Raw genomic sequence first — 72089 nt, forward strand, 5'->3', positions numbered from 1 at the left:
CACACACTGCTCTAAATTACCACAAGCAACATCCATGGTACTTCAACAATTATGAATGTAATATAAAACGTGCCTAGTATTTAACTACATGGATACATATTTATAAGTGATGCATGGGCATAATTGAACATATAATAATATTATCGAAATTACAATTAAAATTAATATTTTACTCACAAACTTGAACCGAGGTCACTGCAGCTGTTAGGTGGAGGAGAAAGGCTGTCCCGGCTCACCTGACAATTTCATTATAATTATTTAATATATTTGACTCAATACAAGTTTAGAAAAGACTAAAGACACCCTAAGTTATGCTGAAAATCAGACAGAGTCTCCCCTATACCTATGACCTACCCAACCTGCAAAATGATTCAAATAACACTTCTAAACTCAACCCATATCTCATCATCATTATATAGCCCCTCCTAGGCCCTCCAAATCAAGCAATAATCACAATATCAGACAACTCAATTATAAGATTTCAAAACTAATATTTTTTAAAAACTATCCAAACTAACTTTAAAAATTCTATAAACCTGCCCCACAGTCCTTAACAATATTATAAGGCTATTACAATAGGAATCGTAATTTTCTTATCATCCACGAATATTTTATAAATTTTATTCTAATCCAGTACAAGGCAAAAATTGAGTAATATAGAGTTCGAGTTTAACTATGTCAAATCTGACAACTGGAATGCGTCCAGAATGTCTAAAAGTGGTGGGGTAGCCTATAATCCTGACCCGGTTCTGAAATGGTTCCAGTAGCTTATCTGCTCGGCCCGAAATTATAGATCCCGGCGACGATCGAATTTCTACGAAATGAAAATACATACGCGAAGTCCACAATACCAAAATTAAAATAATATATATATATATATATATATATATATATATATATATATAATAATTATTATTTGAAAATTAGGAATATTACAATGAATAAGACTAATCATATGAAAAATACACACACTTATGTGAAACTAGGCCAGCCCTCAAACTTTGTTTTTGTTCTTATAACAGTTAATGGTATTAATCAAATAAATAATTATCATTCTTCATTTATATAGATTTGGCCCTATGAATTTAAATTATAATTAAATATATTATTTAAATATTCTAAATAAAAATATACTTAAATTTGATTAAAATTCCATATATTCGTAATTAATTTAAAATTTAAAATACTTATTTTTTACTTTATTCTTTTAAATCCACCCATCATAATAAAATATATAAACTTTACATAATATCACAACTTTTATATAATTATAAATAAATATATGAATAATTTTTAGTTAATTTATGTATAATATGAATAATTTGATTAGTTTATTGTACAAACTGAATCTGTTTTAAAATCTATTTTAAATTAGTCTGCTTCTGCTCCCAGGGGTGAGCCTACGTGCAATAAAGGGGACAATTGTCACCTTATTTTTTGTAATAAAAAAAATTATATTTATAATATATTAAATTTAAAAATTTTACCCTTTAAAATTTAAGATTATCCCTCTAAATTTTAATTTAAATAAAAGATAAAAAAAATATTTTAATTTTTGTCTTATTTGTACTCTAAAAAACAACTTAAAATTTTCTTTTTAAATCACAACTTATAAGAAAGGGAAATAAAGTTAAAAAGGGTCAAATAAAATTAAACAAAAAGAATGTGAAAACTAGAAAAAGAAATTTAATCATGAGATTTGAGAATAAGATAAATAATTTTGTTTTTTATTTAGCTTTTCCATTTTCATTTGACTTCTAAGAAGAAAAGATTATTGTAGTTTTATGTGTTTTTATAAATACTCAAATTTATTTTCTCTCACTCTCAATTTTAATTTTTATCGTAAATATAATAAAATATAAAACAATGATAATTTATATCATAATTTTAAGTATTATTAATTTTAATGATTAGGTAACTTGTTATAATTATTATTGATTCTTAAAATTGTTAAAGGCCATATTATTAAAATTGCGTTATTGTGATTTTTATATATGAATTATTCTTAAATTACTTATATTGCAATTGGGTATATCATTATTATTATATTTGACTTTTAAAATTATTAAAAATCTTGATATTGTAATCTTATAGATTAGTTTTTAAAATTGATTTTAAAATTGATTTTTAATTTTACAATCTAATAATTTCATAAATACATATATTGTTTCAAACATTTAGTTTAACAATCGGAGAATGTAACAAAAGACTACGTTGTTTATTATTTAGGATATTTTAAAAAATAATGATAAATAAATTTTAACTATGAAATAATACTAAATATGAGTTATATTTTTTATACTTTAATATTGATTTTAATTGCAATAACACTTCTGTTCATTTGAATATCAATTTCTTCTCATCCAATCAAATTAGAAAATATTCATTCTAATTTTAATTTTAATTGTGTAATATAAACCCAATGGACTCTCATTAATTTTTTTTTTTTAAGATTTACCTAAGGGTGATAATTTTAGACACAAGACTAGTAAATATGATACGAACACGAGACGAAAATATAGTGTTTGAGTTAAGTTTATTTGTATTCGTGTCAACTCATTTATGATATGGTTATAATCGTGTCGTGTCATGGGTTAACACGCTAATCCGACTTGACACGTTTATGATATAATTTAATATTAGTATCACGTATTGACCCGTGACCCACTAATCCACTTGGCCTACTATAACTCATAAACTCATGTTAAATGAATTAAGTCGTATCAAACCATGTTAAATGGGTCGTGTCGTGTTGAATACACATAGTACAATTTAATATTAATCATATCGTATCGTGTAACTCGTATGGTAGAAAGGTCTTATTTGTGTTTAAATTTTTAATACGATTTATTAATCGTGTCGTGCTTGTGTCAATCTTAATTGTATTTATATCGCGTGCTAACACGACACGAGCATGACCCATCAACCTGAATTGCCATCCCTAGACTTACCCTCTCCTAATCAGAAATCATGGCTTCGCCCAACATGGCGCGAAACATGAAGTCAAAATTCTACTCGCCAAATGGAACCAGGCACCATGGCACCATGAAATGAACCAAATCCGCAGGCCGAAACTAACGAAGGCTTACCAACTCCTAAATAACTTTCAAAAACCAGCGCACCTAACATGTTTTTGGGAGAAATGAAAGAACTTTATTACCCAATAATAAAGAATGCAGAATAATTCCTGATGTAACAAAAAAGAAAATTATAAAGAGTCAGTGAGATTAATTAATTGATACTGAAATCATTTTCAAGAAGAGGAGTTGAAATCCCATTTAAAGCTAAATACTATATATATGCAGAATGCCCCTCAATTCAATTTTGGCTCTTGTATTCAGATGTTGTATCCCATTGCATACAGTTTCAATCAACACAAACTCGTAGAAAGTTAGGTGCTATGTTCAGGATGATTATCTCTACTAGCAATCAAAATAATTTACTTATCCCTTAGAGTAAGTTCTCTATGTTTTAGTTAATTTGATGGTGTAGCGGTGTGTTTTTGTTATCTTTAAATTAAAAAAATAAATAAATAAAATAACAATCCTGCTTTGAGTGCCATGCTGCAAAACTAAGAAGCAAAGCTTTAACTCCAATAGTAGCACAGCACAGAAAATATCCCTGCGTGTATACACTTGGTATTGTAATATGCCGAAACTACAACTCTGCATCAGATACTCAGCAAAGAATTTTAGATGTAAACTTCTCCCTACACTGATAAACTATACTAGTACAAGTAGGCATGACTACAGTTCATTTCGATCCGTGAATCGGAATGGGACTGTTCGGATCAAATTTGGGACTGGATTAGGTCAATAGTTTTGGTCATTAAACTAGATTGATACCAGGGCAGGGTAGATCAGTTACGGTTTCCTTGTTCCTGAAATAGAAGTCTGGTTTCAAATCAGAATCAGCTCGATTAAATTTTTTTATTTTATTTTATTTTTAAATATTTTTTCTATATCATATAGATAATTTTGAGTATTTTCAATTTTTTATCATTCTCAAATAAGGCATATATTAATTTTTATGAATTTTTGAAATTAATTAGCATATTTTAAATTTTTAAGTTCAATTCAAATGTTTAAAATTTTATTTTTTTTTACATTTTTCCTCAGATAATTTTAAGCATTTTTAATTCTTGAACCATTTTCAAATAAAGTGTACAATATGCGTTTTGAAGTTATATGATTTTTGAAGTTAACTAGCTTATATATATTTGAACTAGAGTTGTAACCGTCTTGAACAAGAACAGATCGGGGCCCAATCATAATCATAAAAAATCGAAATTAAAATCACTTAAAACCCAGAACAAATCCGTGAATGAACTAAAACCAGTTCAAACCGGCTACTTAAGGGCTAATTCTAGTTCAACCTAACCAAGGCTAAGAACCACTGGTTTCGGCCCAAAATCGTCCCTAGCCAAGTCTAGTAACAAATAATGAAAGCAGAAATACACCAATTTGGGAAAGGGTTTGGTATTGTTCAAGAATCAAAAGCACTAGAAATTCCTTGGAAGAAGGATATTTATATATCATATATCATTTGCAGATTGTTATCGGCCCAATTGGGCCATCAATCCCATCAGAATCATCACAAAGGGTAAACAAAATATTATTCATAGGCTAATAAATACTATACATAGGAAAAATATTTTTTTATAAACAAAAGGGGGCTTTTAACAGGGGCAGTAGTCAAAACTCAAAACAGCAGGCCATCTTTTTTCTAATGAATAAGTTAATCCCGCAATCCGAAAAGATTGCCTGACATCATTTGAAGATATGGTCGTGGTGGTAGACTGCAAACTTACGAAAGCATCAACAATTTTGCCACTGGATTAAATTACGGAAGGCCAGGAGGTCGGAAGATGAAAATCTAATTAATAAACCCGAAGTGTCTTCGTTCCAAATATCCAGACAGCATAACTGAACTACATTTTTTTTCCTCAGCCTCAAGAAACCACCACTGAAACATGCAAACCTTTGATTAATGAGTGGCCTTCCCAAAGAAGTGTTCTATTTGCAAACAACCTTGAGACTGCAAATTACTTGCTTTGGTTCCATACTTGCACCTCTTTGCAGTTGCAGAATTTTCCTTAGTATCCTGTAGAAAAGGTAAGCAGTGGAGCTCGCACAATCAGCCTAGAATTAAATGCACAAAAATGGAATCCAAGAATTAAATTTACATGATCAACATAAAAATGCAAGCAAGAGAACTACACATCTAACTTAAATGGACACATATGTATGACCACCAACGTCATGAGTTCTCAGGATCATTCAAGAAAAAAAAAACAATGGCAAACACTCCATTAGGAGTAGCAACTAATGCACCAATGACAGAAACAGGTTACGACTCGCGAACAAAAGAAGTTTCAAACCAAATGTGTTGGATGAAGAAGTGACAGTGTGCACCCACCATTGAGGATGGATTCAGGGACCTCAGAACTTTAATTCTACCACCTCTTCCATCTGATCCAACTGCAATTAAATCCCCCCTACCACTACCGCTTGTACCAGGCAAGGCCACTGATCCCTTATTTTGGCCACGCTTGCACCATTTCCCCAGATACCGATTTGATCCATCAGGACCCAGCAACCCACCAGAAAAGCATATATTCCCTGCATATCAAATAAATGGAATGATGTTAGAATCTTAGCAGGCATATCTTCGAAGAAAAATAAAAACGAAAGGGCAAAAATAACAGCCCAACAATCAAATACGTTAATTTTAAAGAAAAATATAAACAGGACGGCAAATAAACTTTCAACAAGCAAATATGAATTTATTTTACAATGCAACTCCCAAAAAACAATTACATCAAAATCATTTGAACCAACAGTAAATACCTGGACTGGAAAGTGGAACTAGGGATGGGGATTCTTTTTTAATGTTGAGCATAGGTTGAACATGTTTGACATCATCAAGAATCAAGGTAACTTCCTCGTCAGTAGAAGCAGCCAAAGTGTTGCCTTTATCCCTGTTGATGCAAGGTATTATACCAGAAAAGCCGCCTGGGTTAGCTAGTCCATTCACTTTAGCTTTGCTGTTGATGTTAGAGATTGCTTCTGACTTAGCAATTGTATACTTCACATCTTCACTGTTTTGATATTTTGAATCGGTATTTGAAAGTACATGCACTGTAGGAAATTCTGAAGCAGCCTCATCTATCATAAAGCAAGTATTTCTCTCCTTATTAAGAGCCATGGTGCTTGTCTGCTCTTTGGTGGAAATGGCACCCATGTCATTAATGATATTGAAATTTCCTTGGTCACCGTTCAATTTTCCAGTTTGATCCAATTTAACCACAGATTTAGAATGGTTTTCCTTTTGATCTTCTGAGAAAAAATGACAGGTGGAAAAATCATTTGAATTGACATTTGTACCATTTACAGCATCCTCTTTACAATCAACCTTCTTTGAGGCTTTTAAAGCCCTCAAAGCTGCATTATCCTTTACTTCAACCACCATCTCAAGTTCTTTGACCTTCGCCTGATGAAGGCCAAAACAAAATGATAGTTTGAGTCAAATTATAACTAACTTTGGTGCCCTAAAGAGGGAAAAAGAGAGATTCTCTACATGAGCCCTCACATATTTACCTTAAGTTTATTTATCTTTTCTTTTGCCTTCTCAAGCTTTTTACAGGAACGTGCCTCGCCCCTTCCAAGTTGATTGCACTTGGCCATTAATTCTTTGTAACTCCTATAAAAAGAATTCTGCAACTATAAGCTATATGAAAAATCAAAATCTAATAAATAGCCAAAATAAAAATAAATATATCAGCGAAGGAATCAAAGGAGAATTTGGCAACATTGCAGCAAAAGCAACCATCGCATAGAGGTAGCCGTAAACACAATCTATCTAGTGGCTGATATCAAGCAAAAACAAAGTTTCTGCTATTAAAACTAAATATTCAATCACTTTGTGCTGATAAAGTGCTAAATTCATTTGAAAGACCAAAACCCAAAAAACTATGTCCTCTTACTAGCATATAAGCAGACTAATAGGCGACTTACACATTACGAATGACCAAGGACTTCCTTAGAATATCTATCGTATCTTTGTTGTTGGCCTCATTACCAAAAGATGCAAGCTTTAAAATTTCATCTTCCTCCAGGTTCAGATCAGATACCCTGGATTGTAGACCATATGGCCATAATAGCAAATTAGAGACCAGAGTTCATAATAACAATTTGATGGAGCAAACACATGTTCACTTACAGTTTAAGAGCTGCAAGCTCTTTGGCCAAGGCCATGTTCCTGTCTTGCAGCCTTAAGCACTCCGACTTCAGAGAATCAAGCTCCTACAATTCAATTGTCCAAATATCACTATAAGTTTCTATTAATCAAATAATGCTGCAAATGAATGAAACTGGAAAAGCAAGCATCTAAAAAAACTATATAGACTATATACACCTTAGATTTTGAAATAAGCAGTTGCTGAGTTGAAGTCTTTTGTTCCATGGCATCATTCTTCAATATGACTTCTTTCTTCAACTGGTCCTTGCAGATGTACAACTGAAAAAAGAATTCCCCCTTAACCACAAAACGGTCATGGATACAAAACATACATTTTGTGCGTATGAAATGAGAACTTGTAATTGTGTTATTGTTGCATATGTTAAAATGAAAATGTTACAACAATTCTTTTAGTATTTATATTTCCATTACTTCATTTTATACTCAAATTAAGCCAATTTTCATACTGGGTCACTGATTGCAGTTAAAACAAATGATTTTTGTTTTCTGTAGTCTGTATCGTTGTGCTTTTCCCCTCTAAGACAAAAGGAGATGTAAGCTTTCATTTCATTTCTTAAAAAATAAAAGGAGCTCAAGCCCAGTTCAATTTCTGTTCTGCGGGGTGTAAGTATAATGTAAATAAAGACTTAATTATTAACTTCTTTACATTTCTTTCTCATCAACTAAAAACTGTAGGTTGCCTTCATTTCTTCACATGATGATGGAATACAAAAGGATTAAATTTTATGCTTCATCAAAATTGGTTATTGACTAATTGAAAAAAAAAAAGATGTTCTCAAAATAGTCATCTTAGTGTTTTATTTTTTACATCTTCCCATTAATCAAATAATCTAAAATGAAATTCAAATCTAAATTAGTTTATTCTCCTGCAATGCCTCAAGCCTCAACAACCGAATAAAGATGGAGCACTAAACTTTACCTCCTCATTAAGCTGTTGGATTTCCTTCCCTTGACGCTCCAAATTTGAAGTGAGGCCTGACACTTTGACCTCCAATCTTCTCACCTCTCCAAGCAATAGCTCAGGATCCTCCTTGCAATCAATTACCTTCTGGGACATAAACGGTTCGTTTTGATCCCCCAGTGATTGGAAGTAAAGCCGAACGACATTGATTCCCGAGCAGCTCTGCTTGCACACGGGACAGCTGCAATTCTTTGACTTCGAGCAATATTCGAACCATTGCTGCAAGCTAGGTTTCAAATGCAAGCCACATCAATCTTAACGCACTAGCTTACACAAAAATGTGAGAACAAATATGGTATTAAGTACCAGAGTTCGTGGAAGACATGGCCACAGATGGAGATGGCTTGGAGATCTTCGACGACGGGCTTGAGATCTTCGTAGCAGATAGAACAAATAGTCTTGGCAAAGGAGTTAGTATTGACAACCATGCTTCTCTATGTCTCCGTTTCTTGTTCGTTGACCGTCGTTTCGCTGCTCTGCTCCCCTTTTCAGGTTGAAAAAATGGAGCGCAATTTGAAAATGCGAAAATTTGTCAGAGCGGGAAAATTACTCTGTCAAGGTGAGGCCACGTGTTTAGTTCCGCGTGCACGTCACGTGACAAAAATTGTATACATATGTATGAGATTTTTCCAAATACCTTGAATTTGATAAATTATCTTTTATTTAATATTTTAATTATGATTTAATTAAATATAAAATATCAAAATTTGGATTATCAAATTAACATTTAGTCCTTTAGTAAACATAAGCATACAAAACAAAAGTCCCAGGACATTTTGCTCCTTGAATTTCATTTGCATTTGATTAAATCCTTAATTTTTTTAATATTAACCTATTTAAATTTAATTTGAGTCACATGAGTCGCATGATAAAAAAAAAAAAATCATATTTGTAAATCTCATTCTTATATTTAGCCTTATTTTTTTTTACAAATTTTATTTAATAATATTATTAAAATTAATATTCAAAATATATCAGTAAATATATTAGTTATAATATATTAAAAATTAATTAAAATTACATTTAACATATTTTAATTATAATAACTTCAAAACAATTGAATAATTTTTCTAAAATTATTTAAAATAAAGCTTTTCCAAAAGATTAACTATTTAGTCCCGATCACGATTCTAAAAACAACCAATGAAATAGTTCAAAGTTTTGCAGGGAATAAGAAATGCACCCTCCGTTTTTATTATGAATGGCAGCGGGTGGATTGAAGGTGAGAGTTGCTCTCTCTGTTCTCGCTTTATAAGATAGTAAGGTTGGAACGGAGACTTCTTCGTTGGAGAGCATGGTGGAACAAGTTTCCCCACAAAGATCTTTCTTTTCATTTTTTTTTTATTTTAACTTGTCATTTATATAATATAAATTTTTTATTAAAAATAAATTATAAGTTAAAAACATAAATTTTAAACATAAACTAAATAATATATATATTTAAAAAAATGTAATATTTAAATATATAAACATATAAAAATAAATTATTTGATGGGACGGATATAGAGATTGTAACACCCCAAAATTTTATTAATTATGAGTATTTTTGATATTTTAATTTTATTTGAATTTTAGGAATTTTTTTGAGATTTTTCGGATTTTAAAAATCGGATTCGATTTTCCGAAAATATAAACTTTAATGATTTTTAAAAATTAATTTAAAGACAACGTGGCAAAACTAAAAATATATTTGGAGTCTACGTATTTTTCTGAGTTTTCGGGAATTTTTTCGGAATTTTTGGACCTCGTTTTCGGTCCCGAGGCAGAGTAAAAATTCAAAATTTTGTATTTCGAATCGAACCGGCCGAATCGAACCGGACCGGATCGGACCGGTCGAATCGGACCGGTCTCTTCTCTTTTTCTTCCTCTTCCTCCCGCGCGCGACGCACTCCCCTTCTCTCTCTCTTTTCTCTCTCCTCCCCTCCCCTGCCGCCGCCTCCCTCCCTGCGTCCTCCCGGCGCCCCACTCTCCCGTCCGGCCGGTACGCCAGAGCGGCCGGAACGCGCGATTCTCCCCTGCGTGCCGTGGCTTCTCGACTTCCTCGGCCGATCCGGCCACCGATTGGACCGGGTCTTGTGTCTAAAATCATCTACTCGGCGAGAGCTTTCCATAGACACCAAGAACGCCGAAATCCATCTAGCGGATTGTCCGATTTTTGCTCGGGAAGATTTTCGCCCATTTCGACTTTTGGGTTAGATTTCTCGAAAACCGTGAATCCCACGAGAAAACCGAGGCTACCAGCACGCTCCACTCGACGAGGGCTTCGCGGGATATTAATTTCAAAATTTTCCGACAACATTTTTCGGTGGGTCCCACGGAACTTCGCAGTGTTTTTCCGAGCATTAAATGAGCTTAGAAAATTCTGAAAAATTTATGTACTAACCCCCGTGTTATGGGCTTCGTGTAGGTATCCTCGATTCGCGGAAATTCGGCGATTGATCGTTCGCAAATTTCGGGCCGAACTGCACTGGAAAAGTCTCCGAATTGGACCGAGGTTTTGGCTAGCCCCCCATTGTCAGACGTCCCGAGCGCGTTCCCGAAGTCGGAATCGGCAAAGGTAAACCCGAACCTTGTTTTTACGTAATTTTCTAGTGCTTAAATAGGATTAAAAATCCATAAAATATTCGTGGTAGCTTAGAAAATTACGATTCTTTTTGCAATAGCTTAGTAATATTGCTAAGGACCGCGGGGCAAAGTTTTATAATTTTTAGAGCTTGTTTGGGCAGTTTTTGCAAAAATGATCAATAATAAGGACTAAATTGAAATTTTGCGTATTGTGATGGGTGATTGATTTGATGGGCCCAGGAGGGGCTGTGTGATATGATTGAACTGTTGATATATGGATTGTGAATATAGAAGTGCGTTTTTAGCCCTTTTGCAGGTTGGGTAGGTCCTAGGTATAGGGGAGACTCTGCCGGATTTTCGGCACGACTTAGGACGTAATTGGTCTTTTCTTTGTTTGTGTTGAGTCAGATTGTATTAAATAAATGTAATATGATTGTCAGGTGAGCCGGGACAGCCTTCTTCCTCCGCCCAGCCGCCACAGTGATTGTCGTCAAGTCTGTGAGTAGAATATTAATTTTAATTGTAATTTCGATATTATTATATGTTCAGCATGCCCATGCATCACTTATATGCATATATTTATGTAGTTAAACTCTAGGCACGAATTATGTTGCATTGATAACTGTTAATGTGCCATGAGTGTTGTTGTGGTAATTTGGAGCAGTGTGCGTGCGTTGGCGTGCGTGTGATGTGGTGTGGACTATGGATAGGACGGGTAGACACGGCTTGAGTTCTTCGCTGGGACCCGGTCCTTCGGGGTAGACACGGCTTGAGTTCTTCGCTGGGACCCCGATTTGGTATTTAAGTGGAAGTCCGAAATGAGTTCTTCACGCACCAGTTGGATTTAAGAGAGTCAGTATAGGATCACTCCCATATACTATGAATGATGTTACAGGGTGTGTGAGTGCTCCAAATTACCTTTTTGATGCTATGATGTGAATATGGTGTTGATGTTGCATTTCACTCTACAGGTTGCATTAGTTTCAGATAGTTATAGAGATTATAGTTAAGATTGATATTTTACTCTCTGAGTCGAACGCTCACTCCTGTTCAAAAATTTTTACAGGCCACAGGAGGATATTTTGTTCTGGGTTAACCTGCTTTTCTACCTCGCAGGTTGTTTATCAATATTGTGTAATTTTAATTACTCCTAGAATTTCCGCATGTGTTAGCAGTATTTATTTGAAATTGGTCTGTAATATTTTTATCATGTTGGACCTGTAAACTTAAATATGTTATGCATGTTGATGGATTGGATGAGGGAGCTGAGCTCCCATTTATTTTATGTTGATGAGTATGTGGAGGGTGAGCTGAGTTCCCCAATTGAGTATTTATTGTGTTTACAGGTCGGGTGAGTCAAAAACTCCCCGTTGGAAAGTCCATTTTATGGCCGGACTCTGTCCGTTTGTTTTCTTGAAATTGGGCCCAAATGGGCCTTAGAGTTGGGTTAATGAATAGTTAAGGCTTACTACGGGCCTCGGGGGCTTTAGGCTGGCCCAGGTCCTAGTGCCGGTCCGGCCCATAGGTTGGGTCGTGACAAATATTTCCGCATGTGACTCCTATTAGACTCTTCCCAACACTTTAGACAACATTCCCTAAGAATCTGGAGCCTAAGCTCTGATACCACATTCGTCTTGCATTGTCATCTTTGCTTCTAGTTTCTGCTCCATATGTTATGTATAAATATGAGTCTATAAAGTTGTGTAATGAGCAGTTTTGAATTTTGTGGGCTAATGCTGCTGAATTTCAGGAAAATGCGTAGAAGCAGGAGAGCTGCCACTGCACCAGAACCCGATGTGCCTGACGAGGTGTCGGCACAGGATGAGGCGCCTGCCCCGAGGAGGCGGGGTAGGAGGCCTAGAGCTGCTCAAGTAGAGGAGCAGCCAACCCCAAGAGCAGAATCCTTTATGGCACAGGTCCCATGGACCCCATGGCGCCTACTCTAGCTGCGCAGAGAACCATCGACATGATGGCTCAGTATATGGTCCATCCTCCACAGCAGCAGCAGTCCACCGCACCAAGAGAGGAATCTTACAAACAGATCATAAACTTCAAGAAGTTGGTGCCCGGTACTTATGATGTGTCAGACGACGCATATCGGTTTTTGGATTCCTGCAGACAGGCAGGAACAGAATTACAGTTGACTGATAGAAGATTGATAGAATGTATGCAGCACGTCATGGGGCCCATGCCTAGGCAATGGATGAATGACTACGTGTTACCTCGGATGGAGGGTTTGACATGGGCTCAGTTTGTGGAACTTTTCATCAATCGGTTCGTGCCAGAAAGCTTCAGAGATCAGAAACAGTGGGCCTTTGAGGCCTTAAGACAGAATGGCAGGTCTGTAGATGAATATGCTCTGCAATTTACGGAATTGAGCAGATATGCCCCTACAAAGAAGCTGAGTAAAAGATGAAGGTGAAAAGATTCCTAAAGGGGCTTGACAGGAGGTATGCGAACCTGGCCATGATGTCTGATCAGTCTTTTGATGTGGTGGTGGATCGAGCCAGACAGATTGAGGTTAGCTATGCTGTGGATGATAGCGGAAGAGCAAAGAAAAACAGAGCAGAGGGTTCTTCAGGTGTTCCCCACATGGGTACTATGGATAGTGGTGGCCAAACTACTTACAGAGGAAGAAGCAGAAATAAGAGGAGTGGTTTTAGACACAAATCCCAGGGGTTCGGACCGATGCGGATCCAGCGGTGGTAACGATTCAGGCAAGGCGATTCGCTCGTTCAGATCCTCTTTGGCACCGTGTGCACAGTGTGGAAGAGGACATTCAGAACCTTGTTTGATGGGGTCAGGAGTATGCTTCAGGTGTGGCCAACCGGCCACTTTGCTAGAGATCGCCGTTTTGGTGAGCCACGGATGGGGTCACGAGTTACTGCAAATGTTCCTCGACAATTGTATCCGGTGCTTCCAACATGGCAGTCGATTCGGTGGCCAACAGGCCGAGGACAAGGGGCGTGGGGTGGAATTGGAGGCGGTCAGAGGTAGAAGTCAATATCGTGGTTACGCCACTCAGGGTAGGGGACAAGCTCGAGTTTTCACCCGACCCACCGGGATGCTCAAGCTTCAAATGCGGTTGTGGCGGTATTCTTCCGTCCGTTTCTTATGAGGCTCGTGTTTTGATAGATCCGGGTGCTACGCACTCATTTGTCTCCCCTGTGTTTGCTATGAGGTTGGGTAGAAACCCTACGACTTTAGAGTGCCCTTTGTCAGTAGCTACCCCACTTAGTGACAACATAGAAGTAGACATGGTATTTCCGGGTAGCCCCGTGGTAGTGGATGGAAAGATCCTCCCAGCAGACTTGGTTCCTCTACCGATGTGGATTTGATGTAATCCACGGGATGGGTGGTTGGCGACTCATTATGCCACCTTAGACTGCAGGAACAAAAAGGTGTATTTCCACATACCTGGTGTGGAAGAGTTTAGTTTTGATGGTGACAGGAGCGTGGCTCCATATAATTTGGTGTCAGCAATTAGTGCTAGAAAAATGTTGAGGCGTGGATGCCAAGGGTATTTGGCATTAGTGAGAGATACATCTGTAGAAGGTGTCAGCATGGAAAATGTTCCTGTTGTCAGAGAATTTATGGATGTCTTCCCTGAAGAGCTTCCAGGGTTGCCACCAGAAAGGGGAATAGAGTTCTGCATTGATGTTATTCCGGGTACAAACCCCATTTCAATGCCACCTTACAGGATGGCACCAGCAGAACTGAAAGAGCTGAAGGAGCAACTACAGGAGCTTTTGGACAAGGGTTTCATACGTCCGAGCACTTCACCCTGGGGTGCTCCTGTTCTATTCGTGAGAAAGAAGGATGGGTCGTTGAGGTTGTGTATTGACTATAGACAGCTGAACAAAGTGACTGTGAAGAACAAGTATCCACTTCCTCGGATCGATGATCTATTTGATCAGCTCCAAGGGGCTAGATTCTTTTCCAAGATAGACCTGCGATCAGGCTACCATCAGTTGAGAATCAGGGATGAGGACGTGTCCAAAACGGCTTTCAGGACAAGGTATGGTCATTATGAGTTCTTGGTGATGTCTTTTGGACTCACTAATGCACCAGCAGCCTTCATGGACTTGATGAACAGGGTGTTCAAGCCATTTTTGGACCGTTTTGTCATCGTATTCATTGATGACATTCTGGTATACTCTCGGACCGAGGAAGAACACGTGTGGCACTTGAGAAAAGTGTTGCAGACTTTGAGGGAGCACCAGCTATATGCCAAATTTTCAAAATGTGAATTTTGGCTAGAAAGCATCTCATTCTTGGGACATGTGGTTTCTAGTGACGGCATTCAAGTGGATCCCAAGAAAATTGAAGCTGTAACTGATTGGCTTAGGCCTACAACAGTCACTGAGGTGCGAAGTTTTCTGGGTTTAGCTGGCTACTACAGGCGTTTTGTGCAAGATTTCTCCAGGATAGCGGCTCCCCTAACTAAGTTGACCAGGAAGAATGTTCCATTCATTTGGACAGATGACTGTGAGGTGAGTTTCCAAAAGCTCAAGGAGTGTCTAACCACTGCCCCTGTGTTGACACTACCTGTGAGTGGTGAAGGATACACCGTGTATTGTGACGCCTCCAGAGTTGGCCTAGGGTGTGTGTTGATGCAGAATGGAAAGGTAGTGGCTTATGCTTCAAGGCAGCTGAAGAGGCATGAGCAGAACTACCCCACCCATGATTTGGAAATGGCGGCTGTAGTCTTTGCACTAAAAATCTGGAGACACTACCTGTATGGTGAAGTGTGCGAGATATACACCGACCACAAGAGTTTGAAGTACATCTTCCAACAGAGGGATTTAAATTTGAGACAGAGGAGATGGATGGAGCTTACAAGGACTATGATTGCACCATCGGTACCACCACAGGAAGGCCAATGTTGTAGCAGATGCTTTGAGCGAGAAAATCTTACAGTAGTTTGGCGCACATTTCAGTGAGAAAGAGACCACTGATTCAGGAGGTACATGAGTTGATGGATCAAGGTTTAATCCTAGATCTTTCAGATGAGGGGGTATTGTTGGCTCACTTTTCAGTGAGGCCAGACTTGAGGGACAGAGTTAGAGTTTCCCAGCACAGAGACCAACAATTGATGAAGATCGTAGAAAAAGTACAGCAAGGTGAAGGTGGTGAGTTTGGATTTGCCAATGATGGCGCCCTAGTGCAAGGTTCTAGAATATGTGTGCCCGATGTGGACAATCTCAGGAATGAAATCATGCAAGAGGCACACTACACACTGTACAGTATCCACCCAGGTTCCACCAAGATGTACCATGATGTGAAAGATAGCTATTGGTGGAATGGCATGAAGAGAGACATAGCAGACTTTGTGTCCAAGTGCTTGACTTGTCAGAAGGTGAAGTTTGAACACCAGAGACCGTCAGGGAAGCTGCAAGAGCTCCCTATCCCAGAATGGAAGTGGGAAATGATCACTATGGATTTTGTGACTGGGTTGCCTCGTACCACGCGAGGATATGATTCGATATGGGTAATTGTGGACGCTTGACCAAATCGGCTCACTTCTTACTCAGAAGACTACATACTACGTGGCACGGTATGCGGCTCTACATTCGAAATAGTCAGATTGCATGGAATTCCTTCCATAATATCGATAGAGGGCCCAGATTCACTTCTCGGTTTTGGAGAAAGTTGCAGAGGCACTTGGCACCTGATTGAACTTGATGCGGCTTTCCACCCTCAGACAGACGGGCAGTCCGAAAGGACAATCCAAACACTGGAAGACATGCTCCGCATGAGTGTCTTGGATTTTGGAGGTCAATGGGATGAGCAGCTAGCTTTGGTGGAGTTTGCCTACAACAACAGTTATCACTCCAAAGATAGGGATGGCACCTATGAGGCATTATATGGAAGAAAGTGTAGGTCTCCTGTGTTGGACAGAAATGGGGGAAGCGAAAGTGCATGATGTAGACCTAGTGCAGTACACCTCAGAGGTAGTTCCTTTAATCGAGGAACGATCAAGACAAACTTTCAAGATGGCGTAAGAGTTATGCAGACCCCAGACGGAGGGATGTGGAGTTTGCAGTGGGCGACTATGTATTCCTGAAGGTATCTCCAATGAAGGGAGTCATGAGATTTGGAAAGAAGGGCAAGTTGGCACCTCGGTATATCGGACCTTTTGAGGTTACTGATAGAGTTGGAGCAGTTGCCTACCGGTTGGAGCTACCACCCAACCTTTCTCACGTTCATCCCGTGTTTCACATCTCCATGCTCAGGAAATACATTCCCGATCCTTCTCATGTACTGCAGCCGGATGTGATAGAGCTAAAAGAGAACTTGACATTTGAGGAGCAGCCTGTAGCCATAGTGGACTACCAAGTGAGACAGCTGAGATCTAAACAGATCCCTATGGTTAAGGTTTTGTGGAGGAGTCAATCAGTGGAAGAGTGCACCTGGGAGTCAGAACGGGACATGCGTAGCAAGTACCCGTATTTGTTCAATGTATAATCATGTGTTTTATTCTGCCTTGTGTAAAATTCGAGGACGAATTTTCTGTAAGGGGGGAAGAATGTAACACCCCAAAATTTTATTAATTATGAGTATTTTTGATATTTTAATTTTATTTGAATTTTAGGAATTTTTTTGAGATTTTTCGGATTTTAAAAATCGGGTTCGATTTTCCGAAAATATAAACTTTAATGATTTTTAAAAATTAATTTAAAGACCACGTGGCAAAACTAAAAATATATTTGGAGTCTACGTATTTTTCTGAGTTTTCGGGAATTTTTTCGGAATTTTTGGACCTCGTTTTCGGTCCCGAGGCAGAGTAAAAATTCAAAATTTTGTATTTCGAATCGAACCGGCCGAATCGAACCGGACCGGATCGGACCGGTCGAATCGGACCGGTCTCTTCTCTTTTTCTTCCTCTTCCTCCCGCGCGCGACGCACTCCCCTTCTCTCTCTCTTTTCTCTCTCCTCCCCTCCCCTGCCGGCCACCGCCTCCTGCGTCCTCCTCGCGGCGCCGCCTCCCGGTAGTCCTAGCCGGTAGGCCACGGAAAACGCGCGCGATTCTCCCCCTGCGCGCGCCGCGCCGCTTCAGCTTCCTCGGCCAAATCCGGCCGATCCGGCCACCGATTGGACCGGGTCTTGTGTCCAAAATCATCTACTCGGCGAGAGCTTTCCATAGACACCAAGAACGCCGAAATCCATCGAGCGGATTGTCCGATTTTTGCTCGGGAAGATTTTCGCCCATTTCGACTTTTGGGCTAGATTTCTCGAAAACCGTGAATCCCACGAGAAAACCGAGGCTACCAGCACGCTCCACTCGACGAGGGCTTCGCGGGATATTAATTTCAAAATTTTCCGACAACGTTTTTCGGTGGGTCCCACGGAACTTCGCAGTGTTTTTCCGAGCATTAAATGAGCTTAGAAAATTCTGAAAAATTTATGTACTAACCCCCGTGTTATGGGCTTCGTGTAGGTATCCTCGATTCGCGGAAATTCGACAGTTGATCGGGTCTGCAAATTTCGGGCCAGACAGACCCGTTACCGGAAAAGTCTCCGAATTGGACCGAGGTTTTGGCTAGCCCCCCATTGTCAGACGTCCCGAGCGCGTTCCCGAAGTCGGAATCGGCAAAGGTAAACCCGAACCTTGTTTTTACGTAATTTTCTAGTGCTTAAATAGGATTAAAAATCCATAAAATATTCGTGGTAGCTTAGAAAATTACGATTCTTTTTGCAATAGCTTAGTAATATTGCTAAGGACCGTGGGGCAAAGTTTTATAATTTTTAGAGCTTGTTTGGGCAGTTTTTTGCAAAAATGATCAATAATAAGGACTAAATTGAAATTTTGCGTATTGTGATGGGTGATTGATTTGATGGGCCCAGGAGGGGCTGTGTGATATGATTGAACTGTTGATATATGGATTGTGAATATAGAAGTGCGTTTTTAGCCCTTTTGCAGGTTGGGTAGGTCCTAGGTATAGGGGAGACTCTGCCGGATTTTCGGCACGACTTAGGACGTAATTGGTCTTTTCTTTGTTTGTGTTGAGTCAGATTGTATTAAATAAATGTAATATGATTGTCAGGTGAGCCGACCTTCTTCCTCCGCCCCACCACACGGTGATTGTCGTCAAGTGAGTAAAATATTAATTTTAAGCGTAATTTCGATATTATTATATGTTCGGATGCCCATGCATCACTTATATGCATATATTTATGTAGTTAAACTCTAGGCACGAATTATGTTGCATTGATAACTGTTAATGTGCCATGAGTGTTGTTGTGGTAATTTGGAGCAGTGTGCGTGCGTCGGCGTGCGTGTGATGTGGTGTGGACTATGGATAGGACGGGTAGACACGGCTTGAGTTCTTCGCTGGGACCCGGTCCTTCGGGGTAGACACGGCTTGAGTTCTTCGCTGGGACCCCGATTTGGTATTTAAGTGGAAGTCCGAAGTGAGTTCTTCAGGCACCAGTTGGATTTAAGAGAGAGTGTATAGGATCCGCTCCCATATACTATGAATGATGTTACAGGGTGTGTGAGTGCTCCAAATTACCTTTTTGATGCTATGATGTGAATATGGTGTTGATGTTGCATTTCACTCTACAGGTTGCATTAGTTGCAGATAGTTATAGAGATTATAGTTAAGATTGATATTTTACTCTCTGAGTCGAACGCTCACTCCTGTTCAAAAATTTTTACAGGCCACAGGAGGATATTTTGTTTTGGGTTAACCTGCTTTTCTACCTCGCAGGTTGTTTATCAATATTGTGTAATTTTAATTACTCCTAGAATTTCCGCATGTGTTAGCAGTATTTATTTGAAATTGGTTTGTAATATTTTTATCATGTTGGACCTGTAAACTTAAATATGTTATGCATGTTGATGGATTGGATGAGGGAGCTGAGCTCCCATTTATTTTATGTTGATGAGTATGTGGAGGGTGAGCTGAGTTCCCCAATTGAGTATTTATTGTGTTTACAGGTCGGGTGAGTCAAAAACTCCCCGTTGGAAAGTCCATTTTATGGCCGGACTCTGTCCGTTTGTTTTCTTGAAATTGGGCCCAAATGGGCCTTAGAGTTGGGTTAATGAATAGTTAAGGCTTACTACGGGCCTCGGGGGCTTTAGGCTGGCCCAGGTCCTAGTGCCGGTCCGGCCCATAGGTTGGGTCGTGACAGAGATGCAGAGCAAAAGATTTTCTCCCTACCTATGTCCCATATAATATGAAAATTAAAGCTATACAAGACGAATCATATTGAATTCAAAAATGATTGCCGTTTAATGTTTGCCAAGCACCTTTTTCCATTTAGATTATATGGATGTCTGCCTTGCTTCTCACCCCTCTTTGCTATAATCAACACTTCCTAATTTCATCATTGTTTAGTCAATGATATAGTTTCACCAAATGGTGTCAATATTAATGAGTTTGTGATAAATGTATTTGAAATTGAAAATGTTTTTGGGTCCATCAATGGCATATATTGAATCAAATAGGCAGTAATAGCTGGGTGGTTTTAGCTTTTGCTATTTTAATAGTAAAAGGCTCTTTTAAGCCCTTGAAAATTGGTTAATTAATTATTTAAGCTTCAGTCAATTTTTTGGGGCATTTAAACACTTAACATTGTGAAAAAAATACCATTAAGGCCCAAATCCTAGTTAAATCAAACCAATTAAGTCAAAATGAAGTATAGTGCGTGTCACATGAGAGAACGACATTAACAAGCATTAAACATAATTATTGTAGTTGAATTCATCTCACCCACCCTCCATCTGACCCTTGTCCATCTCTCTCTTTCTCTCACTATTTTTCAAGGAGTATTGAAGTGTAATGGCATCATCTTCTTTTTCGAATCAATCGTTTTCATCTTTTAGGGTAAATTAAAAAATGAGAAGGCAGATGATTAGAATGAGGTTCTATGGTTGCACCTCATTTAGAGTAAGAGTATAATCATTATTGTTGTGTGAATATTATATGATAAATGGGTTGTTATGAATTGAATTTTTTCTATTATTTGATTTTTAGAATGCTCAGAACATGGGTTATAAGTGTTTTGAATGGCTTGATTATGAGTAACCATAATGGACCAAGGAATTGATAATTGGCCTTGTGAAGGAAAAGAAGATTTTGGAGATTGAAAACATTGAGCTAATGAAAATGCAAATGGTTTAAGCAATTTTTGATGAGCTGAACACGGTAAGGTAAGAGCTGAATAACTTCAAATTGGAGAAAATGAAAAATGAAAGTGAGGTAGCAGTGACATAGAATAGCAGCAGGAAGCTTTTTAAATTTTTGGCAAATTTCATACCTTGGTCTTGTTCTTATTTGCTTTTGTTGAAAAGTATGTTAGTTTGGGTATCACATGGTCATTTTGTTTGTTAGGTAATGTACTCAATTGGATTAGGAGCAATGGTTTAAGAATGTTACTGTAAGTGTTGGTGAATAAAATATGTAAATCAAAGTTGCAATGAATGAGAGTCTTATGCATTTAATGAATTGTTGCATTTTGCCCTTAATTTAGCTTCTAATTGGCAGAAATTTGAATTTTAATTGCTGGGCAGAAACTTGATCGGTGTTCTTGGCATACTGGAAGTTAGTGTGATAAAATTGGCAAATTGACCATTTGGCAATTTGGAAGGTGGTGTATTGTTAAAATTGACAAGTAAACAAATTTCATAAGAAGAAGAAAATTATGTAATTAACTTCAATTTTTTTTTGGATAATTGTTGTTTGATCAACTTGAATTGTGTTTTGCCTGAGTGAATGAGTAGCAATTCAAAGAGACATGGACTAGGTCAGGGACCATAGATTTTATACATTATAAAATTGGGAGTGAATAATTTGTGACAATAATTTCACAAGCAATTAGGCCATCCTGCAGGACTTTCCTTTTATCTTTTTCTACAAAGCCGTTGAATTTTTGTTGGTTCTTGGTTTAGTTTTTTAAAACTTTTTTCCCTTTTTATTCTCTCTTTTGGTTAGAAATGGAATCTCTTTTTTGTTTACAATAATTTGGTTTATTTCATTTGATTCAAATACATAAATGTGTTATTTCCTTCACTATATTGCATTTGATTTATTTCATTTGTTTCAAGTACATGAATGTGTTTGTTTTTCTCACCGTTGCATAGTTTTACAATATTTTTTTTATATACTTATTGTGATGGAGATAAAAAAATTGATTGAATTTAACTAACTATTTATCTAATTCTTAAGGGCTTCAAAGAGTCTTTTGCCTATTTTAATTCTCGTGGATGCTAACTCATGAAGTTATAAGCATTTTGGCTTTGTATAGGTTATTATATTGAACATTGAACCGATTGCATTATAAATTTAAATATTTTATTGACATTAATTATATATACATGTATAAATTTGTGTAAAATTTTTTATAATTTTAAAATATGATTATATAAATTTTATTTATTTTTATATATAAATTTTATTATTATTTTGTCTTGAATTTACAAATAGATAAAATTTATATACATTGGTTTCTTTAATTTCATGTTCTTCTGAACATTGAAAAATGAAATTTCATAATTTTTATTTTTTTTATTTGTTAAACAATTGTTAGAATTCGGCCCAAAAAAAAGAAATGAAGAATGATGAGCCTAATTTAGTGGACATTTCAAATTCCAAAATTACCCTACCAAAATGGCTTGCATTTCGGGTAGACAAGAGGCCAAAATCGTAACTCTGGTTTCCTTTCATTGTAGTTTTCGGCGAAGAGCAGTCTGTTTCTCTTTCTCTCTCACCTAGCTCGATCTACCCAACCAAAGCGTGGAAGAAAGAGGCAAACTCCCTGGCTATCGTCTCCGCTTTTTTTTTCTTGCTCCTTAAACCAGCATAGAGGTGCCATTTTGCATCCCCTTTATCCTCTCTCGTTGTAGCTGTGTGATCTAAAGCAACTTATGTTTGCTTCTTTAATTTCAATTCGCAGATTTGTTTTGTTTTGTTTTTTGCTGCGACTTATATAGCTGAACTGTGTTTACGGATGCATGTACCTGTGCTTATTTTTGTATCTTTTCCCTTTTTTTTAATTATTTATTGTTAAAAAGGTTATTGACAATCTGGTCAAAATTTTGTGTTCAGAGAATGATTTTGTAAGATTTATTGTGATAACGTATTGCATGTATAATGGGAACCAGATGAACGAAAGTATCAAGAGTGATAGTGGAAATTCGAAATCTCCATCAGTTGGCTCCCTTCCACTGATTTTGGATACCGATGACTTTAAGGTAAAGAACTCAGAAGAATTTACAGTTTGTAATAGGAAGTTACTCTCTATTTAGATTAATTTTTTTGGCTCAGCTAAATGATCTGAGATATCTGAATATAATTTGTAGGGTGAATTTTCATTTGATGGATTATTTGGGAACTTGGTAAATGAATTACTTCCATCGTTTCAAGAAGAAGAAGCAGATTCAGCCGAAGGGCACGGAAACGTTGGTGGGAGTGATGTCTTAGCAAATGGGCATGTAAGAGCCCCCTCTGAGGTACCAAAATTTGCACAAGGGCTGTCCCCTTTATTTCCAGAAGTAGATGCTCTCTTGTCTCTGTTCAGAGATTCTTGTAAAGAGTTAATTGATCTTCGAAAGCAGGTAGGGGTTTTAAAGTGTGGCTATGGAATATACACGGTGAAGGTCATTGTAATTTTTCTGATCAGATTTATTTTTGGTTTAAAAGATTGATGGAAAGCTCTCCAATCTGAGGAAAGATGTTTCTGCCCAAGACTCTAAGCACCGGAAAACACTTGCTGAGGTTCATAAATACTCTTTATGCACGACTTCTAATCATTTTGGACATTGTATTGAAGAAATGTAATGCCAAAAAGAGAAAATTCAATCCCTGAAAAATTGAGATCTGTTTCCTATTGACCTGTTGCATTGCGAGAAGCTTGTGAATCTGATTCTGATATCATATTTTTATCTCTCAGTTGGAAAAAGGTGTAGATGGATTGTTTGATAGCTTTGCAAGGTTGGACTCTCGTATTTCAAGTGTTGGACAGACTGCTGCGAAAATAGGAGATCATTTGCAAGTAGAGCTCGTGAAAGGATTGATTATTCTTTGTTTTGGCTTCCAGTTTTATAGTTATATAACTAGTTTTTTGTTCTTGTCAGAGTGCAGATGCTCAGAGGGAAACTGCCAGCCAAACAATAGAACTCATCAAGGTACTCTCAGTCAAATTATTTAATATGCTTTGCTTGGTTTGGGATGGTCTAACACCTTGTTAATTCAATTCCTGCAGTACCTGATGGAGTTTAATGGCAGCCCGGGTGATTTAATGGAACTTTCGCCTTTGTTTTCAGATGACAGCCGTGTTTCTGAGGCTGCTTCAATTGCACAGAAATTACGTAAGATGACAATACTTTTCCTTAAGGCTGTGAAATTGCTAGCCTTAATATCTGACATTGTTTTGAGATAGGTATAATGTGCCCTTTATATAAAGTCTTAGGCATTCCTTCCTCCTTGAGGTAGCTTTTGGGGGTAAGTTAGCCTTCCCAATCAAATGTTGGGCCTCTCATAAGTGTTTCATATTCCAATTGTTTGGTCTTGGGCATGAGGGAGGTGTGCTAATATTTTACATTGGTTTGAGATAGGGGTAGTGTGCCCTTTATAAAATCTTGGGCACTCCTCCCCTTATCTTGCTTTTAGGGGTGAGATAGGCTCGTCCCATTTTCTTAAGAGCAAGATTCCAATTGCTCAACTTCTTAACCATGTGCATTAGCAGGATGATTATTGCTAAACGTAATGCTTTTTACATCAGTCTTGTGTTCTTTCTTTTTATATTGATGGAGTCGATGAGATCCATTTCGACCAAGCTTTATCTTTTATAAGTTAGCACCTGTATTTTCAATATCCTTTTCCAGTCATATGGCTTGATTCATGCAAAATTTAGTTTCAAGATCCCTTTTTTCTGTCTGCCATATTTCTTTTTCCCTGTACGTAAAAAATTTAAAGGCAAATATGCTGTGGTCAAGGCAAATTAAACAAATTTTTTCCTTACCCTACTTGCTAAAGTGCCAAAATGTTTATGTGATTGTGGAATTTTCATTTTTATGTCCATTGAAATTATTTTTTATGGATATTTTTGTTGGATGCATGTATTGCCCTTAGGACCCTAGCAATTTTAGGACATCCAATCTGGTGTAGTATGGAAACTACAACTAAAAATTTAACTTTGTCATGAATCCAGTAAAAAATCAATTTGATTGTGGTAGATACAAGAGAAATTTTTGCATAATTATATTATAGTTAGATTGTTTCAAGAACATGTAATTTATGCATTATTATTTGTGTGATTTTCAATGTCATATGAATTATCAAGCCTTTTCTGTGGATTTCAGGTTCCTTTGCTGAGGAAGATATGGGAAGACAAGGCATATCTGTACCATCAGTTATGGGAAATGCAACAGCTAGCAGAGGATTGGAAGTTGCAGTTGCTAATCTTCAGGATTACTGCAATGGTATGGTAACTTTTGTGCTATGTTTTATCATGATAACACTACTGGAAGGCTTTGAAAGGTATTCTGGGATTGCTCTGATCTCATCTTTTTAGTTGCCAAATTATTAGCCTAGTAATAACCACCTAGCATATATTAAATCCTTATGATACAGAAGGTTTAAACTATCTTTGCACTAATCATGGATTTAAATTGTGGTAGTGTTGGGCGTGAAAGCAGGCCTATAATGGCCATATCGTAATGGTAAAGGCCTATCGCTACACAATTTTTTGACTACACAAATTGATATTTAAATATATAATTAAAACTAAGATACACACTAAATAATAAGTGTAGATGCATTAAATAAAGACAATAAATCCATGTTCTTAGACATCATTAGCATTAATCAATGAAAATAAAATAATTAGGATCCTAAATGGGCATATGGAGTGTGGCTCATTGTGAATGGGTTGGGAGAATATGGATGTAAAAGTGTAGATTAATTGCTCTCCCTCACTTCAAATAAACCTTTACTTTGATGATCTTAGCTCAAGAAATGGAGAAATTATTAATAGTCACTGTAATTCTATGTAGGATAGTCTACTTGGAATGGCAAGCTAATAATAAAAGTACATAATATGTACAAGTGGGTCCCATAAAATTATAGCTACCGTCCAGTTTTTTTTTTTTCCTTTTTTTAAACAATTTTAGTAATTGAAATGGTCTATTTGTCTATGGTTTATTGGTTTGTCATTCCATGTCAACTGCCTACATGGAAAAACCTTTGTATAATATAATTTCTCTAAGGAATGAAGATTTGTGAAGATGGAAAATTTGAGAGAAACAAATGGAGAAGTGTAGAAACTAGAAACAAAATAAGCTCCCTGTCTCTGTACTCCAAATAAAAAGAATCAATATCTGCCCATGTGGGTAATGGCTATTACCCGTAAAGTAACAGTTGTAATGGCCTTTACCCGTTACAAATTTTTCCACCATTAGTTAAAGAGGGTATCATTACAGAAACCAATAAATAGTGGCCGCTACGCTATTTAACAATTGTCATTTGAAATCATGGTACTAATTTATTAGCATCTGGCCTTCAGCAGCTTGCCAAAAAGAGGAGAAGTTGTTTGGATCTGAAAACTGAAAAGGCATTCTCAGACTGTTAGGGCCTGCGCACTCATGGAAAATTGGAGTAATTTTCTAGAAAAGTTTTCTAAGAAAACCGGGAAACAGGGTTTCGTGTTCAAATAAACTAGTTTTCCAAATAGAGAACTAGAAAACTAGTTTTCCAGTTTTTCAAAATTTAATTAAGATTTGGAAAATAATTTTAAGTTGTTTTCTACTGCATTCCTTTATAATAAAAGTCCTGTTTTCCTTCTATTTTCTAAATGAAAAATAATGACTTTTTTATAATGAAAATTATACTATAATTTTTCATAATTAAAATTAAATAATAATTTAAGAAAAATATTTATTTATAATGATAAAAAATTAGTTATACTATTATAAAATAAATGAATAACACATACTAAAGTAATTTAAATAATAAAATGAATTTTAAATATATTTTACAATAATTTATTTCTTTTATTATGAAAGATATGAACAATTTTTTTTTTAAAATTTTTTTGATTAGAAAACCGTTTTGTATTATTGAGAGGTGAACATGTTTTCCCTTGTCATCCATGTAAAATAAAAACCAGAGTTTTCTTAGAAAATGGAAAATGGAAAACAGTTTTCTGTTTTTCATAAGTAAACAGGCCCTTGGTTTGTCTCTTTCCTTTCTAATCTTAGATTCTTAATTTCTTTTTTCCTTTAATGCTGATGCTTTTTATGTAGAACTGGAGAACAGATTGTTGGCTCGATTTGATGCAGCATCACAGAGAAGAGAGTTGTCTACCATGGCAGAATGTGCTAAAATTTTATCTCAGGTTTTTTTTCCCCTATGTGATTAGACATAATTGTTTTTAGCTCCAAAATTATGGCTGCATGATTTTTGTTCATCTTTCCCTGTCCCTAAGTATTCTTTTTTAATTTTTCTATTTTTAAAATATGCATGTGAAAGATGACTTATTGGTTTCTCATTTTCACAATTTGTATTTAGACTAATAGCTATCTATGATTTGAAGCCCCTGTATATGGTGTTCAATGTTCATATCAGTTTAACATTTTGAGTGCTCAAATTTTGCCTTCCTAGTCATTTTTCTGTTCTGGTTTCGACTTTTTACATCTCTCCTGTTTTATCTGTTTTGATGTAGTGTGGTGTCACGTATTATAGGAAGAGGTATAAGAATAAGAATAGGGTTGGGAATGTGTGAAAAGTCGGTTGTAGGTTGGAGTTGGAGGGGAATTAGTTATTAGATGGTCAGAGGGAGTTAGCTGTTGTAGCAGCCCTGTAACAGTCTTGTAACTGCTGTGACAGCTCTATAAATAGGGCTGATTAGCTACTGAAGATATCATTCAAGATCTGAATCAATAATATTCTTCTATTCTCTCTCTCTCTCTCTCTCTCTCTTCTAATCTCTCTTCGTCTTCTCTATTCTGTTCTGTAACTGTCAAGTTAGGGTTCTGTCCTAACATTTGGCATCAGAGCTTGGTTTCAATTGGGCATTGTCACAAATCTGCTAAGGGTGTTGCAATTATGGCAGTGCATGGCAGGCCCTAAAGTCCAGGTTCTTCTTTCTTAAAACTGCTCCTCTTTATTCTTCTTCTTCTGTTCTATCTTCTTCCTCTCTCTATTTCTTCTTCCATCTCTCCCTGAAATTTCTTCCTTTTCTTCCCTCTATTTCATCTTCTTGAATTTCCTTTCTTGAATTCTTGAATCAAATTCTTTCTTCTTCTGTTACTTTTTGGTTCTTTCTTCTATTCCCTTCTTTAATTTCTCATTTCCAGCATTTCAAGAAACCTGTTTCTTGAAATTCTTGGAAATTTTTCTGTGCATCTGGGCTTTGCTTCCAGTTCATTCCATTGGTGTCGCAGGATGACTAGGAGTTTGGTGGTGAGTTCCAAAGGTGTTTTCCTTTTCTCCCTGAAATTTCTTCCCTTCTCCCCTCTTCTTCCTCTTCTCCTCAGATTTTGCCCTTTATTTTCTTCTTTCCTTCTTGACAGAACCTGTTTCATCTTCTTCCCCTTTCTTTCTTAAATTATTGAATCAAATTCTTTCTTCTTCTGTTAATTTTTGGTTCTTTCTTCTATTCCCTTCTTTAATTTCTCATTTCCTGGATTTCAAGAAGCCTGTTTCTTGAAATTCTTGGAATTTTTTCTGTGCATCTGGGCTTTGCTTCCAGTTCATTCCATTGGTGTCACAGGATGACTAGAGTGTGGTGGTGAGTTCTGAAGGTGTTAGGGTTGCAGAATTGGAGGATCAATTTAGGGTTTTGCAATCAGTGGTTCATAAGAATACTGAAGATCTTAAAATCTTGAAGGAAAAAAATGAAAAAAACTACTGAATAAATAAGGAAAAACAGTAAAGAAAGTGATGAATTTAGGGATGAAGGGCTTTTATGATTATCATGTTGCAAGAAAGGAAGGGCAAGGGAAAAGAAGGCTGTAGTGGAAGTGGGAAAGTTTTGGAGAAAGGAAATAGTTTTGGTTCACAAGGAGATAGTGGAATCCAAGCTAACGGCATTCTTCTTACCCTGAAGTAGATTATTCCTAACAGTGGCAGTACTGGATCCGGATCTGTGAATGATTCAGGTTATCTTGAGAAAATTCTCCCTAAAATTGAGTTGAGTATTTCTGATGGCAGTGATCCTAGGGTTTGGATTAGGAAATGCACAAAATATTTTGAAGTTTGTGGGGTTCCTAAAGATAGGATGGTGAGGATTGCAAGCTTGTATTTGACTGTTAGGGCATATTCTTGGTTCAGTAATTGGAATGAAGGGGTTAAAGATAGTACATGGGAGGAATTTGAGGCTGCTTTGGGTAAAAGATTTGGAGATCAGGGCCGAGAGGATATTGTGGAGGAGTTTATGAAGATTAGGCAAGAGGGAAATGTGGATGATTATCAAGATAAGTTTGAGGATCTTAGGGTGAGAATGGAAAGATTGTTGTCTGAATTGGGAGAATCTTACTATTTGTCAGGATTTATTGGGGGATTAAGGGTTGAAATAAGGCCTATGGTGAGGATGCTCAGGCCTACAGCCTTGCTCATGCATTTGAGGCTGCAAAATTACAAGAATTGCTTATTGTAAATACTGAAAGAATTACTTATGGTACCAGGACTTCCACTGGTCAATTTAAGGCTGTCACTACAGTTTATAGTCCTTCTATTAGTTATAGGACTTCACAACTGCATCAGAATTATCCCTGTGTACTCCTTGTTATTGGTGTGGAGATAAATATTTCCCTGGGCATCAGTGTAAGCCAAAGTCTGTTATGTGTATTCAGACTGAATCACAGGGAAATGAAGATTCAGAGGAAGAGTGGCATGAGGCGGAAGCTGGGGAAAATGGAGTTGAGCAGCAGCCTGATATCACTTTATCAGCACATGCATTGGAAGGGAAGCAGCGAACTAATGCCATTAGAAATTTGGGAAATTGTGGTGATTCTCAATTAATGATTTTAGTGGATAGTGGGAGTACAAATAGTTTTATTGATGAGAGGGTCACTCAGAGTTTGAAGCTGCCTATGGTGCAGATTCCAGCAGTAGTAATTACTATGGCAGATAGAAGGAAAATATGGTGTTCTACCATGTGTCCTGAATTTCAATGGAAGATAGATGGGCATAGGTTTTCTTTTCCTATGAGGATTCTGGATCTTGGAGGGTTTGATGTGATGTTGGGGTTGATTAGATGGAGAGTTTTAATCCAATTTTATTTGACTTTAAGAATCTGGAAGTCACATTACAAAAGCAAGGGCAACCAGTAGTATTGAGGGGAGTTAAGGAGGGCCAGGTGACCAACAGAATTACTCCTTGTGAGAGCCTACAGCAGTTATTGCAGAAGCAGGGGATTTGCTCTATGGTGTTTCAAGCTCAATTTCCTGATTTCACCCAAGAATGCTCTCTGAAAGGGAATATTGTCATGTATTATAGGAAGAGGTATAAGAATAAGAATAGGGTTGGGAATGTGTGAGAAGTCATACGTAGGTTGGAGTTGGAGGGAAAGTTAGTTGCTAGTTGGTTAGAGGGAGTTAGCTGTTGTAGCAGCCCTGTAACAGTCTTGTAACTGCTGTGACAGCTTTATAAATAGGGCTGATCAGCTACTGAAGAGATCATTCAAGATCTGAATCAATAATATTCTTCTACTCTCTCTCTCTCTCTCTCTCTCTCTCTCTCTCTCTTCTAATCTCTCTTCTTCTCTATTCTTCTCTGTAACAGAGTGTCAAGTTAGGGTTCTATCCTAACATGCGGCTCATGTCCTTTGCATTGCAGTTTAACAGGGGTACCAGTGCTATGCAACATTATGTGGCAACACGTCCGATGTTCATTGATGTGGAAGTCATGAATGCGGACACCAGATTGGTTCTTGGTGATCAGGTTTCTCAAGCTAGTCCCAGTAATGTTGCTCGTGGGCTTTCTTCATTATACAAAGAAATTACAGGTTTGGAGAATAGTTATTCATACTACTGCAAGGGTTTGAATTTTTCAGGTTTTTTTCCTTTAAACATATTTGTTTTTGGTTGTGAAGACACTGTTCGTAAAGAGGCAGCCACAATTATGGCAGTATTTCCTTCTCCTAATGATGTCATGTCAATTTTGGTCCAGGTACTCTGGCATGCATTTATTTTATTATATCATGCATTTTATTTTACTGAATTTAAATATACTTATGGCATAATATGATAATACTAGTTTCCCAATTTTGTATGTGATTACATAATATTGACTAGTTTCCTAATTTGGTGCAGCGAGTTTTGGAGCAGCGAGTTACAGCTCTTTTGGACAAATTGTTAGTCAAACCTTCTCTTGTGAATTTACCTCCTATGGAAGAAGGCGGACTTTTGTTAGTGAGTAGAATTATCTCTTCTGATTTTAGTGTGAAGTGATCATCAGATCCTGACCTAATTTACATTTGGTTTGAGGCTTCAGTATCTCAGAATGCTAGCGGTGGCATATGAAAAGACTCAGGAACTTGCTAGAGACCTACGAGCTGTGGGATGCGGTGACTTGGATGTTGAGGGTAATGGATTAACCCTTCTGGTTCTGTGTTTAAGTTGTGGAAATTAAGACTGGTGATCCTCTGCGATCTTAGAGGAATATTGTAATTGCCAGTTGCGTCATTTTATAGAAAAACCAAAAATTTTGTTTGTCTTCTGTCTTGCAACAATATGTTTTTCATGTTGACTATTGATTATTGCTGCACCAATTGCTCATGTAGCAATGAGGATTTGGCAAGCTCATATACTAAGCTTTCTGGGAGATTATTGACCATGACTTGATAAACTATTAGTGGATGTTGAATGAGTGTGACTACAGCCTAACTTGTTACATTTGTCCTTATGGGGATTGGTGTTTTAATTGCAGCTTGAACTTGATACATTTGAATGAATGTGACTGCTGCCTATTTGTGCACTTCATTTTCTTTCCACTTTGTTTTAATAGCAACTTCCTCTGTTGAATGTTGATACAGGCCTCACAGAATCTCTCTTTTCTTCTCACAAGGATGAATATCCTGAACATGAACAGGCTTCTCTTAGACAGCTATATCAAGCAAAGGTTTGCAATGATCACATTATCTTGACCAAATTTACATTACACACTTTGCTCTTAATGCAACAGAGTATATCATGTCATGCAGATGGACGAATTGCATGCTGAGAGCCAGCAGCTTTCTGAGTCAGCAGCGACGATTGGGAGGTCAAAAGGAGCTTCTGTAACATCTTCCCACCAACAGATATCTGTTACTGCTGTGACAGAATTTGTGCGTTGGAATGAAGAAGCAATATCAAGATGCTCGCTGTTTTCATCTCAAGTAATGTTTTCATTTTGCCACCATCTGCAGTGGTGAATTGCCTTGGCTTTACTATTTTTGTATTTTTTATGTATGGTAGTTAAGGTCCCCAAGCACATTCACTTACTGCTGGTGGAATAGGTGTTTTAGACACCTTGAAAAACAACTACATTAAATTCCAAAAGCAAAATGAGTACGTTACAAGAATTACATGTGCAATATATAAAAGAATGTTGGCTAAGAAAATTAGAATGAGTTTTATTTAGCTGTTAGTCTGACTAAAGCTGTCTTATTCATTTTTTTCCCTGAAAAATGGAGGAAGAAAGAAATAACTGAAAATGGCCTAATAATTAGTATGATAAGGACGTAAACAATGACTCTCTTTATATTTTCTCTTAGGTTTCAAGTATTTTAATTGTTTATCAATTGATTTTAAATGGGTTTTCTGCAGCCTACTACCCTTGCAGCCAACGTGAAAGCAGTGTTCACTTGCTTGCTAGACCAAGTAAGTTGCTTAACTAAAATCAGTTATCTGCTAATTCATGTCATGGGTACTGAGCTTTTTCCATTAAGCAGGTTGGGCAATACATAACAGAAGGTCTTGAAAGGGCGAGAGACAGCCTGACTGAAGCTGCAGCTTTGAGGGAAAGGTTTGTTCTGGGCACAAGTGTTAGTAGAAGGGTGGCTGCTGCGGCTGCTTCTGCTGTAATTACCTGAACATCACCTTTCTTTGCATATTAGTTATCTGCACCATAAGTCTATGATGTGCCTTTTCATAAGTGAAGTATAATAGCACAGAATAGTTGACATCAGTGAAATTGGTGTTGATTTGTAGGCAGAAGCTGCTGCTGCAGCTGGTGAGAGCAGTTTCAGATCTTTCATGGTTGCTGTACAACGGTGTGGCAGTAGTGTGGCTATAGTTCAGCAAGTATGTTGGGTTGCACTGACATTGTTAAGTTATTATCAAACCAAATATTTGGGAACTTAAATTTGTTTGATTTATCGGCAGTATTTTGCAAATTCTATATCTCGCCTCTTACTACCTGTGGATGGTGCTCATGCTGCTTCATGTGAAGAAATGGCAACAGCTATGTCCAGTGCAGAAGCTGCTGCATATAAAGGGCTTCTGCAATGCATTGAAACTGTTATGGCTGAGGTGGTCTAGACTTCCAGTCTTTTACTTCCTTGATCTAGATTCTGGTGGACAATCACAAGTCTTTAATTCATCATATGATTTTATTTTTCTGGGTAGCATTAAATGCAGTGCAACATTTTGTCCCTTTCCTTGTTTTGATTTGTTATGATGATCAGATGTATTTCCATTTTGCACGTTTGTTTACTTTTCTTTATTTTTATTATTATCTTTGTGAAGCACTTAAACTACTGTGTAGGTAGAGCGATTGTTATCTGCTGAACAAAAGGCAACAGACTATCGATCACCAGATGATGGAATTGCTCCTGATCATCGGCCGACAAATGCTTGCACAAGGTATATCCAAACTGGAGAAACTATGAAGTTATATTTTGAATTGTTGGAGAAGATTCCTAGCATGTGAGAATTGTGTGGATTGTCAAATTACTTCACCATGTTGACTATCAATTATTCAATCACTTTGGTGCTCTGTTTGCTCAAAAGCTCAGCTCTAAACCTCTAGATAATGCGATGATCAAAACAGTTCGTTTAGTTTCCACCAACTACTTTCATGTAAAATAACATTATCATTTAGCCAATAAAGATATATTTTCAGCTATTATTTATACAAAATAAAATCTCTCTTCTTTTGGCTAGAGTTGTGGCATACCTTTCTCGTGTGCTTGAGGCTGCATTTACTGCATTAGAAGGTCTTAACAAACAAGCGTTCCTGACTGAACTGGTATGATAATTTATCTTCTGAGATTCTTCACTCTTGTTGACCCTTCTATACTATTTGCTTGGCTATCTGTGGTCCTATTTTCTATGACTCTTGCCATTCATAATTGATTGTCTGCAAATAAACTTTTTTTAGTGTAATTTTTATGGTAGCAATATGCAGTATAATTAGAAATTTAACATGTGCATATTTATTATTTTAGGGAAATCGCTTAAATAAAGGGCTGCTTAATCACTGGCAGAAATTCACTTTTAACCCCAGGTAATTCATCTTTCTCTAAAGTTTCATGCCACAATCTTTTACCTTGGTGAACCTCTGTTTACATTTATAGCTATGGTTGTTTCTGGTTTTTGCCAAGAGAAGTCAGTTTCAGCTATTGAATGTGAAAGTTTTGGCCAAAGCTTCTCTTAGTCTATTCAGAATTTGAGAGTAATTTTATTATTGAAGGATAAAAAAGTTGAAGACAGCATTTAGTTCCCTTAGTCATTCAATCATAGGCTATAGCATTTATTGTGGATTTTCTAGTGAGCATAAAAGTTGTTAACAATTTGATATTGGGGGTTCCCCTACTCCTGGGGTATTATATTTTAGTGATAGAGAGCTTGGCATACCTAAGTGCTAGCGTGTTTAGTGATGCTTTTAGAAGTTTATCATTTTTTCCTGGTGGAAAATTCCCAATTTCTGTAATTCCCTGTAATCTGGTGACTGTTGTGGATCTCTTCCCCCTACCACATAACACATTCTTCAGTGAACCATGCGGCAATATTGTACCTATGGTTGCTATCCCCTTTTTTTCAATTTTTTTCCTGAATTATTTTTAAATTTTTTTATTCTATGGGTGACTGGAAATTGTCACATTTTTGTTTGCCTTCTGCTGTCTGTTTCTCTCTGCAGTGGAGGTCTACGGCTGAAGCGAGATATAACTGAGTATGGGGAATTTGTGCGAAGCTTCAATGCTCCTTCTGTTGATGAGAAATTTGAATTGTTGGGCATGTAAGTTACAGGAGGCTTCATATTTAGTTGTTTTCCTCTTTCATTTCAAACCCCATTCACTGACTAAATTATTTTGTCTCCAGAATGGCAAATGTATTTATTGTGGCTCCTGAAAGCCTTTCCACTTTGTTTGAGGGGACTCCCAGCATCCGTAAAGATGCACAAAGGTATCATCAAGGAACATTTTCTACCCTTGATACACCAAAGACTTTCTTGTGGAATTGGTGTATTGATGAACTACCCCCACCTTCTCTCTCTCTCTCCTTCCTTTCTGGTTTCTTAGTCTTATGTGCTTTTACCACATCAAAGTTGCATCTCTGCTGAATAAACTTTGATTTGGTGGCCAATTCAGGTTTATTCAGCTTAGAGAGGACTTCAAGAGTGCAAAACTTGCATCCAGACTTAGCTCCTTGTGGACAAGTTCTAGTTGATAAAGAAATAGCGTGCTGACATATGTAACTTCCCTTATTCTTTGGATTTCTTACGTCAAAGCAGGTATGCTTTACCTCAGTCTGTTCTGATGGTGTGGGAAGTGTAAGTTTGATTGTTTTGTTAGGGCTAAGACCATGTTAAAGAGCTGGTTGCAAATCAAGTTTTTTCCTATGCTGTTCCATCTACGGACAGGAAATCAGGTAGAGGATAGTCCATTTTGATTTTTTTATTTCTTTTTCCTTCAAAATTTCTTTGTCATTTTTTTTTTGTATATTTTTGAAGCTATTGATGTCAAGATGCGATAGATTTGTATCCTTAATGCTCTATTTTAGATGTTAGGTTTGCAGTTTTGATTTGAACCTTCCAAGAAAGAATCCATTGCCCTCTGTATTTTTGTAAATGATACTCTTAGGGATGAATAATGATATATTAGGGGTGATTTTGTTTGATTGAGTGATGCATGGTGTATATTAATATGAATTATGTAATTTTCTTGCCAAATTTGAAGTTGCTATTAGTGAGATTTGAATATATTTCCAAATTAAATAGCTTTGAATATGGGCTTTTGGGGCAACCCACAAGAGTTGACACCACTTGCTATGATTTGAGTTGACCTCACTTTCTAGGTTGTTTATAGTTCGTTAACTCTCGAATATTGGTGGAGAAATACAGGGACTAAAGTTGAAAGGAAAGATGTTTCAATCATCTAACTTGTGGAGCTGAGAAGTAGAAGGTTTAAGGGATGATCAAGAAAATTGAAATGAAAATAACATAAATACAAATTTAATTCTATTTGTGCCGGTACTCCTTCACTCTACTGTGAACTGGACTGGACATTAATACTTTACCATGTCTTTTCTTGCAACAGTAATCTAAGTGGAACCTTTTCTTAAAACAGTTGTGTTTTAGAGTGTCTTAATGAAAACTTGATGCATATGCATTTCCTTTTTCTATTTCTCTTCTTTGCCTGCATTAGAACTTCATTGAATGAAAGAAACTTTACGGCTTAGTTGACACATGAACATGATAGAATCTTTTCAAGTCCCACTCTTGAAAGTCTTTGCTGTTATAGATTACTTATTCCATTCTGGAAGTTCCAAGTTGCTTCCATGCAAAAAGTTCTGTTTAATAACAATACGGTTTAGTTCAAGCACTGGATTCAGTATTATTAATAGTCTTGTCTAAGAATTTTCAGTATTTGTTGTGTTTTCTATGGACTTTTAACACACCAAAGGCTGCGATAGCCTCTGATGATGCTGCCGGCACAAATGAAGGTCCAAATTGCAAGTATGAGTTTACCTTCACCAGAAGTTGATGAATCATACCATTGGGAATAAAATTGTGGCTGGAGATTAAGGAGACGCTTGGCACTGCCTCTAATTTTCGGTGGGTGCATCCTATTTTTACTAGTGTGGCACCTCTCTTCCACTATAAAGTGCTGCCTCTCTCTCTCTCTCTCTCTCTCTCTCTCTCTCTCACTCACAGGCACACAGAGAAATGGATTGAAAGAGAGTGAAAAAAAGAATGATGGATGAAGACATTTAGTGGGAGGTTGGGTTGTTTATGGGTGGTTATATTCTTTGATAGCGATGGTATCTATCGGTAACCTGTCCTTGTGCCAAACCCATGATATGATAACTCCCCTTGGCCCCCTGCCCCTTCTCTCTCTCTCTCTCTCTCTCTCAACTAAATCGCGAACTTGTAAGATATTGAAGACCCCACAATTTCTCCACTACATTGTGTTTGTGGGTAATCGATTATATGCCATCCATATGGTCATGCCCCTTTCTATTCCCGAAAGGTTTACATGAAAATCTTTCAGAGTCTCGTGCAATCTCAATTTCCAAGTCCTAACTAGGTGGACACAAAATTTGGTTCCAAAGACACGTTGTCGAGTGCAAATGTTTTGACCAACCAAACTAAAGCCCTAGATACATTCTACATAGAATTCAATATTCCAATATCCTAAGTTGGAAAAGTGTAAAGAGAAGAAAGGGAATGTAGCAAGCTAAGTTGGCGTTGCAGGTGGTGGTGCTGGTGGACGAAAATGGATCTCCTTGCTCTCTTCTTCAGTATGCATCATCTCCATCGCTACTTGCGGGGAACTCATGCCCTGCTCCCTTATTTTTATTATTATTATTTTTATCTCTCTTTTCACTTCTCTTTTTAAAAATAAAAAGAAAACCTATTTATTTCAATGGATTTGAAAAGTGTACAATCAGCCAATTTAGTTTTAAATCGGATTAAATCAAAAAATTAAAAAATAATAATAATCAAATCAAATTGAAAATTTTTTTATTCAATTAGATTTTTTTTTGTTTAGGCTTATTTTGTTGAGATTTTTTATTTCTATATTATTCTTTAGCCTATAAAAATCAATAAAATCAATAAAGATAGGTAAGAAAATGAAAAAAATCAATCAATTCGTTTTTTTTTTAAATTTTTAAATGAAAATAAATTAAAAATTAAACTTTTTTTAAAAAAATATTAATCGACTTAAAGTGAACAAATCAAAAAATTAAAATAAAACAATTAAATTTAATTTTTTACTCGCTCCGGTGATCTTAACATATCATATATCACCTGATTAGTATGCGTGTGTGAGATATATAAGTTAACAGTTTAGTCAAAATTATTATGATTTTGACTAAGAATGGATCATGTCTCTAGCTCACGTGTGTGTGTTAATCAGTTATTATAAAAAAAAAAAAAATTTAACTTTCTATCTTCGACGAATCTCCCAATTAATGGAATGCAAAGACAATAGGAAGCCATTATTATAGCCTCAACTATGTCACAAATCACACAAAAATATATATATATATATATATTTAACATTTTAATTCTCCGTTTAATTTAAGGTATATAGAAAGATTCGTAATTATTCCTCTCAATAAATATTATCCAATAATTGATTCTGATTCCCTTATCAGGCAAAATGGGATGTTACAGCTATAGCCTAACACTTGTTGGTATATATTTTGACATTTTATTATTGAAAATGTCGCTTATGCTTTTATCTGGGAAAATATTTTCTTCATCCATATCGGTAGCTAGTGGAGCCTGCTTCTCAACCCATTACTTTCTGATTTCTTTTCCTCGGTAGACGGTAAGATACAACATTTATATTGCAATAAATGCGCATATCTCCAACTACATTATAAAAATTACTTATCCATTTGGTCAACTTCCACTAAGTCTGGTCGTTCGACACTTCTGTTTTTCTACTTCCAACACTATTTACTTCAATAACATTTCAGAGTCTACGTTTAGAATTGTGATTAGAAGTTGCAGAAGCTGATTTGAAATTATTTTTTTATTTTTTTAAAAAATATTATTAAAAACAATTTTTATAGCAATATTTTATTGTTTAAATTATTATTATTATTATTATTATTATTGATAAATATTAAAAGAATTTTTTTAAATAAATATATAATTAATTTTAAATTATTATCCCATATTTTTAATTTTTAATTATTTTTAAATTATTAATAATACAAATGAATTTAATTAATTTAATTTATAAATAATATAATAAATTAAATTTATTTAAAAATATTTCTTTTTTTATTTATTACTAATATTATTTTACCTCCTCTCTTCAGTTGCTCTCGTTATCATTAAGAAATTATTAAATTTATAAAATATAAATGTATTATTTTTAATAATTATATAAAATTTATTTTTTATATTATATAAAAAAAATTCACTTTCTACGAGAAAAGAAACACTAATTCTCAATATTTTCTGTATATATAATAATTAATCCCATTACCATGCCCTACCCATGGCCCCACACGCTTCCAATTCAAAGGCTGGTGCGATGCACGTTTAGGTCATTGTTTTCATCTTACTTATTTCCTTCCGTGCTTTGATGTATTTCTTAAAACCGTCTCAGCGCATCATCCACCGTCGGAAAACAACAGCAGTTTCTGCTCATCTATTGCTTTTCAAGATATTTTTCTCCATCGTCGATCCCTTATCATAGGATTCGCATCAAAAGGGAACAAGTGTCCAAATCATGTGTCATGACATGGCAGGTAACGGCTGTAACTTTCCTCTCTTTCTTTTTTATTTTTTTAATCTTTTCTCTAGACAAAGAAAATATGAGCCCAAGAACTTCTGCCAGCTGTCAATGTCATGTCATCCTTATCTCCCGTGCACTAGCACGCGCTATTGTATCTAAAAGATTATATCTCATGCGTTAATTATTATGGGACAGGAGTTTTAGCTCCGTGCGGTGCCTAGGTCCCTCTTGGCTAGGGCTTTTAAGCCAGTCTTTCCTCCTATCTGATAAACTCGTATAAATCCAAATATTAAGCATCTTCGAAGTTTCTCGCACATACCTGTACAGATTCATACTAGTTATCTCTATAGGGCAAGAGATAGCTTGTGACGGCCTTGCCAACTACTAAGAATAGGAGTGGGAAATTGTCAAACCGTTACATTCTCTCTCACCCAATCCCGCAAACGCCCTCGTTTGAGTGAGTTCACGTCGCTTCCCTACGCAACTTGTCACACTCCCTCGCATGTAGGAGCCCACACACCATTTGTTGCGCTCGCCCAACGCAAACACTTATGCAACATGTTGGCCACCAGTTTGCCAATGCACTTGCCCACTTCTGCACATAGACATCCTCCAAAATGCCTTGCCAAGATTCATCATATTACTCGCCAGACACATACAAGCTGCATGACAGGCCGCCCTTGTCCCTCGGAATGACCCCTTTTTTATTCGATGTGGGGTTGAGAAGCTCTTGTCTACCTCTGTCCCATTGAGGCCTGACACTCTCCCCCACCCGATTCCAACAACACCCTTGTCGCTATCAGCACCCTGCCTACCCAGGTCTCGTTGGGGCGCTTGGCGTGATTCGGATCGTCTAGGCGCCGCAGAGGGCTAGAACTATAAGCATCAACTAGTTGCCCAGCCCTATCCCTTAGCTAGAGTACGACCATTGGTGGTCATGACTTGTCCAACTAATTCATCTCGGCCAACTAACATCCCTAAGCCTTTCTCAGGTCGTTTCATACCAAAATGCCTTGCCAAGATTCATCATATTACTCGCCAGACACATACAAGTTGCATGACAGGCCGTACTTGTCCCTCGGATCGACCCTTTTTTTGTCTGATGTGGGATTGAGAAGCTCTTGTCTACCTCTGTCCCATTGAGGCCTGACACTCTCCCCCACCCGATTCCAACAACACCCTTGTCGCTATCGGTACCCTGCCTACCCCGGTCTCGTTGGGGCGCTTGGCGTGATTCGGATCGTCTAGGGCCTGTTCTGATACCACATTGTCATGGGACAGGAGTTCTAGCCCCGTGCAGCGCCTAGGTCTCCCTTGGCCAGGGCCCCTATGTAACACCCCTGATTTTTTATATATTATTATTGGGCTTCGTGTAGGTATCCTCAATTCGCGGAAATTGGCGGTTGTCCTGGATTCGTGAATTTCCAAGAAGATGCATCAGCCACCGGAAAAGTCTCCGAATTGGATCGAGGTTTTGGCTACCCCACCATTGTCGTGCATCCCGAGCGCTGCTCCCAAGTCGAATCGGCAAAGGTAAACCCGAACCTTTCTTTTTCGTAATTTTCTAGTGCTTAAATAGGATTGAAAATCCATAAAATATTCGTGGTAGCTTAGAAAATTACGATTCTTTTTGCAATAGCTTAGTAATATTTCTAAGGACCATGCAAGTAGTTTTATAATTTTTAGAGCTTATTTGAGCGCTTTTTGCAAAAATGATCAATTATAAGGACTAAATTGAAATTTTACATATTGTGATGAATGATTGATTTGATGGGCCGGGAGGGGCTGTGTGATGTGATTGAGTTGTGGATATATGGATTGTGGATATAGAAGTGTGTTTTGAGCCCTTTGCAAGTTGGGTAGGTCCTAGGTATAGGGAGACTCACTGGATTTTCTGCACGACTTAGGACGTAATTGGTCTTTTCTTTGTTTGTATTGAGTCGATTGTATTAAATAAATGTAATATGATTGTCGTGAGCGATGCCTTCTTCCTCCGCCCACCGCCACAAGAATTTGTCGTCAAGTTTGTGAGTAAAATATTAATTTTAATTATAATTTCGATATTATTATATGTTCAAGATGCCCATGCATCACTTATATGCATATATTTATGTAGTTAAACTCTAGGCACGAATTATGTTGCATTCATAATCATAATGTGCCATGAATGTTGTTGTGGTAATTTGGAGCAGCAGCGTGCGTTGGCGTGCGTGTGATGTGGTGTGGACTATGGATAGGACGGGCGATCACGCCTTGAGTAATTCTCTGGGACCAGATCCATCGAGGGGTAGTCACCGATTGAGTAATTACCATTGACCTCGATTTGGTTATTAAGTGGAAGTCCGAGCTTGAGTAATTACCGCACAAAGTTGGATTTAAGAGAGTCGATAGGGATCACCCCATATGTTATGATTGATACTACAGGGTGTGTGAGTGCTCCAAATTTCCTTTTTGATGTTATGATGTGAAAATGATGTGGATGTTGCATTTCACTCTACAGGGTGCATTAGTTTTATATAGTTATAGAGATTATGGTTAAAATTGATATTTTACTCTCTGAGTCGAACGCTCACTCCTGTTCAAAAATTTTTACAGGCCGCAGGAGGATATTTTATTCTGGGTTAACCTGCTTTTATACTTCGCAGGTTGTTTATCGATATTTGTGTAATTTTATTTACTCCTAGAATTTCCGCATGTGTTAGCAGTAATTATTTGAATTTGGTCTGTAATATTATTATCATGTTGGACTTGTAAACTTAATATTTTAAGTCTGTTTTGATGGATTGGATGAGGGAGCTGAGCTTCCATTTATTATTATGTTGATGAGTATGTGGAGGGTGAGCTGAGCTCCCCAATGGATTGTTTATTGTGTTTATAGGTCGGGTGAGTCAAAAACTCCCCGTTGGTAAGTCCATTTTATGGCCGGACTCTGTCCGTTTGTTTTCTTGAAATTGGGCCCAAATGGGCCTCAGCATTGGGTAAATGAACAGTTAGGCTTACTACGGGCCTCGGGAGCTTTAGGCTGGCCCAGGTCCTAGTGCCGGTCCGGCCCATAGGTTGGGTCGTGACAAATGTGGTATCAGAGCTTAGGCTCCAGATTCATAGGGAAAAATTATCTAAGTGTTGGGAAGAGTCTACTAGGAGTCACATGCGGAGTATAGGATTCTGTTTCGTCTTTTCCTGTAATTCTTTGTTTCTAGATTCTACGTTATACCTCGGAAATATAAGATTACCTCGCTTAGTGTCTTGATTTTCGTACAGTACACAGAAATGTGAAATATAGATAGTAGACATGAGAGATCAATCAAGACGATACTTACTTCAATAAATGATAAATTTTTGTCAGTATGGGATTAAATGGTGTGCCCATATCATGTAAGACACGAATACATAAAAGTGAGTCTTAAAAGTACAATGTTGCCTAGATAAAGATGAGGATACCATCGCCGGCAACATCGCTGGATGACCCAAATGAGTAAGTTTATGATAATAGAAGATTCAAGAGAGATAAGAGATTAAGAGACCTAGTTTGTCAGGACGTATCGAAGAAACTATAAAATGTTCTCGATGTCCGCTCTGTAAGTCGCAGACATGCATCGACATGAGATTATTGTGTAGAGCTGCGTGCATCCCCGTGGTGCTCCATAATGAGGGTGTTTACTGATGGCCTCTGTTTTGGTACAGCAATACCAGAACAGAGTTCTATATCTGCAGAGAAGTTGGGAACTCCTGGTTAAGAGTCTAGAGTTAGAATATTGAAAGGTCACAGTTGGGTGATAATTAGAGTCAGTGACTCAGTTACCCTAGCATGAGCTAGAGTTACAGTAAGAGTTGCCATCAGACCAGAGGCTTTGGATTAGTTGCAAAGTAAAGGTGACACCTATAGAGTGAGATCATCTAGTCATCAGTATGGAATTTTGGATCATTTTTGTAGTACGACAGACGTTTTGCTTAGAGCTTAGTGAGAATAGTATATCTTGTGGGTATCAGTATGGAATAAAGTACAACCCTACTACTTAGAGAAGGTCGAAACTATGAATTGATGATTTACAGAGCTATGATATGATAAAGGAGACATTAATTTGACATGGTTTTGGGCAAGGTGGTAAATGTAGTACCTTTGTGACACCCCTTACCCGTGTACAGTATACCCGAGTAAGTAATGCCACCTGGTGTACCGGCACACTCTAATATTCCTCAATTAATTTAGACAATGCTTTTGCATATAATTTATGAAATATAATCTGTTTAAGCCATTTATCAAAAGTATTATTCATTTAAGGTTCCGAAAATTTTAAAGAAAATCCGGCGGAGTACCGGCTAAAAATGGAGAAAACCGTTCTTCGGAACCTGTTAAAAACACTTCCAATATTTTTATTTCATCATCTCAAACTCCAATATCCCAAAATCTCAACAATATTTCTCAAACATCCATTATCAACACCAAATTCAATATCATGATTTCCACATTTCAATTTCCATTTTCATTCATCATTCACATGTGATGTTCGCATGTAAATCACAAGTAAACATCTACTTTTCCATTAACAAATACAATTTTCATAATTTACATATACATCAAAACATATTACATGAGTTCAAATACATATGAGAAAATACAAATCTGCTACAAAATATCAAAATGACAAAATGACACCTAGTGCCCTACCGATGCATCGCAGTAGTGAGGTGACACGGACATCGAGCGTAATCGCCGATAGACTCACCTACCGTGGTCTACCGGGCTCACGATCGGGATCTCAGTACCTACGCGTGGCAAAGCAACGCGCTAAGCAATAATGCTTAGTGGTGCAATAATATAATAGAAGAAAATAGCAAGAAAATAAATGTGTATACAATGTGTATGCTTTCTTTGTTTGGTCTTGGTATATTCATTAAATCATTAGCTTTATTCACTTTTATTCATTTGGTTGCCCCAAGTAACCTACACTAGACGACTGGACTGGATAACGGGTAACCGCACCGGGTACCTAGTACTCGCCGTCACACCATCGGTCACATATGTATCTCCCAGGCAATGTAATGCACTAACAAGTCAGAATAATATCAGGCACAAGGCCAAGTCTCAATACAAAGCCAGAATGGCTAAAAGCCATGAAATCACAGAATGGCATTTTTGCCATGTGCAGTACTGCTAACGGAACCCTATTGGCATGCCAAACTATCCAAACCAATCTTGTTAGGTATACTAGGGCATTTGAAACTTTTAAATTCTTCAATTTGTGAATTTCAACTTTTTGGTGTCACTATTCATCATTGGTCAACCAAAAATGTTGACTTTTAGCATAAAAATGTGTACATCAACTTTGGCACTCCCAACATACCACATTTGGTGTTTAAAACTTGTTGGCATTAAGTGTTTTTGCAATTTCAAAGTGCAACCCACACTAGCAGAAAATTTCAGTTTTGGTGCCCTTACTTCACTGTTCCATTGGACACTGTTACTGTTGGAATTTGAAGAAATGTAAAACATGAAAGTTGTTCCTTATTTTGTCTAGTTGAATTTCCTTTTTTGAATCACTCCATTTGGAGTTTTGTAGCTCAGATATGGCTCAAAACCCAAGCTGTCCGGATTGCATTCTGCAGAAATTTACCATATCTACAGTGCAGGAACAGTAACTTGAGTCACTTGGTTGGTTGGGTTCTGGCCATAATTTGGGGTAGGTTCCTTCATGAAAGTTGTTTGTCTATGTCTTAACTTATTGCTGTAAAAATTTCAGACCAATTGACCAAATCTACAGTGAGTTATGGCCAAATGAACAGTTACTGTTCATTTGGTCAAATTCTGCAGAATTCAGTGCAGGGAATCCGGATTGGAGCTGGGTTTTGACCCTTTTGCTTTGGTCTTTTGGGCATGGTTTCTTCAGCAAAAATGTGCCATTATAAGCCTAGTTTCATGTCCAATTGGCCAAACTTCAATTGGACTACCACTGCCCAAGTTATGGCAGTGCAAAGGGACTGAAATTTCAGTCCCTATGCTGCTGTCCATAGGGCAGAATTTTACTTTCACTTTGCCATTCTATTTTTAAGTTCTAATTATGGTCAACATACCTAAAATGGTCACTAATTGACCCTTATAATGTTCACTTACCACTTCATAAGCCAAAACCAAATTTCACTCTCCAAAACCCTAGCTTCACATTATGTTTCCTACATAATGCCTTAGTTAGCATACCAAATTATTATTCTTATGTTTATAAACTTTCAACTTAATTCTAGTTCACTTCAAGCTCATCAAAAACACTCCTTACTATTTCTCCACTAGGGCAGCCAAAAAATTCATGTACACACACACATGAATTTTGTTCATTTAAATGACATTTTCTTACTAAATTCAAGTGCTCATTCATGAAATTAAGGAGTTTTAGGTATATAGTGCACTAACCTTGTTGTATGCCAATCCAAGCTTGAGAAAGCTTCACTTTCTTTCTTCTTCTTGGCTGCCAAAAGCTTTAGCAAGGTGGTAGGTCAAATTTTTGTGAAGATGACTAAAGGTTTTATGGTGATATGGTGGGTTGTCTCAAGCTACCATAAAGCTCACATGGAAGAATAGGGATTTGGGAGAGACTGTAACCTTTTAGGGTGATGAAGAATTCTGCTGAAATATAGTTATTTTTGTCATATTAACTCTATATAAATAGTTAGTCAAACAAATGCTTAATGCTGATTGGACCAACTCCATTAATTAGATAACAATGATGCCATAATAGATATATTTCATCATTTTCTTTCCTTTCCTTCACTACTCATTTTAAATTTCATTTCTAGTAATATTTCTTTATATTTTATGTCATATTAATTATTTACTCAACTGGGCAAGTCGGCCAAAAATCACCTCGGAAGGCGAAATGACCAAAATGCCCTCCGTTTGACTTAACGGGCCAAAATTGTCTGTACCGATAGAAAAATTTTTCTAGGTATTTTCTTGGCATTCTAATGCCATAGGAACCTCAATGACCCTTCTCTGGAGTCCCAAAAATTATTTTATAATTTTTCCCCCGGATCTAGGGCTCCTCGTTATAGAACCGAAACTTCCTCCGGTGACCCATCGCTTGGGCACCGGCTCGTTTGACTCAGTTGTATTTTATTTCTAAAATTTTTACTAAATTTTTCTTATTAATATTTGAGTTAATTTTGATTCCCGACTTTAATTTAAATATTTTTCCGGACGTTCTAGCTGTCCGGACCGACACCGGTCACCGGAACAGTAGAATGTACGGAGTGGTTACCGGGAGGGTGTTACAACCTTTGTTGCAGCAAGTTAGGGTATAGTCCTATCTTTTCAGAAGGGATCGAAAGTTATTACTAATAATGGTGACCAACAAAATAGTGCCCCAGATGGGACTGTAGAGTGTGGTAGAGAGAAGTTGGCTCAGATATCCTGCGGAGGATGCAAGTTCTATTATAGGAATCATATATAATCAGATCACGATGGATGTAAATCCTTTGAATTGGATGACGGGTTTGGGTGCCCGGAATCTTAAGTTTTGGCTAATTGAGTAAACATGGAAAATAATAATAATGATAATAAAAATAATAATAAATAAAATTACTGCAGAATCAGTTCTCGAGGTAGTAAGGGTATTATGTAAGCTAAAGGATAAGAATAGAGATCATACAATAAAAGTATGACTGTAATTTGCTGAGTTCCTTTCTAATTTCAAATTATTCAAAACAATAGTATAATCTAATTATAATAGTGTTAAGAGTAATAAATTAGCGAAGATAAATCACAGAAGGCCAATGGATAAAGAAAGTGCAGAATGAAAGTTTGGACAATTGATTGCAGATACAATAATAATGAGTAAATGTTAGAAGGTGTGCGATGGTATTGCGGACTACCTAAATAGGTAGAGAAAGAGAAGTTAGTAAGCAGTAAGTTGAATAAAAGTCAGTCTAAGGGATCAAATAGGTATGATGAGAGGAAAAGAATGATAGATAATGACACATAGGTTTTAGGTTAGACTTTTGAGATAGTGAGAAGGTAGTTAGAGGTTCGTTATGAATGTCAGGCAAACATTTTTAGTGTGATCAACAGAATCACTTTGCAGTGACGCAATAACGACAGAGCAACAGTAGGGGTAGAATAAAAAGTGACAAGTATGGATGGTAATAAATCACTAGAAAGTTTAAGGATCAAATTAATGACCATAGATAAGGGTGGAATTAGTGTTTGAAGAATCTATTAGCGAGAGAAATCTTTCAGGAATCAACAAAAGTTAAGGGCACAATATAAACGATGATAGATATGAATCATTGGTCGAGTATAAGTAAAGTTAATAAATTATAAAATATTATGTCAGGAAGGACAATGGTACGGTAAAGTGTTCATGCAGATGATATCTTATAGGTAGAGCACAATTGTGCTAAGAGATGATGAAATTTGAAGAGAAAGACCAAGAAACATAGATTAAACGTTATTATATGGACAATCGGGCGTAGTTGAATATAAGAGGATATTTTTCTTTCTTTTCAAGTTTAGTTTGTGCTATTGGTTCTAGAGGGTTATATAAGGAACGGAGACAGAGTCAAGGAGACTTAGTTATTGAGAGTTTAGTAGGCACAAATTCATACATAATTTCCTGATATGAGAATGACAGTAAGTGCATACCTAGTATTAAGTATGAAAGGACGAACAGAGTAATGACAGGAGTTAAATTGAGTTAGCTACTAAGGCTTGCAACTGTTTTAAACTATGAGCTGGAGGAAGTACTATTTATGGTTGAGATTCAATAGATGAAATTGTTGCTGATGGGTAATTTGAGGTTGAAGTTTAGAAAGCTATGGGCAGTATATATGATTATATTAAGGAGAATGAACACGTGAAGTATCTTGTTTGGAATTAAGGCATGACACATATTTCCTACAAATTGTTAGTTCAGATGGAACTTATAGTTTATGGGGCTCATATTCATCCAGGATAAGCAATTTCCTACTAAGGCTGATAGGGAATGATAATGTTCTGATAGTTAAGTTGGAAAAAAGGGGATACAAGAAAAAAAAAAATTCTCTATGGGTAATTATAAGTGTTACATAAGGTGAAGAATGTGCTGGTAGGAGTAAATCATAGGGTTAGAATTCTCGAAGTAATGAAACTAGTAATCAAGATAAGACTAAGAAATAAAAAGAAAGTTAAAGTTGATGATGGGATAGACATCTTTGAAGGAAAAGGTGTAAGGATAAGATAGGACTAAAATTAAGGAATAAGTACAGCAGGTTGAAAAGATACCAACAATACCAAAAATAGGAAAAGGGAAGTGGATAAGATCCAAAGGACAGGAAGAGAGCTCGATAGAGTCAGTTATAATGATGAGGATAAGGAGTGTCTAACCACTGCCCGTGTGTTAACACTACCTATGAGCGGTGAAGGATACACCGTGTACTGTGACGCCTTCAGAGTTGGCCTAGGGTGTGTTTTGATGTGGAATGGAAAAATAGTGGCTTATGCTTCAAGGCAGCTAAAGAGGCATGAGCAGAACTATTCCACCCATGATTTGGAAATGGCGGCTGTAGTCTTTGCACTAAAAATCTGGAGACACTACCTGTATGGTGAAGTGTGCGAGATATACACCGACTATAAGAGTTTGAAGTACATCTTCCAACAGAGGTATTTAAACTTGAGACAGAGGAGATGGATGGAGCTTCTGAAAGACTATGATTGCACCATCCAGTACCACCCTGGGAAGGCCAATGTTGTAGCAGATGCCTTGAGCAGAAAATCTTCTGGCAGTTTGGCGCACATTTCAGTAGAGAAGAGACCGTTGATTCAGGAGGTACATGAGTTGATGGATCAAGGTTTAATCCTAGATCTTTCAGATGAGGGATACGTTGGCTCACTTTTCAGTGAGGCTAGACTTGAGGGACAGAGTTAGAGTTTCCCAGCACAGAGACCAACAATTGATGAAGATTATAGAAAGAGTACAGCAAGGTGAAGGTGGTGAGTTCGGATTTGCCAATGATGGTGCCCTAGTGCAAGGTTCTAGGATATGTGTGCCCGATGTGGACAACCTCAGGAATGAAATCATGCGAGAGGCACACTACACACTGTACAGTGTCCACCCAGGTTCCACCAAGATGTACCATGATGTGAAAGATAGCTATTGGTGGAATGGCATGAAGAGAGACATAGCAGACTTTGTGTCCAAGTGCTTGACTTGTCAGAAGGTGAAGTTTGAACACTAGAGACCGTCAGGGAAGTTGCAAGAGCTCCCTATCCCAGAATGGAAGTGGAAAATGATCACTATGGATTTTGTGACTGGGTTGCCTCGTACCACGCGAGGATATGATTCGATATGGGTAATTGTAGACCGCTTGACCAAATCAGCTCACTTCTTACCTGTAAAGACTACATACTCTGTGGCACAGTATGTCCGGCTCTACATTCGAGAAATAGTCAGATTGCATGGAATTTCGGCTTTCATAATATCTGACAGAGGGCCCCAGTTCACTTCTCGGTTTTGGAGAAAGTTGCAGGAGGCACTTGGCACACAGTTGAACTTTAGTACGGCTTTCCACCCTCAGACAGACGGACAGTCCGAAAGGACAATATAAACACTGGAAGACATGCTTCGCATGAGTGTTTTGGATTTTGGAGGTCAATGGGATGATCAGCTAGCTTTGGTGGAGTTTGCCTACAACAACAGTTATCACTCCAGCATAGGAATGGCGCCCTATGAGGCACTATATGGAAGAAAGTGTAGGTCTCCTCTGTGTTGGACAGAAATGGGGGAAGCGAAGGTGCATGATGTAAACCTAGTGCAGTACACTTCAGAGATAGTTCCTTTAATCGAGATCAAAACTTGACTTTCAAGATGGCAGAAAAGTTATGCAGACCCCAGACGGAGGGATGTGGAGTTTGCAGTGGGCGACTATGTATTCCTGAAGGTTTCTCCAATGAAGGGAGTCATGAGATTTGGAAAGAAGGGCAAGTTGGCACCTCGGTATATTGGACCTTTTGAGGTTACTGATAGAGTTGGAGCAGTTGCCTACCGGTTGGAGCTACCACCCAACCTCTCTCACGTCCATCCGTGTTTCACATCTCCATGCTCAGAAATACATTCCCGATCCTTCTCATGTCTTTGCAATGATGTGATAGAGCTAAAAGAGAACTTGACATTTGAGGAGCAGCCTGTAGCCATAGTGGACTACCAAGTGAGACAGCTGAGATCAAAACAGATCCCTATGGTTAAGGTTTTGTGGAGGAGTCAGTCAGTGGAAGAGTGCACCTGGGAGTTAGAACGGGACATGTGTAGCAAGTACCCTTATCTGTTCAATGTATAATCATGTGCTTTATTCTGCCTTGTGTAAAATTCGAGGACGAATTTTCTGTAAGGGGGGAAGAATGTAACACCCCTGATTTTTTATATATTATTATTGGGCTTCGTGTAGGTATCCTCAATTCGCGGAAATTCGACAGTTGTCCGGATCTGTGAATTTCCGGCCAGACAGACCAGCTACCGGAAAAGTCTCCGAATTGGATCGAGGTTTTGGCTACCCCACCATTGTCAGGCATCCCGAGCGCGTTCCCGAAGTCGGAATCGGCAAAGGTAAACCCGAACCTTTCTTTTTCGTAATTTTCTAGTGCTTAAATAGGATTGAAAATCCATAAAATATTCGTGGTAGCTTAGAAAATTACGATTCTTTTTGCAATAGCTTAGTAATATTTCTAAGGACCGCGGGGCAGAGTTTTATAATTTTTAGAGCTTATTTGAGCAGTTTTTGCAAAAATAATCAATTATAAGGACTAAATTGAAATTTTACATATTGTGATGAATGATTGATTTGATGGGCCCAGGAGGGGCTGTGTGATGTGATTGAGTTGTGGATATATGGATTGTGGATATAGAAGTGTGTTTTGAGCCCTTTTGCAGGTTGGGTAGGTCCTAGGTATAGGGGAGACTCTGCCGGATTTTCGGCACGACTTAGGACGTAATTGGTCTTTTCTTTGTTTGTATTGAGTCAGATTGTATTAAATAAATGTAATATGATTGTCAGGTGAGCCGGGACAGCCTTCTTCCTCCGCCCAGCCGCCACAGTAATTTGTCGTCAAGTTTGTGAGTAAAATATTAATTTTAATTATAATTTCGATATTATTATATGTTCAGCATGCCCATGCATCACTTATATGCATATATTTATGTAGTTAAACTCTAGGCACGAATTATGTTGCATTCATAACTGTTAATGTGCCATGAATGTTGTTGTGGTAATTTGGAGCAGTGTGCGTGCGTTGGCGTGCGTGTGATGTGGTGTGGACTATGGATAGGACGGGGCAGTCACGGCTTGAGTAATTCGCTGGGACCCGATCCTTCGAGGGGTAGTCACGGCTTGAGTAATTCGCTGGGACCCTCGATTTGGTTATTAAGTGGAAGTCCGAGCTTGAGTAATTCGGCACGGGTTGGATTTAAGAGAGCTGTATAGGGGATCAGCTCCCATATGTTATGATTGATACTACAGGGTGTGTGAGTGCTCCAAATTTCCTTTTTGATGTTATGATGTGAAAATGATGTGGATGTTGCATTTCACTCTACAGGGTGCATTAGTTTTAGATAGTTATAGAGATTATGGTTAAAATTTATATTTTACTCTGAGTCGAACGCTCACTCTGTTAAAAAATTTTCTGAGCGCAGGAGGATATTTTATTCAGGTTAACTCGCTTTTATACTTCGCAGGTTGTTTATCGATATTTGTGTAATTTTATTTACTCCTAGAATTTCCGCATGTGTTAGCAGTAATTATTTGAATTTGGTCTGTAATATTATTATCATGTTGGACCTGTAAACTTAATATTTTAAGTCTATTTTGATGGATTGGATGAGGGAGCTGAGCTCCCATTTATTATTATGTTGATGAGTATGTGGAGGGTGAGCTGAGCTCCCCAATGGATTGTTTATTGTGTTTACAGGTCGGGTGAGTCAAAAACTCCCCGTTGGTAAGTCCATTTTATGGCCGGACTCTGTCCGTTTGTTTTCTTGAAATTGGGCCCAAATGGGCCTCAGCATTGGGTAAATGAACAGTTAGGCTTACTACGGGCCTCGGGGGCTTTAGGCTGGCCCAGGTCCTAGTGCCGGTCCGGCCCATAGGTTGGGTCGTGACACCCTAGGCCAGCCTTTCCCCCTATCTGGCAAGCTCGCATAAGCCCAAATATTAAGCATCTTCGAGGTTTCTCACACGTACCTTTATAGATTCACACTAGTTAACTTCATAGGGCAAGAGATAGCTCGTGATGGCCTTGCCAACTGCTAAGAATATGAGTGGAGAATTGCCGAACTGTTACATAATGCATTGAAAATTTTTTTGTATAACATAATTTATATATTTAATTAATTAAAAATATAAAAATTCTGTTTTATAATGAAATTTATTATATTTTTCTAATTTAAAAAAAATCACTAATTTTTAGTGCATCATAAATTTATCAAAATTAATTTATCTCATAAATTATAGAATATAAATAACATTTTATTGTAAAGAATTAACATATATTTATGGAACGCCTAATAAAATTTCGAATTGAAACCTTTTTAATTACAAAGTTTGTGTGGATATGTGAAGGTTACAAAAAAATAGAGATCTATTATAATTATTATAATTTTAACAATAATTCATTCATGCCACTGAATCTATTTGTGCATGTGTTCTATCTATTAAAAAAAAAAAAAGAAACTACAAAGTTTGTGAAGAAATAGAAGGAAAATGAGTTAACCCTTGGACTCTTGTTGAATGGTAGATTGGGGAGTTTGAATTTGATTTGTTTAATTTATTTATAATTCACGTGATTTTATCTCTATACTGAAAATGGGAAATGTCCATATCAACAAAATGGGCAACTGTGGTGGGAACATATTCCATCCAAATGGAAACATGAACCTGAGATGGACTCAATTTCGCCAAGCTGTGAGCCAGCATATTACAAGATCGGGAAACATGACTAAAAGACAAGGATACTTTGGTAATTCTCTAATTTAAATGGAAGGAAGTTATTGCTGACAAAATTAAAATTAGTGATATAAATTACTCTATCCATTCCATCAAAACAAGTTTATTTTCTTTCTTATTTGTTTTAAATTATAGGTCAATGCTTTTTTTGAAATAGTAATTTATTTATTAATTCATTAATATATTCCTATTTAATATATATTGAAAAAGTAAAATTTATTAATTAAAGGGATATTTTAATAAAATAAATATTTAATTTTTGAATGAATAGTATGAGTGGATAATATATTAAAAAAATTAACTAATTATTTTACTGTATTAACTATGTGAAAATAGAAGTAAGCTTATTGATGAAACTTAAATGTGCAGCTTCACTAATATGAGTCTTATTTTCATTGTCTTAGCTAGAGAAACTTGCAAAATAAAGAAAGAACGGTCGGGGGTCTCCCAGAGAGGTCTCTGATGAGGACCATCCGACACTCAAGTTAAAGGGCGGTAATTGTATAATAGAGATACAGCAAAGAGAGGGGTAAAGTAAAGAGAGAAGGCGAGAGAACAAGAAAAAAAAAACTTTTTCCATCTTTACCTAATCCTATTTATAGAGAAAAGTGATTGAAATACATTTATTAGCATATTATAGGAAATATTATATTCCTTAATAAAAGAGGTATATATTTATACGATTATTTGATATTATATCAGATACCTCTTGGCGCCAATGCAAGTACGACTTGTGTCAATCTAGGGCAAACTTCCTTATCTTAAATTGCTTTTACTAAAATTAATAACATATATTATTATGTCTTTCGGACTATTAGTTTAATTTGATTCAATTTATACAATTACTCTTTAAGTAATTATGGAAATGGATTCCTAAAATTAAATGAACTAAGTGTGTCCTATTAAATTAAAATATATTGCGATTTTATTCTCTTTAAAATAAATAAAAGTTTTATGAAATAAAAATTATAATTTTGTTTCAATTCAAAAGGTGGTAGTCGGTCTAGGAAGAGTACTTTACTCTTCTTAGCCAAAGCAGGTTGGCATTTATTGTAAATGAATCAACCTTTTTATATAGCACATGACCATAGAACTTTGTGAAATCAAGCAAAGGTTCTTCCATTAACAAATTATTGGTGGCACCACTCGTAATTATTGCCAAACTTATGGCCATTTTTATTATTAAAATTTGGTGACAAGGTTTTAGTTTACGGCCAAACTCATGGCTGCTGCCATATTAGATGACCAGGTTGTTATTTTAACTAAACCAAGAGCTCACTTACTACATAAATGATAATGGCCTTATTGTAAATAATGCAGAGATTATAAGGGGACTTTCTTCTTCAACTTCGAGGTAGAGGCTATATGCAAAATTATTTCTGCAAGTACCACATCCCAGTACAATCATGATTAATCGATCATGTCTCACCCATCTCCTGAGCTATAAGAGCTCATTCCAAGTACAAGCTAGATGATTACTTCTATGGAAGTTTCTCCTTCTTTATTAGGCTCGCCTTTCATCTACTGACACCAATAAGGAGCTCGTCTTTATGGACGAGCATTAAGTCATCCAGCCAACTTATTCCAAATGACCAGCCAGCCATGTTTGTGCTCGTCATGTCATTAGTAGGAGGTGGTTTACGCCCGACGTCCCTAAATAAATATAAGCATCAACTAGTTGCCCCGCCCTATCCCTCAGCTAGAGTACGACCATTGGTGGTCATGACTTGTCCAACTAATTCATCTCGGCCAACTAACATCCCTAAGCCTTTCTCAGGTCGTTTTAATAACACTTCGACCATGGTAGTTCAAAACTTGTCCAACTCGAGCCATTCCGAGCTTAAAACAAGTTTTTTCTTCCAAAAAGATACGATGGAGAATTTTGTAAATAAATCGAAGGTTAATAACTAGTAGTGGTTTGTGTAATATGCATGCAAAAGGCGAGCACTTGCTTGTATGACGACCATGACCAACCTTGGTCATTTCTAACTTACCCTATAGGTTGCATGAGCTCGTCTTACCATACAAGTCAAATGAGCACAATACCTATGGGAGAACGACCTAGCCGACCTATTCTGGATGACTATGAGCTGTATTAAGTTTGTCTCAAAATTCGAACTAAACAAGCACCATGAAAATGAGCTTGACTAGCTGACTTACCATAAGGTTACCCAATGTCCAACAAAGCGAACCTTTCAGCCAAGATATTTTATTTAATAACATTTGAATGAAATGAAATAGGATAAAGAGATGAAATTGTAATTATAAAACATTCAATTTGTAAATTCTCGTCTCTTTAAGATCGAAAAGGATATAATATAGTATTAGCAGTGTAAAGTCATGAAACTAACTATTAGAATAAACTTTGGGTTTTATGGAGCTGATAGCTCTGTTAATGAGAGTTTTGTCTTTTTAATTTCAGGAATATAAAATTTAATCTTTATTATTAAAATATTTCTTTTTGTATTTTCAATGTGTTGTAGTCTTCATAGTTTATAGCTCTAATAATTGAACCTTTAGTATTGGCCTCAAAAGGGCACTCCTTAAATTTAGAGACTTTTTAGCGCCTCATTGGGGAATGCCTCCTTCTCTAAGCACAAGTTATTTATCGCTCGTGTATTAGAGTAGTCGATTTCTGTTTGCTTTTCACTTTGTTACTTTATTATTATTATTTTTTGAGCTTTGTAACTCTTTTAATTTTGAATCGTGAAGCTTTTAACTCTTAAGACACTGAGCTCTATAGCCTCTTAATGTAAGTATCTTTTAAAGGAAATATTCAAATTATGAATTTGAAAATGGTTTCAATAAAATATATCTTCCTTTTAGTTTTATGAGCTTGTGGCTTTGTAAGTGGGATCTCTTCTTTCGGAGCTTAAGAGCTCATCTTCGAGGCTCAAGCATCCGTCTTCATGGCTTAAGATGCCATCTTTAGGGCTTAAAGTATCATATGTAAATGTAACATCCCTTACCCGATCTATAGTGTAGCCGAGTAAGGGACGTCACATTCTGTGCTGGAGTATCTTATCTTATCTTGTCTTATTTATCATTAGCTTTAATGACATTATATTTTAAACTCAATCATTTCAATTCATATCTCATCATGCCTTCATCCACTCATATAAATTTCCCATAATCATTCATGTAGAAATCATCTCATTTCATTTATAGAGTTCAAATACATAAGTTACATAACTCATACAAATCTCAAAATTTGTTACAAGCTTTCTTATCTACAATACTCAAAATGAATACATATAAATCTGGTATCCATGGGCCCTACCAAAATGAGTAGCTGAGGTGACCACTCTCTTACTGCAGATTTAATAACTACTGGGCTCCGTCTCCAGTACCTACACGTGAAAAACCAATGCACTAAGCATATTGCTTAGTGGTGCAATAATACAATAAAAATGAACTAAATAAATAGAAATACCTGTTTCATATGTGTAGTACCATAATAGGAATGCATTTCATGATTTATGAGTGTTTTACAGTTTATTGGTCTTTTCCATTTATTTGTTTGATATTCAGTTAAATTAACTCATTTCATTGCCCAAGCAACCTATAACAGATTGTTAAAAACTGAATACATGGGAATATACTAGTTCGGCACCCCATGTGCCTATCATATATACATCTGTCAGACATAAAGATAACAGGCAGGCATGAAGCCAGTGAAATCATGTAGGGCATAAAGCCAATAGACAGGCATAAAAGCCAGAAGAATAATCATGTTAGGCATACATTGCCTTTCAATGATCATCCATGAGATAGGCTAAAAAGCCATGGCAGTACTGCATCGGTAGTCCCTAATTGACAAGTCAATCGATCGAACTCATACATATAAGTCTAGGCATGCAAGGGCAATTTAATGTCCTTATGTGTTCATAAATTTCAATATTTTATCACTTGTATTATTCATGCTTCATAGCATTAGTACACTATTCATGGTGGGAACATAAGTCCCAATGACATGTTCTTGTAGTACATGTGATCATTAAACCATTTACATTAAGTTATTTTGTCACGACCCAACCTATGGGCCGGACCGGCACTAGGACCTGGGCCAGCCTAAAGCCCCCGAGGCTATAGTAAGCCTAACTATTCCTCAACCCATGAGTAGGCCCATAATTTAGGCCCAATATGCATATGAAATAATTTAAATTAAGCTGTTATAACTTTATTTCGGGCTAACTTAGCTCAGTAATTATCAGAAACTAAAATTAGGGGAGCCCAGCTCAACCCTGTTACACCATTTACAAACTATTTAAAACTCATAAAAAATTTTCATTTGTTAATACAAAAACTTAAGTTCATGCAATCCCTGACAGGATTAATGCTACTACTAGTACATGCGGAGTTTTAAATTACAAATTTAGATAATAATAATACAGTTAAGTAATCTTTTCATAACCTGTGAGGAAAGGGACAGGTTATTCTGAAAAATGTCTCCTCCTATGGCCTGAAAAAAATATTGAACAGGAGTGAAGGTTCGACTCAGAGAGTAAAATATCAATTTTAACCATAATCTCTATAACTATCTAAAGCTAATGCACCCTGAAGAGTGAAATGCAACATCGGCAACATTTTCACATCATAACAGCAAAAAGGTAATTTGGAGCACTTACGCACCCAGTAATATTGTCACGACCCAACCTATGGGCCGGACCGGCACTAGGACCTGGGCCAGCCTAAAGCCCCCGAGGCCCGTAGTAAGCCTTAACTGTTCATTTACCCAATTCTAAGGCCCATTGGGCCCAAATTCAAGAAACCAAACGGACAGAGTCCGGCCATAAAATGGACTTTCCAACGGGGAGTTTTTGACTCACCCGACCTGTAAACACAATAAATACTCAATTGGGGAGCTCAGCTCACCCTCCACATACTCATCAACATAAAATAAATGGGAGCTCAGCTCCCTTATCCAATCCATCAACATGCATAACATATTTAAGTTTACAGGTCCAACATGATAAAAATATTACAGACCAAATTCAAATAAATACTGCTAACACATGCGGAAATTCTAGGAGTAATTAAAATTACACAAACATGGATAAACAACCTGCGAAGGATAAAAGCAGGTTAACCCAGAATAAAATATCCTCCTGTGGCCTGTAAAAATTTTTGAACAGGAGTGAGCGTTCGACTCAGAGAGTAAAATATCAATCTTAACTATAATCTCTATAACTATCTGAAACTAATGCAACTTTGTAGAGTGAAATGCAACATTAACATCATATTCACATCATAGCATCAAAAAGTTAATTTGTATCACTCACACACCCTGTTGCATCAATAATAATATATTGGGAGCTGATCCTGCATGACTCTCTTAAATCCAACTCAGTGCCAGTGAAGAACTCAAGCGGACTTTCGCTTAATAAACCAAATCGAGGGTCCCAGTGAAGAACTCAAGCGTGACTACCCCTCGAAGGAACGGTCCCAGAAGAACTCAATCCGGGACTACCCCGTCCTATCGATAGTCCACACCACATCACACGCACGCCAACGCACGCACACTGCTCCAAATTACCACAACAACACTCATGGCACATTAACAGTTATGAATGTAACATAAATCGTGCCTAGAGTTTAACTATATAAATATATTCATATAAGTGATGCATGGGCATGCTGAACATATAATAATATCGAAATTATAATTAAAATTAATATTTTACTCACAGACTTGACGACAAATTCTTTGTGGCGGTGGCGGAGGAAGAAGGCTGTCCCGGCTCACCTGACAATTAAATTAAATCTAATTAATACAATCTGACTCAATACAAAAAAAGAAAAAGAACAATTACGTCATAAGTAGTGCCGAAAATACTGAAGAGTCAACCCTAAACCTAGGACCTACCCAACCTGCAAAAGGGCTAAAAACGCACTTCTATATTCACAATCTATATATCAACAGTTCAATCATATCACACAGCCCCTCCTGGGCCCATCAAAAATTATCCATCACAATACGCAAAATTTCAATTTAGTCCTTATTATTGATCATTTTTGCAAAAACTGCCCAAACAAGCTCTAAAAATTATAAAACTTTGCCCCGCGGTCCTTAGCAATATTACTAAGCTATTGCAAAAAGAATCGTAATTTTCTAAGCTACCACGAATATTTTACGGATTTTTAATCCTATTTAAGCACTAGAAAATTACGAAAAAAACAAGGTTCGGGTTTACCTTTGCCGATTCCGACCTCGGGGACGCGCTCGGGACGTCTGACAATGGGGGGGTAGGCAAAATCTCGGCCCAATTCGGAGACTTTTCCGTAGCAGTGCATGCGGAATTTCGCAGACCCGGTCAACTGTCGAATTTCCGCGAATTGAGAATACCTACACGAAGCCCATAACACGGGGGTTAGTACATAAATTTTTCAGAATTTTCTAAGCTCATTTAATGCTCGGAAAAACACTGCGAAGTTCCGTGGGACCCACCGAAAAACGTTGTCGGAAAATTTTGAAATTAATATCCCGCGAAGCTCTCGTCGAGTGGAGCGTGCTGGTAGCCTCGGTTTTCTCATGGGATTCACGGTTTTCGAGAAATCTAGCCCAAAAGTTGAAATGGGCGAAAATCTTCCCGAGCAAAAATCGGACAATCCGCTCGATGGATTTCGGCGTTCTTGGTGTCTATGGAAAGCTCTCGTCGAGTAGATGATTTTAGACACAAGACCCGGTCCAATCGGTGGCCGGATCGGCCGTTGGAGAAACTGAGCGCGACGCGGCGCAGCAGGAGGAGGAGAGAGAAAAGAAAGAGAAAAGAGAGGGACGACGCGCGCGGGAGAAGAAAAAGGAAAGGGAGCCGGTTAGATTCGACCGGTCCGATCCGGTCCGGTTCGATTCGGCCGGTTCGATTCGAAATACAAAATTTTGAATTTTTACTCTGCCTCGGGACCGAAAACGAGGTCCAAAAATTCCAAAAAAATTCCGTAAAACTCAGAAAAATACGTAGACTCCAAAAATATTTTTAGTTTTGCCACGTGGTCTTTAAATTAATTTTTAAAAATCATCAAAGTTTATATTTTCGGAAAATCGAACCCGATTTTTAAAATCCGAAAAATCTCAAAAAAATTCCTAAAATTTAAATAAACTTTAAATATCAAAAATACTCATAATTAATAAAATTTTGGGGTGGTACATTCTTCCCCCCTTACAGAAAATTCGTCCTCGAATTTTACACAAGGCAGAATAAAACACATGATTATACATTGAACAAATACGAGTACTTGCTACGCATGTCCCGTTCTGACTCCCAGGTGCACTCTTCCACTGACTGACTCCTCCACAAAACCTTAATCATAGGGATCTGTTTAGATCTCAGCTGTCTCACTTGGTAGTCCACTATGGCTACAGGCTGCTCCTCAAATGTCAAGTTCTCTTTTAGCTCTATCACATCCTACCGCGATCATGAGAAGGATCAGGAATGTATTTCCTGAGCATGGAGATGTGAAACACGGGATGAACGTGAGAGAGGTTGGGTGGTAGCTCCAACCGGTAGGCAACTGCTCCAATTCTATCAGTAACCTCAAAAGGTCCGATATACCGAGGTGCCAACTTGCCCTTCTTTCCAAATCTCATGACTCCCTTCATTGGAGAAACCTTCAGGAATACATAGTCGCCCACTGCAAACTCCACATCCCTCCGTCTGGGGTCTGCATAACTCTTCTGCCTACTGAAAGCTGTCCTCAGTCGTTCCCTGATTAAAGGAACTACCTCTGAAGTGTACTGCACTAGGTCTACATCATGCACCTTTGCTTCCCCCATTTCTGTCCAACACAGAGGAGACCTACACTTTCTTCCATATAGTGCCTCATAGGGTGCCATCCCTATGCTGGAGTGATAACTGTTGTTGTAGGCAAACTCCACCAAAGCTAGCTGCTCATCCCATTGACCTCCAAAATCCAAGACACTCATGCGGAGCATGTCTTCCAGTGTTTGGATTGTCCTTTCGGACTGCCCGTCTGTCTGAGGGTGGAAAGCCGTACTGAAGTTCAACTGTGTGCCAAGTGCCTCCTGCAACTTTCTCCAAAACCGAGAAGTGAACTGGGGCCCTCTATCAGATATTATGGAAGCCGGAATTCCATGCAATCTGACTATTTCTCGAATGTAGAGCCGGGCATACTGTGCCGTAGTATGTAGTCTTCTGGTAAGAAGTGAGCTGATTTGGTCAAGCGGTCCACAATTACCCATATCGAATCATATCCTCGCGTGGTACGAGGCAACCCAGTCACAAAATCCATAGTGATCATTTCCCACTTCCATTCTGGGATAGGGAGCTCTTGCAGCTTCCCTGACGGTCTCTGGTGTTCAAACTTCACCTTCTGACAAGTCAAGCACTTGGACACAAGGTCTGCTATGTCTCTCTTCATGCCATTCCACCAATAGCTATCTTTCACATCATGGTACATCTTGGTGGAACCTGGGTGGATACTGTACAGTGTGTAGTGTGCCTCTTGCATGATTTCATTCCTGAGGTTGTCCACATCGGGCACACATATCCTAGAACCTTGCACTAGGGCGCCATCATTGGCAAATCCAAACTCACCACCTTCACCTTGCTGTACTCTTTCTATGATTTTCATCAATTGTTGGTCTCTGTGCTGGGAAACTCTAACTCTGTCCCTCAAGTCTGGCCTCACTGAAAAGTGAGCCAACAATACCCCCTCATCTGAAAGATCTAGGATTAAACCTTGATCCATCAACTCATGTACCTCCTGAATCAGTGGTCTCTTCTCTACTGAAATGTGCGCCAAACTGCCAGAAGACTTCCTGCTCAAAGCATCTGCTACAATATTGGCCTTCCCAGGGTGGTACTGGATGGTGCAATCATAGTCTTTCAGAAGCTCCATCCATCTCCTCTGTCTCAAGTTTAAATCCCTCTGTTGGAAGATGTACTTCAAACTCTTATGGTCGGTGTATATCTCGCACACTTCACCATACAGGTAGTGTCTCCAGATTTTTAGTGCAAAGATTACAGTCGCCATTTCCAAATCATGGGTGGGGTAGTTCTGCTCATGCCTCTTCAGCTGCCTTGAAGCATAAGCCACTACCTTTCCATTCTGCATCAAAACACACCCTAGGCCAACTCTGGAGGCGTCACGACACCAGCGTATCCTTCACCACTCACAGGTAGTGTCAACACAGGGGCAGTGGTTAGACACTCCTTGAGCTTCTGGAAACTCACCTCACAGTCATCTGTCCAAATGAATGGAACATTCTTCCTGGTCAACTTAGTTAGGGGAGCCGCTATCCTGGAGAAATCTTGCACAAAACGCCTGTAGTAGCTAGCTAAACCCAGAAAACTTCGCACCTCAGTGACTGTTGTAGGCCTAAGCCAATCAGTTACAGCTTCAATTTTCTTGGGATCCACTTGAATACCGTCACTAGAAACCACATGTCCCAAGAATGAGATGCTTTCTAGCCAAAATTCACATTTTGAAAATTTGGCATATAGCTGGTGCTCCCTCAACGTCTGCAACACCATCCTCAAGTGCCACACGTGTTCTTCCTCGGTCTGAGAGTATACCAGAATGTCATCTATGAATACGATGACAAAACGGTCCAAAAATGGCTTGAACACCCTGTTCATCAAGTCCATGAAGGCTGCTGGTGCATTAGTGAGTCCAAAAGACATCACTAAGAACTCATAATGACCATATCTTGTCCTGAAAGCCGTTTTGGACACGTCTTCATCCCTGATTCTCAACTGATGGTAGCCTGATCGCAGGTCTATCTTGGAAAAGAATCTAGCTCCTTGGAGCTGATCAAACAAATCATCGATCCAAGGAAGTGGATACTTATTCTTCACAGTCACCTTGTTCAGCTGTCTGTAGTCGATACACAACCTCAATGACCCATCCTTCTTTCTCACAAATAGAACAGGAGCACCCCAGGGTGAAGTGCTCGGACGTATGAAACCCTTGTCCAAAAGCTCCTGTAATTGCTCCTTCAGCTCTTTCAATTCTGCTGGTGCCATCCTGTAAGGTGGCATGGATATGGGGTTTGTACCCGGAACAACATCAATGCAGAACTCTATTCCCCTTTCTGGTGGCAACCCTGGAAGCTCTTCAGGGAAGACATCCATGAATTCTCTGACAACAGGAACATTTTCCATGCTGACACCTTCTACAGATGTATCTCTCACCAATGCCAAATACCCTTGGCATCCACGCCTCAACATTTTTCTGGCACTAATTGCTGACACCAAATTATATGGAGCCACGCTCCTGTCACCATCAAAGCTAAACTCTTCCACACCAGGTATGTGGAAATACACCTTTTTGTTCCTGCAGTCTAAGGTGGCATAATGAGTTGCCAACCAGTCCATCCCGAGTTACATCGAAATCCATTCTTGGTAGAGGAACCAAGTCTGCTGGGAGGATCTTTCCATCCACTACCACTGGGCTACCCGGAAATACCATGTCTACATCTATGTTGTCACTAAGTGGGGTAGCTACCGACAAAGGGCATTCTAAGGTTGTAGGGTTTCTACCCAACCTCATGGCAAATACAGGGGAGACAAATGAGTGCGTAGCACCCGGATCTATTAAAACACGAGCCTCATAAGAACAGACCAGAAGAATACCTGCCACAACTGCGTTTGAGGCCTGAGCATCCTGGTGGGTCAGGGTGAAAACCAGAGCTTGACCCCTACCCTGAGTGGCGTAACCACTGCATCGACTCCTACCTCCTGATCTGCCTCCATATCCACGTCCCCCTTGTCCTCGGCCCTGTTGGCCATCGAATCGATCCGCCATGTGGGAAGCACCGGATACAGGTGGCGAACGTTGGCAATGAACCACTGTGACCCCATCGTGGCTCACCAAAACGGCATTCCCTAGCAAAGTGACCTGGTTGGCCACACCTGAAGCACACTCCTGATCCCATCAAACAAGGTCCTGAATGCCCTCTTCCTCATTGTGCACAAGGTGCCAAAGAGGATCCTGATCCAGACCCAGAACTACTGTACCCTGAACTCTGACCACTACTGGATCCGTACCCTGGTCTGAATCCTCGAGGTTTATGCCTAAATCCACTTTTCTTATTTCTACTCTTTCCTCTGTAATTACTCTGGCCACCACTGTCCTGAGTACCCATGGGAGGGACACCTGAGGAACCTTCTGCTTTGTTCTTCTTTGCTCTTCCGCTGTCATCCATGGCGTAATCGATCTCTATCTGTGCCTCGGTCAATCGTAGTTACATTCTGCTGTCTGCAGGAATCCAAAAACCGATATGCGTCATCTGACACATCAAAAATACCAGGCACCAACTTCTTAAAATTTATGATCTGTTTGTAAGGTTCCCCTTTTGGTGCGGTGGACTGCTGCTGCTGTGGAGGGTGGACCATATACTGCGCCATCATATCGATGGTTCTCTGTAACCCAGCTAGGGTAGCTGCCATTGGGTCCATGGAACCCTGTGCCATAAAGGACTGATCCTGTACTGGGGGTGGCTGCTCCTCTACTTGAGCAGCTCTAGGCCTCCTACCCCGCCTCCTTGGGGCAGGTGCCTCATCCTGTGCTGACACCTCGTCAGGCACATTTGGTTCTGGTGCAGTGGCAGCTCTCCTGCTTCTACGCATTTTCCTGAAATTCAGCAGCATTAGCCCACAAAATTCAAAACTGCACATTACATAGCTCTATAGACTCATATTTACACACAATATATGAAGCAGAAACTAGAAGCAAAGACGACAATGCAAGACGAATGTGGACCCTAATTTTCCGCATGTGACTCCTAGTAGACTTTTCCCAACACTTAGACAAATTTTCCCTAAGAATCTGGAGCCTAAGCTCTGATACCACATTTGTCACGACCCAACCTGTGGGCCAGACCGGCACTAGGACACAGGCTAGCCTAAAGCCCCGAGGCCCGTAGTAAGCCTTAACTGGTCATTTACCCAATTCTAAGGCCCATTGGGCCCAAATTCAAGAAACCAAACGGACAGAGTCCGGCCATAAAATGGACTTTCCAACGGGGAGTTTTTGACTCACCCGACCTGTAAACACAATAAATACTCAATTGGGGAGCTCAGCTCACCCTCCACATACTCATCAACATAAAATAAATGGGAGCTCAGCTCCCTCATCCAATCCATCAACATGCATAACATATTTAAGTTTACAGGTCCAACATGATAAAAATATTACAGACCAAATTCAAATAAATCCGCTAACACATGCGGAAATTCTAGGAGTAATTAAAATTACACAAACATGGATAAACAACCTGCGAAGGATAAAAGCAGGTTAACCCAGAATAAAATATCCTCCTGTGGCCTGTAAAAATTTTTGAACAGGAGTGAGCGTTCGACTCAGAGAGTAAAATATCAATCTTAACTATAATCTCTATAACTATCTGAAACTAATGCAACCTGTTAGAGTGAAATGCAACATTAACATCATATTCACATCATAGCATCAAAAAGGTAATTTGGAGCACTCACGCACCCTGTAGCATCAATCATAATATATTGGGAGCTGATCCCCTGTACAGCTCTCTTAAATCCAACCTGGTGCCAGCGAAGAACTCAAGCCGGACTTTCGCTTAATAAACCAAATCGAGGGTCCCAGCGAAGAACTCAAGCCGTGACTACCCCTCGAAGGAACGGGTCCCAGCGAAGAACTCAAGCCGTGACTACCCCGTCCTATCCATAGTCCACACCACATCACACGCACGCCAACGCACGCACACTGCTCCAAATTACCACAACAACACTCATGGCACATTAACAGTTATGAATGCAACATAAATCGTGCCTAGAGTTTAACTATATAAATATATTCATATAAGTGATGCATGGGCATGCTGAACATATAATAATATCGAAATTATAATTAAAATTAATATTTTACTCACAGACTTGACGACAAATTACTGTGGCGGCTGGGCGGAGGAAGAAGGCTGTCCCGGCTCACCTGACAATTACATTACATCTAATTAATACAATCTGACTCAATACAAACAAAGAAAAAGACCAATTACGTCCTAAGTAGTGACTAAAATCCGGCAGAGTCTCCCCTATACCTAGGACCTACCCAACCTGCAAAAGGGCTAAAAACGCACTTCTATATTCACAATCCATATATCAACAGTTCAATCATATCACACAGCCCCTCCTGGGCCCATCAAATCAATTATCCATCACAATACGCAAAATTTCAATTTAGTCCTTATTATTGATCATTTTTGCAAAAACTGCCCAAACAAGCTCTAAAAATTATAAAACTTTGCCCCGCGGTCCTTAGCAATATTACTAAGCTATTGCTAAAAGAATCGTAATTTTCTAAGCTACCACGAATATTTTACGGATTTTTAATCCTATTTAAGCACTAGAAAATTACGAAAAAACAAGGTTCGGGTTTACCTTTGCCGATTCCGACCTCGGGGACGCGCTCGGGACGTCTGACAATGGGGGGGTAGGCAAAATCTCGGCCCAATTCGGAGACTTTTCCGGTAACGGGTCTGTCTGGCCGGAATTTCGCAGACCCGGTCAACTGTCGAATTTCCGCGAATTGAGAATACCTACACGAAGCCCATAACACGGGGGTTAGTACATAAATTTTTCAGAATTTTCTAAGCTCATTTAATGCTCAGAAAAACACTGCGAAGTTCCGTGGGACCCACCGAAAAACGTTGTCGGAAAATTTTGAAATTAATATCCCTCGAAGCTCTCGTCGAGTGGAGCGTGCTGGTAGCCTCGGTTTTCTCATGGGATTCACGGTTTTCGAGAAATCTAGCCCAAAAGTCGAAATGGGCGAAAATCTTCCCGAGCAAAAATCGGACAATCCGCTCGATGGATTTCGGCGTTCTTGGTGTCTATGGAAAGCTCTCGTCGAGTAGATGATTTTAGACACAAGACCCGGTCCAATCGGTGGCCGGATCGGCCGGATTTGGCCGGAGAAACTGGAGCGACGCGCGCGCGCAGGGGAGGGGAGGAGAGAGAAAAGAAAGAGAAAAGAGAGAGACGTGCGCGGGAGAAGAAAAAGGAAAGGGAGCCGGTTCGATTCGACCGGTCCGATCCGGTCCGGTTCGATTCGGCCGGTTCGATTCGAAATACAAAATTTTGAATTTTTACTCTGCCTCGGGACCGAAAACGAGGTCCAAAAATTCCGAAAAAATTCCGTAAAACTCAGAAAAATACGTAGACTCCAAAAATATTTTTAGTTTTACCACGTGGTCTTTAAATTAATTTTTAAAAATCATCAAAGTTTATATTTTCGGAAAATCGAACCCGATTTTTAAAATCCGAAAAATCTCAAAAAAATTCCTAAAATTTAAATAAACTTTAAATATCAAAAATACTCATAATTAATAAAATTTTGGGGTGTTACAAATATCAATCATAATATATATGGGAGCTGATCCCCTATACAGCTCTCTTAATTCCAACTGTGCCAGTGAAGAACTCAGCTCGGACTTCCACTTAATAATCAAATCGGGGTCCCAGTGAAGAACTCAAGCCGTGTCTACCTCGAAAGACCGGGTCCCAGCGAAGATCTCAAGCCGTGTCTACCCGTCCTATCCATAGTCCACACCACATCACACGCACGCCAACGCACGCACACTGCTCCAAATTACCACAACAACACACATGGCACTTTCACAGTTATGAATGCAACATAAAACGTGCCTAGAGTTTAACTACATAGATACATACATATAAGTGATGCATGGGCATGCCTGAACATATAATAATATCGAAATTACAATTAAAATTAATATTTTACTCACAGTACACCGATGACTATTGTGGCTGCTGGATGTAGAAAAATAGCTGACATCGATCACCTAATAATTAAATTATAAATTTATTAGTACTAAGTTAAGATAAAACTCTAAAGAGGCAATAGACAGCCTAATTCATGCCGGAAATCCGGCAGAGTTTCCCCTATACCTGGGACCTACCCAACCTGCAAAAAGGCTCAAATAACACTTCTAAATTCTCAATTTCCACAACCACATCTCATCAATATCATATGGCCCCTCCTGGGCCCTTCAAATCAGACAATACTCAAAATCTTAAAAATTACGTTTTAGTCCCTATAATTGACATTTTTCAAAAATCCACTCAAACAAGCTCTAAAAATTTTAAAATTTTGCCCCGCGGTCCTTAATAATATTATAAGGCTATTGCAAAATGAATTATAATTTTATAATCACCCATGAATATTTTATTCAAGAATTTTACTCGATTCCATAAGTTTCCAACATCTAACATATTCTTAATTCAACCTAATTAAATATTTACATATTTAAACCTCCATCCTCAAGCTTCAACCAATTATATAAAATTTAATTATCTTAATTTCAAATAATCTTATATGCCCATATGTTAAAAATCTAACTAAATTCCATCTATATTTTTCAAAAATATTCTACAATCACTCAAAAATTCAACAAACACCATAGAATATCTCCAAATAATTTTACTTTCATCATATATTTTTCTTAGAATTTTTCTCTAATTTTTCCTGTTTAAAAAACACTGTATTTATGCTCCACAGACAGAGAAATAATAAAAATTGTCTTACCCAAAGTTTATTTGTGTCTCAAAAATTTCAAAAATTTATGAGGAAGCCTCTGGAAGTTGAATCACCTCCATAGCCTATCTGAGCCACCGCCGGAACCACCGCGCACAGTGGTCGGCCGCCGGTCGCCGGCGACATTTGCCGGATCTGATCATACCACCATGTTCCTCTCCACTTCCTCAGTCCATATGTGGTCTCGGATCGTCGATCCAACGGTCGGATCGTCGTAGATCTGACGAAAAACCTTGAAAAACCCGAAACTTCTCTCCTCCATATCTCACTCATCCGACCTCCATTTGCTGCAAAATTGGTATCAAAAGAAAGCTCTCGGAACAAGCTTTCCAACGCCACCTAAATCGCCTCGATCGGACGTCGGATGAAGCCGGAATCGCGCCGGAAAGCCGCTGCCCACTGTGCGCGCGTTTTCTCTCTCTCCTCCCTCTCTTGCCGCCGTTTCTGGTGGCTCTTGCCGTCGCCGGAGGGTCGCCGGCCAGGTGGGGAGCTGCTCGGGAGGTCGCCGGCCGGTCACCGGAAAAAGAAAGAAGAAGAAGAGAGGGAAGGAGAGGGAGAGAAGAGAAAATGGGGAGGAGGGTTCCTCCTCCCGTTTTTCTTTTGAATTTTTTTTTTTTATTTATAAAAAAGCAGCCATGTGACAGTGAAAACCCACTGTCACACGCCAAAGTCCCATCCCCCCCCTTTTTTTTTTCTTGGTTGTTACATATTTTCACAATTCAAGTCATTTGGGAAAGATTCAAGAATTTCCAGAATTAGGGTTATAAATTTTCCTAGCAATTTGGCCAAGATGCAAAATCTGTTTGACCACACTTCCTTCATAGAAGTTGTTTCTTTATATCTTAACTTTATTTCCCTTTTGAATCATTCAATTTAGACTTTTGTAGCTCTAGATATAGTCAAATATCTAACTACTATTCATGCACTCATTTCTGTAGGTCTCTTGCTGCCAAAATTTCTACCAAGTTTTGCATCCCAAATTTGAGCATCTTAGGCTCAATTTTTTATTCAAGTTCCTAAAATAAAGTTTTAGGTCCTTGTTTTAAATTTCCAAATCAATTTGATTCACCTCAATTGGAGTTTTCTAGCAAAAGTTATGACCTGTTAAATATCCGGAGGTCATAAGGCAGTCTGCTAGATTTTAGAATTTCCAGCATTATTGCCCTATCTTGTCCTAATAATTTCACTGAGTTGCTCTAAGACCTGGGTGCTGGTCAAAAGAGGAAGGTTTTAGTTTTATGTCTTATGAGAATTTTGGTTTTGGAATTTCTACATTTAGAGTTTTGTAACTTGAGTTATGTCATTTTCCCTAAAACTGGTCAGATATCCAAAATTCAAGATTTTCAGGTTTGGTTCAGGTGTAGGCAGATTTACTGATCCAATTTTGTCCAGCAATTTGGTTGGATTAAGTTCATAATTTAGCCTTATGTTCCTTATATGAAATGTTCTCCTATGTCTCAGGTTTTCATGGGTTTAAAAATCAGGTAATTTGAAGTTTCCTAGAGTGAGTTATGGTAATTTAAAGATTACTGTTCACGTGGCCAATCTTGCTGCTATCCAGAATTACCATTTCGGATTCAAGGCAGAATTAGGGTCGCCTATGGTCATTTTCTAAGCAGGCTTCCTTCATGAAAATTGTGAAATTATGTCTTAGGTTTCATATTCAATTAGCCTCAAACTAATTAGAGCTATGTAACTCCACTTATGCTCATCCAAAACTGCTGGACTCAGAAGTCTAGAATTCAGCATATTGACCAATTTCCAATTCCATTAATTTCACTCAACAACAACTCATTTCATACTCAACATACATAATTTGGTCAATATTTGGCCTTAAAAACATCAATTTCATGCCATAGCATAAAATCCCCAATTTTTCAAAACCCTAATTTCCCAATTCCTAAATTTCATGCTAATCTCATGCAATCTAACATACCATTCATGTATATCACTTTATCCAAGCTAGAATTCAAGTATAATTTCAATTTAACACATCAAAACCCCCAATTTCTCCAAAACCCTAACTTCCACCAAACCCTAACTTCAGAATTCATAATTCCATGCATTATTCCTTCAAATTTTCATGTAATTCTCTTACCATTCAACCCAATTTATTTGATAGAAGAAGAAAGAAAGGTAGAGATATCACTAACCTCAAATGCCCAATTCTTCAAGTTTCCAATCTTCAATTTCTCTTATTTCTTTTGCTCCCAATCACTCTAGCTAGGTCAAAAAGCAAGTTTTAATTCAAGGGACTATGGAATTTATGGTAGAAATCTCAAGGAATTGGAGCTTTGGAAGACAAAAATGGAGGAAAGGGAAAAGGGGAGAGTGGGCGGTAAGAAGGGGAGATGAGGGAAGAAGATGGCTTTTTTAATAATTGATTTTTGTCTTGTGCTATTTATATTTATCATCCTTTTTAATTAAGTCATGCTTATGTCATAATTTTAATTAAGTTTTCATTTCTTTTCTTTCCTTCATTTAATTACACACTTCTAGTAAAATTTTTATCAAAAATTTCTTCATATTTTATTATATTAATTTCACTTAATTTAATTGATATTTTGGTCAAAAATCAACTCTAGGAGTGAATTGACCAAAATGCCCTTCATCAGGTTATAGTCCAACTTTTTCATTAATATTGATATTTCCATAACCCAATGGTTACTTGATTTTTATTCTACTTATTTTCAATTATATTTCATCTTATTTTTAGCCCTCAAACTGGCTTTGACCGAAAATGGTACTATTCAGAGCTCAAGAAATTTGGAGCGTTATAGTGAATATGCCATAGAGAAAGTTAACTTTTTAACATGAGAAATATAGAAAAATTAAAATAATTTCAATAGAAATGTAGTTTTTCCTCTTTAGGAGCTCATGGCTATTCACGTGGGGCCTCGGAGGCCTAAAGCTGAAGGGCTCTGTATGTGGGGCCTCAAGGCTTGGGATCTGTAGCTCTAAATGTGGGGCCTCAAGCCCTGGAGCTGAAGAGCTCATCTTATAAGGCTTAAGAGCTCATCTTCAATCTTCATGCTTTAAGAGACTCAGGGATTAAGATCCCATTGGGGTGCCTTAAGAGACTCAGGGGGTCGTCCCCCATTAGGGTGCAGGGGATGGTCTCCCAGGGTGGTTCCCCATCGAGATGCCTTAAAAGCCTTGGATT

The 72089-nt window shown here is 37.9% G+C and overlaps 2 protein-coding genes and 3 long non-coding RNA genes across 11 annotated transcripts; 3 read left to right on the forward strand and 2 right to left on the reverse strand.

The window, feature by feature from the left end:
* Positions 1–4590: 4590 nt before the first annotated feature.
* Positions 4591–8695, reverse strand: LOC110667028 (uncharacterized). Its single transcript, XM_021827731.2, has 9 exons — positions 8528–8695; positions 8180–8447; positions 7417–7518; positions 7222–7304; positions 7017–7133; positions 6600–6702; positions 5850–6492; positions 5419–5621; positions 4591–5103 (listed from the first exon to the last, which is right to left on the reverse strand). The coding sequence occupies exons 1-9, from the start codon at positions 8647–8649 to the stop codon at positions 4987–4989; spliced, it is 1758 nt and encodes a 585-aa protein (XP_021683423.2). The 5' UTR covers positions 8650–8695; the 3' UTR covers positions 4591–4986.
* Positions 8696–10687: 1992 nt separating this feature from the next.
* On the forward strand, positions 10688–12071 carry LOC131182935 (uncharacterized). Its single transcript, XR_009151104.1, has 3 exons — positions 10688–10778; positions 11227–11284; positions 11853–12071. It is a non-coding gene; the product is annotated as an uncharacterized LOC131182935 (long non-coding RNA).
* A 5755-nt stretch (positions 12072–17826) lies between these two features.
* LOC131182933 (uncharacterized) lies at positions 17827–51820 on the forward strand. 3 transcript variants are annotated; one of them, XR_009151099.1, is made up of 3 exons: positions 17827–18125; positions 18228–18385; positions 51431–51820. It is a non-coding gene; the product is annotated as an uncharacterized LOC131182933 (long non-coding RNA). The 3 variants fall into 3 exon arrangements; XR_009151101.1 differs by lacking the exon at positions 51431–51820 and adding an exon at positions 42011–42027; XR_009151100.1 differs by lacking the exon at positions 51431–51820 and adding an exon at positions 19451–19714.
* LOC110666998 (exocyst complex component SEC10b) lies at positions 22832–35834 on the forward strand. 4 transcript variants are annotated; one of them, XR_009151098.1, is made up of 26 exons: positions 22832–22985; positions 23094–23348; positions 23434–23508; positions 23684–23785; positions 23868–23918; positions 23996–24101; positions 25095–25214; positions 27036–27127; positions 30571–30739; positions 30827–30903; positions 31047–31145; positions 31228–31318; positions 31769–31854; positions 31937–32110; positions 32541–32594; positions 32666–32794; positions 32925–33017; positions 33099–33245; positions 33481–33578; positions 33879–33963; positions 34163–34221; positions 34855–34953; positions 35037–35120; positions 35306–35408; positions 35510–35585; positions 35668–35834. XR_009151098.1 is itself a non-coding variant. In XM_058152454.1 (25 exons), the coding sequence occupies exons 1-24, from the start codon at positions 22878–22880 to the stop codon at positions 35382–35384; spliced, it is 2532 nt and encodes an 843-aa protein (XP_058008437.1). In that variant the 5' UTR covers positions 22832–22877; the 3' UTR covers positions 35385–35408; positions 35510–35834. The 4 variants fall into 4 exon arrangements, 2 of the variants coding, with proteins under 2 accessions (XP_058008437.1, XP_058008436.1); XR_009151097.1 differs by having other exon boundaries at positions 35306–35585; XM_058152454.1 differs by having other exon boundaries at positions 35510–35834.
* Positions 51821–64814: 12994 nt separating the features above from the next.
* Positions 64815–67330, reverse strand: LOC131182934 (uncharacterized). Of its 2 annotated transcripts, none has more exons than XR_009151103.1 (4): positions 67011–67330; positions 66751–66908; positions 66243–66301; positions 64815–64969 (listed from the first exon to the last, which is right to left on the reverse strand). It is a non-coding gene; the product is annotated as an uncharacterized LOC131182934 (long non-coding RNA). The 2 variants fall into 2 exon arrangements; XR_009151102.1 differs by lacking the exon at positions 64815–64969 and adding an exon at positions 65399–65662.
* Between the last annotated feature and the right edge of the window lie 4759 nt (positions 67331–72089).

This window comes from Hevea brasiliensis, chromosome 9 (assembly GCF_030052815.1).
Source record: "Hevea brasiliensis isolate MT/VB/25A 57/8 chromosome 9, ASM3005281v1, whole genome shotgun sequence".
Classification (NCBI taxonomy): domain Eukaryota; kingdom Viridiplantae; phylum Streptophyta; class Magnoliopsida; order Malpighiales; family Euphorbiaceae; genus Hevea; species Hevea brasiliensis.

Excerpts from the sequence above, each read along its gene's own strand:
- LOC110666998 (XM_058152453.1), top strand. The coding sequence starts at position 22,878 with ATGTATAATGGGAACCAGATGAACGAAAGTATCAAGAGTGATAGTGGA. Across the intron at positions 33,246-33,480 it reads TTGAAACTGTTATGGCTGAG|GTAGAGCGATTGTTATCTGC; the intron begins GTGGTCTAGACT and ends ACTACTGTGTAG. Across the intron at positions 35,121-35,305 it reads ATCCGTAAAGATGCACAAAG|GTTTATTCAGCTTAGAGAGG; the intron begins GTATCATCAAGG and ends TGGCCAATTCAG.
- LOC110667028 (XM_021827731.2), bottom strand. The coding sequence starts at position 8,649 with ATGGTTGTCAATACTAACTCCTTTGCCAAGACTATTTGTTCTATCTGC. Across the intron at positions 6,703-7,016 it reads TCCTTGGTCATTCGTAATGT|GAGTTACAAAGAATTAATGG; the intron begins GTAAGTCGCCTA and ends TTCTTTTTATAG. Across the intron at positions 5,104-5,418 it reads CCCTGAATCCATCCTCAATG|GATACTAAGGAAAATTCTGC; the intron begins GTGGGTGCACAC and ends CCTTTTCTACAG.